Genomic DNA, 72089 nt, shown 5'->3' on the forward strand with positions numbered 1-72089 from the left:
ACCCAGCTCTGGTCTATAATTCACTTCACTCCAGTGAAAATTTCTCGCCATTTTTCTAAAAATGGCAACTTTTCTTGACAATTTAGTCCGGAAGTTCAGTCGAGTCAGTATCTTGTAAGTTCATTTGAGTTCTGAAACTCTAAAACCCAGCTTAATCTAGTTCATTTTAGTTCAATCTAGCTCACACCCCAATCTTCAGTGTCACTCTGACCCGATAGAACCCAAAAACCATTTCTCGAACCATTCTGCGATTTTTATCAAAATTATCACTTTTTGAACTGGTACAAGTGTCAATCAAGGTCCAATATCCAAAATTCTTCATCTAGGGTCTGCATTTCACACAACATTTCATGTCATTTCTCATCATTTCATATCATTTCTCAGCATTTCATACCATTTCATCGTATCTCATTTCATTTTCGAAGTCCAGAACACCAATTTCATAAATTCCAATCCAGATTGAGTTTTAAAAGTTTTCAGAAATCAATTTCAGACCCTTGGTTTCCAAAATCGATATTTTTACCCCCCAAGATTCTAAATTTGGAAATATTTTCTCAGGAAAACAATCTGAATTTCTTTCAAACTCAAAATTTTAAATTCTAAACTGGATTTGCTTCGTAACGGAGCATGAAATTTCAAATTCGAAGCTGATTTCAAAAACTGCTAAAAATAGCTCATTTCGTCAGAAATCTTTTCTGAAAAAACTATTCTATCGCTTTGATCCTCAAAATGAATTTTAATTTTGAAAAGTGAGCCCACTCTGAGATGACTTATCTACTTGTATTTTCTTTTAATAAAAATAAATAATAAAACATTTTCTTTTGCTATATTTTCCTTTTGTTTTACCATTTTTTTATTTTTTATTTCATTTTTCTTTTAGAGGTGGGACCCACAAGGGGGTCGACCCCCCCCCCCCTTTCTTCTTCTTTCCTTTTCCTTCCTTCTCCTTCTTTCTTTTCTTTCCTTTTTTCTTTCTTCTTTTCCTTCTTTTCTTCTTCCCTTTCTTTCTTTTTCTTTCTTTCTTCTTTTTTCTTTCTTTTCTTCCTTTTTTCCTTCCCTCTCTCCTTCGTCGACCCCCACTTTCCTCTTTTCTTCTCTTTTTCCTCCTTTCTCTTCTCCTTCTTCTTTCTTTTTCTTTCTTTCTTTTTTTCTTTCCTTCTTCCCTCTCTTTCTTTCCTTCCTTTCTTTCTTTCCCTTCTCCATTATCCAGCCACTATATCACCCTCTCACTTTCCATTCCCCTCATATCATGCCAAGCTCTCCACTCTCTCAGCCCTAAGCTCTCTCTCTCTCTCAGCCCTGTTGCTCTTATCTCTTATTCGCTTAGCAACCCTCAAGCCCTCTCTCATTTTGACGCCTAAGAGATTCCAGATCTCTTTTTCTTTGGTTATTGCTCTCACACACCCAGCCCTTGGTAGCATCAATCATCTCCAACCACCTTCCCTCCTCTGTTGCAGCCTCTCCAACCCCTTGGTAGCAGCTCAAGACGTCAGCCACTGCACATCAGCCAATGCCATCTCAACCAAGATCAACAACAACTTCTCCTCCATTGGCGCCCCTCTTTCGATCATTGGTGGTAGCCTCCATCGGTCCAGCAAGATCCAGTCTTCTTCACCACTTTCGAGACCTTGAACTAGCCTTCTCTCTCCATCCAGGATCAGCAACAACCTTGCTTGAACCTCCCTCCAGTCGGTTCTCCCTTGGCAGCAACAATCACCTCCATTAAAGGTAGTCGTTCCAGCTCTTTCACAGCCACCATCATCTTCAAGACCCCTTGGTGCCGCTTCATCCAATCCATTCCCTTCAACCTTCAACCTTCAACCTTCAACGACATCTCCAACACTTCTTGCTTCGGCATCACTACAGTGGCAAGCTGGTCCAAGCCTTCTCCATTAATAATCAACACCTTCCAAGGTAAAACCCTTGTCTTAAACCTCAGTTTTGTTAAACTAAAAAAAAAATGAAAGATCATGATGTAAAAAAGTCTTTCGTATGATATTTCATGGGTATAGTCTGAAAACGGTTCAAAGATTAGACTTATGCGATTGAAGATCTCATTTGTGAACCTATAAAAAAGTGAGATATAAGTTATTCATGTTCATGCTATGTGAGTCAAGGGACCTATTCAATGAACGAATTGGGTCCTCTCTCACCCATAGCCTATATCAAATGGATTGTATACCCCCCCCTTCTCTTTTTCCTTTCTTTATTTTTCTTCTTATTATTTTATTTTCAGCATGACTCTCATAAATCACATGTATTAAGTATCTTAGTTAACTAGTTTTATTGCTTTATAGGTGACTTATCTTATTTCATTACTGATTGCCTAGATGGTTTATACATTTTGATTTTAGATAGAGTACAATCGTTATTTCATGCATGATTTTTCCTGTATAAATCCTAAAAATTTTACTGCATTTAGATTTATCCATCTGTCATCTACTGTCAAAATCTTGGTTCAATTTGGGTTCTGAAAGCCCATTAAACAAATCGAATTCCAAACTGGGATTTTACCCTTCTAGAAATTCCAGAATTTCTTATAGCAGACTTGTCGGCCTGGGATCTCCTAGATGGATGATCCAAATTTTCCTTTAAAAAATACAGTGGATCCCTATTAAAATCTATTGTTTTCCAGTATTTTTCTAGATTTTTCTAAAAAGATCCAGCCTCTGCTAAAAATCAGATCTTTCACCTCTCTATGAAAATCTTGATTTCTCCTTGTCAGGGTCTAGACCAATCTTAATCTGGTGTGATGCTTCAGTATGTAGGTTGGATGCCAAAACTTTCAATAGAGGAATTGTTCCTCATTATTCTCTCCATCATTCACCAAAATTTGAGAATTTTAGGAGCATCCTAAGTATTTTTCCTGGAATTAAATTCCATGTCTGTTAAATTCTAGTGTTTGAGAATTATAGAGATCTAGATCTCTGATAATCCTCTACTCTTTTCCAAAATGTTCATCTAATCTCAAAATAATAAAAAAAGGAAATTTTCCTCTATTTTTCAGGGACATTCTTCCAAAATTTTAGTCATTTTCTCTACTGTTTGCTATTTTTTTCATAATTTTTCCTGAAACCTATGAGTTTGCCCTATGTCCTAGAGTCGCCAGATTCCGATCTGACTTGCTGAAGCTGTCAAGCTCCGACCATAGGTCAAACCAGAATCTGTAAAAAAAAAAATCTTTTTCTAACTGTCCTTTGTCACTTCATAAAATTTGGAAAATTTCTATGGTAGTTTAGAACCCAAAATTCAGTTTAGATTTAGAGTTTTAGGCAAAATCTTGATTTTTAAGATTTTTAGTTAATTTCTATATTAAAAAAATATCAAAAATATAGATTTTCGAGTTCCATTCTGTTTTTTGGGTTAGTTTAGGTGTCCATGCCAAATTTGGCTCAATTCCAAGTTCATTTACCTTATGTGTTAGTTAATCTTCAAATTCAAAGGCAAAAATCAAGTTAAATTCTATATTTTGTAATATTTTTGTCATTTTAGGATTTTTATCATGTGAATAAGCATATCATATCACATTAAGGTTAATTTCAATATCATTTGCATTTCAATTTTCCATTTTTGCAAAATTTATTTCAGAAAACCCTGGTTTCAAGGCCATAGTCTTGCTATTAGGGGCATTTTGGTTATGTTGACCTCAATTTCAAAATTTCAAACTTCAATTTTCCACATTTTCATGCATATCATCATATTGCATCATATTATGTTTAATTTTATTTCATTTGATTTTCAAATTTCCAAATTTCCAAATTTTATAAAAATTCTCTTAAAAAATCCTGATTTCAAGGTCATCAGGAGTATTTTGGTTATTTTTACTCTAATTTCGAATTTCCAAGTTTATTTTTGAATTTGATTACTTATTTCTCATGTTTATATCAAAGGGAATATGAATTGGGTTTATATCAGGATAACATCTGATAATTTCCAATATTTTCAGATAAATCAAGATAAACCTACATTTTTGTTCTAACTTGTTATCTAGTTTTGCAGGGATATTCAGAAGGGAAATTTTTCATTTATTTTATTTTATTCAATCCAACGTAAATATCAACTTGTAAATTTGGAATAAGAGTTATTTTTCTGCTTAGAATAGGACTGCATTGCATATAGTTTAATTTCTGCAAATTTCAATATATGATGTATCATTCATACACATTTTTCCAAATCCACTATGGTTGACACGAATGGCACATGCACAAGCTCTTAGGGAGTTCACAAACTTGGTGAGATTCGTACTTATGGCCATAGTCAGAATACGAAGAAAACCCAAATTTGTGATCTTCGTATTAGCCACATTCAGCCTACACTCTTAGGCTACCTTAAAAAAAAAATCTCTGCATTTCTCAACATTACAAAAGGATTTTCCCAATTCCTCAAAGAATTCTCTTTCAAATTCATATTCATTCATTCAATTTGCATTATTTTCAAACTCATTTTCCAATTTTAATTCAAAGAAATTGATTTTTTCAAAATCTTCTAAGTCTTTCTCAGAAATTGACTTTCTCAATAATTCTGGGTTTTCAAATGAGATTCCAAGTATTTTCCAAGTTCAAATCATGATTTCTCAAGATTTACACATTCTCAATTTCATTTTCAAATCCTAATATCGATTTTGTCAAAGGTCTGATTTTCTTGAGAATCCATTTTCCATTTGAAGTCATTTTCCAATGAACTTCCTGATTTTCTCGGAATTCTCAAATCCATTTCCTCAGGAAAGTAGTCCAAATCTCAAAATCGATTTTTTCAAAGTTCAAGTTTTTCTGAGAATCCATTTTTCATTCAAAAATTCATTTTCCAATGCAATTCCTAATTTCCAATGAAATTCATGATTTTCTCAGAATCATCACTTTTTCAAAGTATTTTTCAAGCACATCTCAATTTTCTAAAGCAAACATCATATTTCTCAAACTTGCATCTTTTCAAAATTTCATAGCACATGCCTGATTCTTTGTGCATTCTAGGAAAATAGAGCATAATTTAGATAATTTAACTCAATTAAAGAACACAATTGATCCTTGGTTTGATTACCCCTGATAAAGGCGCCAGGAACAGTCAAAGCTCATACCGACAGGCGGATCCCATTCCATGGAATTTTCCCACAAATTTTCAAAACGGAGGTGAGTAATTTTCAAAACTTTGGTCGAGTTTGACTCGCAGAATCGTTCCTCTCTCTCGCAGAGGGAGGGGAAAATTTTTTGCGATGATAACACTCGCCAGGTTCGATCAGTTTGTGGAACCTGGTAGTTCGACCAGAGCTGCTTGCTAGGATTGTTGCTGGGCAGAAGATTGATTTGCGCTATGAAAAGCTGAAGGCTCAAGTACAGCAGGACGATACCCTCTTCCGTCTTAAGGAAGAAGGCAACATATGGCTGAAGGATCATCTCTGGGTCCCTAATAATACTGTTTTGAGAGATGAAATTCTGGCAGAGGCTCACAAGTCGTGATATACTATCCAGCCATGAGGTACAAAAATGTTCAAGGACATACATCAACGATATTGGTGAAGTGGAATGAAGCGAGACATGTCTAAGTACATCTCAAGGTGTTTGACATGCCAGCAAATAAGGATCGTGCACCAGAGGCCCGACGAAGTAATGTAGCAGATGAAAATCTCACAATGAAAGTGGAAAGACATCAATATAGACTTCATCGTTGGTCTATCGAGGACACAGAGGAAGCATGTTGCGATTTAGGTGATCGTTGATAGACTCATCAATTTTGCTTATTCTTGCCTATTCATCTCAGTCAGTCACTGGACACCTTGGCAGACCTTTATATCAGATAGATTGTGAGACTGCACGGTGTTTTAGTCACTATTTTCTCTAATCGTGATCCGAGATTTACCTCAAGGTTTTGGGGACAGCTTCAGCTAGCTTCGAGCACAAAGTTGAAGTTGAGTATTGTCTTTCACTCTTAGACCGATGAACAGTCTGAATGCACCATTCAAACTTTGGAGGACATGTTGCGAGCTTGCATGATGGAGGAGAAGGGAAAATGAGATTCTCATATCAGTCTGACAAAATTGACCTATAATAATAGCTACCACACAAGCATTAGGATGGCCCCTTAAGAGGCATTATATGAGAGACTTTGTCGATCACCTATCTACTAGGACGAGGCTGGCAAACGAAAATTGGATTCACCAATAGTGCTACAATACTATACTCAGCAAGTACAAATGATTCAGGAGCGACTCTGTACTGCTCAGGGTCGACAAAAGAGTTACGCCAATCAACATCGTTGAGAACTCACTTTCTCGACTGGAGATATATTTTTTGTCATTTACGAAAAGGGAAAACCCCTCCAGACACAACTCCCCCTTTCTCTCTCCTCGTTCGCCCGACAACCCTGCTCCCTCTCCTGCTTCCTTTTTCGGCCACTTATCATCGGCAGTGCCGCTGCCGTCTCCCTTACCCCAAGCACGGCCCCTTCCCTTGCTTGCCTCTTTCTCTCTCTGTTTTTCTCTCCCCTCGTTCCTCTTCGGTTCGATGCTAGAGCCCCCCCTCACCCCCCCTCTCTCTCCCTTGGCCTCTTAGATTTGCTAGAAGAGACCCCGACGTCAATGAGCATCCCTCACTTGCCTCTTCCTCTCCCTCCCCTCTGCTCGTGTTTACAACCCTCGTTTGGTCCCCTCACAGGTAACCTCTCTCTCTCTCTCTCACGTGTCTCTCTCTCTCACGTGTCTCTCCCTCTCATCTTCTTCTTCATCTTCTCTTCTTTATTTTTTCGACCGACTGGCAGAGGCGATGCCCCTGCCGCTCCTTGATTTTGCGGTAGTCAGAGGCGACCGGATGGCAAAGGCGATGCCTCTGCCGCTCTTTGATTTTGGGTAGGCAGGGTCAAACCCCCTGCCTCCCTCTTTATTTTTGTTAGGCATGGACCTTGCCCCTGTCTCTTTGCTTTTCCTGCCAACAGGGTCGAAGTCCCTGCCTCCGCCACTTTATTTTCGGCATGCAAGCCCCTACCTCTTTATGTCTTTCTGCAGGCTAAGGCTTTGCTCCTGCCTCTTTATGTTTTTACGCAGGGCTTTTCCCCTGCCTCTGTGTTTTTCAACAAGTAGGGGCAAAGCCCCTGCCTCCTTCCTCATCTTCCCTTGTCGGGCCGGGGTCTGGCTCAGCCTGACAGTCGAGCCCATCCCTCGACCTTTACTATTTGAGCTAGGAATGGGCTCGGCCTGACAGCCAAGCCCCCCCCCTGCCCCCTCCTTGTTGCTTTCAGGCCAAGGTTGGGCCTGGCTGGACACCCGAGCCCTCCCCCACCCCTTTTCCATTTTCGGGCCTGAGTTGGGCTCGACCTGATAGTCGGGCCCACTCCCGCCCCTTTATACTTGCAGGCGGGGCCGGGCTCGGCCTGGTGGCTGACCCAACCCCAACCTCTTTATGTTTCGTGTTAGGGGCCTAGCGAACTCACTTGTCCGAGTGAGCTTAGCCCCCTCTTTCTCTCTGTTCAGGTTTTTTGACTCCTTTTATTTCTTTTCGAGTATTTGTAGGTGTATTCACACTTTTCCTTTCGCATCACGTGCAACGGATCCCGCTCGCGTCTCGCGGCCTGAGTCCTTCGTCACTTACACTCGAAGGCATTCACAATCCAAAGACTCCCCAAGGTAGGAAAAAGTTGCACAAAGGATAATGGACGAACTAAAATTAAGCAACTAAAACTAAAATAGAAAAATGGACAAACACACACACACACACACACACACACACACACACACACACATATATATATATATATATATATATATATATATATATATATATATATATATATATATATATATGCTTTTAACTCAAGGGCGCGATTTTGCGATCCTTATCCTTTTTCTTTTTGTCATTTACTGCTTTTTGTCTTTACTTTGTCGTCGCACTTTAGTACACATGCTTTGCTTTCACATTTGCTATTCCTGTCTTTATTTTGCTACCGCGCTTTAGTGCACAGGCTTTTGCTTTCGCATTTACTGTTCTTGTCTTTACTTTGCTGTTGTACTTTAGTGCACAGGTTTTGCTTTCATATTTATTGCTTCTGTCTTTACTTTGTCGCTGCGCTTTAGTGCACAGGCTTTTGCTTTCACATTTACTACTTCTGTATTTACTTTGCTGTCGTGCTTTAGTGCACAGGCTTGCATTTTGATACATGTAATTACATAAATGCAATACCAATTTTGCTCCTTTAGGAAAAGATGTGAATTTATGTATGGACGCGACAACCTCGAGAAAAGGATTCCTTTCTCGAATTCTGGCTTCTCGAGTATGCAGTCTTGCAAAGAAAAACTTGAAAGTATTGTTAGTTACAAAATATGCAACTAGATTTTCCCAAGTTAGTGCATTTGAGAGAAGTGTTTCAGATCTATGGCATCCTTATATCAAGCATGTTGTATTTCTGTTTCAAAAGACAAAACATGTCAAAATGAGTTAATTACATCATGACTTTGTGAAACTTTGTGTTAGATATTCTTTTGAGAAACTCATACCCCTCTCATCGTAGTCGTACTTTTAGATATGTATGGTATTGTTTGTAGTACAATATGTAGGATGAGAGGTCTGTGGTAACCTCAAAACGTGCAATGAGCATTTTGTTGAAATCACATAAATGATATTGATTCACCTTCACAGGCAAGATGCTCGAGTTGGGTCAAAAGACCAGAGTATATGGAATGGGGTGTCAGTTAAATAACTCCTGATGCACCCATTCGCTTCTTAATTCTGTCAAGGGAAATGATGGATTGATACAAAACTTCGATGAATATATTGTTAACAACCACCCCTCGGGCAAATGACTCAGTGTCTCTAATCATCGAAGTTAGGGGATAGGAATACCAGAAATTGTCCTAGGTGGTAGATCCCATAGACTTCTGCAAAAGTAGGATGCATTTATGGCTACAAATGCCTTTGGAGAATCCTCTCTTGATCACCGACCATCCTCTTAGAAGTGAACTTAGCTAGCTATACAAGGTATAAAAAATACATGGCATAACAAACCCCCAGATCAGTCTCAGTTGTTTTTATGTTTCGCATCTATGCATACCCACAAACCAACTAATATTGAAACAAAGTTATCTTGTTCACAATATTGATTAGTCGTGCACCTTGAGTTTATGAACTGTGATTGCTTATGCTTATATTTTGTGTTAATTAGCTATTTATTTGTGTTAATTAACTGCTTATATCTTGTAATTATGAATTGCTTATCTTATGATGATTAACTGCTTATTGTTTGCATAATCAATTGCTTATGCTAGATTTAGGTTATTTGATTGCATAATCAATTGCTTATCATGTTTAAAATGACATGCATTGCTTAATTTTGCTTCATATTGTCTTACTTGTGTATGTACCAGTTTTTCGTGAAACTGATCCATTTTATAGACGCAAGTGATGATTAGGTTACCAGACGGTTGATGGCGTGATGCAACGTGGCTCAAGATCTCACTCTTTCTGCTTCCAGTTTGCGTCTTGGTTACTTATTGTAGTTTTGGGGTTTTTGTCTAAGGGAAAACCCTAATTTTGTATAAACCGAAAGTTCATGTTTAATACATATGGTTCACTTGTCATGGGCCTATTTCCTTCAATGGGCCAACGCGATGCGACAATCCCTCCTCACTGCCGCAAGCCTACTTGTTAACTCGCTTGCCGGTCGTGAAAGCTTGTAATCAGAGTGCAAGAGAGCAAGAGAGAATAGAGGGAGTGAAATTGCAATCACAAGAAACAATCACAATGAGGGTGAACAAAAAAAAGCTCAACGCATTTACTTCATTCACAATTTTGTCCGCAGGCTATTACAGTTCAAGTATACGGGTTGCCCCTTCGGAGTATTAATTCACCTAAACCGGGCAACTTATATCAAACTGAACAAAAGAAAAACAGACTCTAAGCGCAACTGTACAATGTAAGTCGCAAGGGAACATGCTCCCCCCTTCAAATCATGCATCGTCCTCGGCGCCATATGTTTCGTGGTAAGCTCTGACTTCAGCCGGGTAGCGGTTGTTTATTCAGAATGTAGGCTCCCATGTTGGTTTTGCTGTTTCCTCCGACTGCACCAAGAATTTCTTTGTCTCCCCCAAGTAGTTGACCTTGTGGCGAAGGATCTAACTGAGGTACTTTTCGGCCCGCTGTGTGCCGGGGCCCTTTGCATGATGGGAGTGCGCTGTGGCACACTACGTTCTGGGTCTCCATCATCTGGATGTAACTGCTTGAGGTTGCACACGTGAAACACCGGGTGCACCTTGAAGTCTGGGGGCAACTCAAGCTTGTATGCTAGCTTGCACACCTTCTTTGTGATGGTGAAGGGTCCATACTTTCTGAGCAGTTCGTGGTGTTGCCCGTGGAAGATGCCTGTACGACCAGGATATAGCTTTACCAACACTTGGTCCCCAACTTGGAACTCCACGGGCCGGCGATGCTTGTCTGCCCACTTCTTCATTCTCTTTGTCGCCTTGTGTAAGAATGCCTTCGCCAACTCATTCTACTTATGTGAGTCGCGAACAAACTGATAGGCGAAGGATGACCTTCCCTTTTCTTGTGCGGCAAGAGTGTGCGGGGTCAGTGAATGTTGTCCCATGACTATCTCAAACGGGATGTGGCTTGAAGACTCGTGCTTCTGCAGATTATAACAAAATTTTGCCACATCAAGGAGCTTCACCCAATTTTTCTGATTGGCACTAACAAAGTACCTAAGGCACTGCTCAAGTATCCCGTTAATGCGCTCTGTCTGCCCATTTGTCTGCGGATGAAAGCTTGTTAAAAATAGCAAATCAGAGCCAAGTAGCTGAATTACTTCACGCCAGAACTTGCCCATGAAGCGAGCATCGCGATCACTCATAATGCTCTTTGGTATGCCCCAGTGCTTCACCACATGCTTTACTAACAACTCTGCAGTCTTCTCTGTAGAGCACTCCTTGGAATCTGGGATGAAGGTGTCATACTTTGAGAAATGATCCACCACAACCAAAATAGAACTGAGGCCCTCTACCTTTGGCAGACTAACAATAAAGTTCATTGAGATGATATCCCAAGGATGTTCCGGAATTGGTAGAGGCTCAAGGAGACCGGCAACCTTCTAGTTTGTCCCTTTATCTTACTAACAGATAAGGCATGTCCGTACATACCCCTCAACATCGTCTCTCATCTGCGACCAATAGTAGTCACGCTCAAGGAGTGCTAAGGTCCGCTCCTCACCAGGATGGTTGGCCTATAGTGTATCATGGCACTCCTTAAGTAGTTCTCGACGGAGGCTTCCCCCACTGTGGCACGAAGATGTATCTCTTTTTTGTCACAAGGAGGCAATCCTGCAGCCAAAATCGCTGAGTCTTCCCTGCCTGTGCTAGAGAAACAAGGTGTTGTGCAGTCAGATCCTGCTACGTACCTTCACGGATGCGACTCAACAATGTGCCCTCCAAATGCAATTTAGAAGGTTTCGTGCGCACAACTGTCAGTTCAACACTACGACTCAGGGCATCTGCCATAACATTGGTCTTTTCAACCTTATACTCCAAGGCAAAGTCAAACTTAGCCAAAAACATCTGTCATCGAGCTTGTTTAGGTATCAACTTCTTCTGTATCTAAAATAGCTTATGGCCACATTATCCGTCTTGACGACGAACTCAGCACCCAAGAGGTAGTGTCGCCAGGTCCTAAGGCAGTACATAATGGCAGTCATCTTACGTTCATGCACTGTGTAATGCCTCTCTGCATCTTTCAGCTTGCGACTCTCATATGTGATCAAATGACCATCTTGCATAATAACTCCGCCAATGACAAAGTTTGAGGCATCTGTGTGGACTTCAAAGGGTCTCGAATGATCAAGCATTTGCAACACTGACTCCCTCACTAAGGCTTTCTTCAAGCTATTAAAGGCATCTTGACATGCTCCTATCCAGAGCCATGCCCGATTTTTCTTTAACAAATCAGTGAGGGGCACAACAATGAGAGAATAACCTTCAATGAAACACCGATAATAGTTTGCCAAACCAAGGAATGAACGTAATTCTGGCACTTTGCTTAGCGGAACCCATTTCTGGATGACCCTTATCTTTTGCAGATCCATACACAGCGCACCACGCCCCACAACGTGGCCAAGGAAGCTGATCTCCTCCAGCCCGAAGAGACACTTTTCTCGTTTAACACAAATGTCATTCTCCTTCAATACTTGAAACACGGTTTGCAAGTGCCCGACATGTTCCTCCATGTTACTACTGTAGATCACGATATCATTCAGGTAGACTACCACGAACTTGTCTAAGTAAGGGTAGAAGATCTGGTTCATTAAAGTCGTGAACGTGGCTGGAGCATTTGTCAACCCGAATGACATTATTAAGAATTCTTAATCACCATAGCGAGTGACAGAAGTTGTCTTTGACTCATCACCTTCAGCAATACTCACCTGCTAGTAACTCAATCACAGATCTAACTTGAAAAAGATATGAGCACTGCCTAGCTGATCAAATAAGTTCGCTATCAATGATAATGGGTACTTGTTCTTCACCGTGACTTTATTCAAAGCACGATAATTCACACATAATCGCATGGATCCATCATGTTTCATCTGAAAAAGGACCAGAGCACCAAATGAGGCTTTCAATGGACGAACAATGCCTGCATCCAACATCTCATCTAGCTGTCTGCATAGCTTTTTCAGCTCAGCTGGCCCCATACGGTATGGAACCATTGCAGGAGGCTTCGCTCCCGGGGTCAACTCAATCTTGTGGTCGACCTCACGTCTTGGCGAAAGACGCTTCGACAATTCTAGAGGCATTACCCCCCGAAACTCCTCTAATAGTGGGGCTAAGGTTGACGACACTGCTGCTTCTACCTTTCCTTCTTTTGCGTGTACTGCAACTAAGAATGGTTGTTCCCCATGCTTGACACCCTTCTTCAGTTGCATTGCCGATAGCATTGAAGACTTGCCTTTCTGTGTAAAGCACTGCACTGTGTGGGATAGGTCTGACCCCATGATCGTCAACATGTTAAATTTTGGTAGCATCATAACATTTTGGCTTCGCAGAAACTCCATACCCAAAATCACCTTGAAATCGTCAAGGAGCACCACAAAGAAGTTGATTTTGCCGACCCAACTCCCCACTTGAATAGCCACGTCTCTTGCTTCACTAAGGATGGGCTTGGCCTCAAAGTTTACCATTTTGATGGCCCTCTACTTTGGCCCATACTTCAATCCCAACCGCTCTGCCTCTTCTCGCGAGACAAAGTTGTGTGTGGCCCTTGAGTCTATCATTGCTCAAGTACACTTTCCATTCATAATGACTTTCAAGTACATAAGTTATTTACTAACCTACATGTTCTTAGACACACAACTTCTAGCTGCGTTAATCAATCACATGACCCCCATCCTTGGTTGCATCGTCTTAGTGTCACTACATTTAGTATTGCTGCATTCTTCCTGTGCAGCATTGGCTTGCCCATCGTCCTTCACGAGACGCTTTGGGCACTGCTTGGTGATGTGCCTATCGCCACAGAACTAGCATGTTACAACCACACCCTTGTTGCTATTGTTATGCTTTGGGTAGTTCTGTTTCTTTTCGGATTGATGGCGTGTCGATGCCTCACCTTTATCATCGCGTCGCTCATCCTTCTTGCCTCTATGGTTAGGCTTCTTCCCGACTTTGGTGGATGGAGTGAAAGGCTTGTGCTGAGTGCCAACTAAGCGCTCAGCCGCTACATATGCATCTTTCAAAATACGAGGATTGCTCCTTTCCACTTCAGACTGTGCCCATGGCTGAAGTCACACAATGAACCAGTTGAGTATGTCGTCTTCTAGCATGTTAGGTATCTCCAACATAAGCTTATGGAACGTTCTGACATAGTCTTGCAATGAACCAGAGTGTTTGAGCTCACAAACCATCTGGTACACCTGCCTCTGTGCATTTCTTGTCATGAAATAGTTGCGCAACTTCATTTTGAACTCGTCAAAGGTGTCTATCACGCATTGACCCATCTCTATGTCGCTGCATTTCCGCCTCCACCAAGCGATGACATCTTCATCAAGTAAGGCTATTGCGGCCTTAATCCTCAGATCCTCAATGATCACATTCTGGATATTCAAGTAGTCTTTTACTTGGAACAAAAAGTTCTCAATGGCCTTGCTATCAAGAGGACCATTGAATTTCACAGGTCTTGGCACATTAATTCTTGACGACCTCTCACTATTTCTGCCATTTAGGGTCACCGTTCGATGCAACGTACGGTTCTTCAACTGAAGCTTTCCTACTTCAGTCTGCAAGTCAACCACTATAGTCGTCAACAAAGTGACTTGCCCCATTAGTAAGTTTACCTACTCTTGCAGGCTCGCCACCACATCATTCAGTCCATTGAATAATTCAAATGCACGTGAAATCACTTCTTCATGCGAAGTCACATCTTCCACCAGCTTGTTAACAGTTGCAACCAACTTTTCTTGGCCTCGAGGTGAACCCATCTCCTCAGCTTCGGCAACTGCCTTGCATTTGATGTTAAGTAAGTTTTGATAAGGCACCACGCTGTCTTGCTCACAAATCGCAGCTTGTCGGTATGTCTGTCGACACTGAATCTGGAGTCCCTTCTCCAGCACGAGAACGGGCTTTGGTACCACTTGTCACAGACCTATTTCCTTCAATGGGCTAGCGCAATGAGGTGATCCCTCCTCACTACTGCAAGCCTACTTGTTAGCTCGCTTGCCGGTCGTGGAAGCTTGTAATCAGAGTGCAAGAGAGCAAGAGAGAATAGAGGGAGAGAAATTGCAATCATAAGAAACAATCACAACGAGGGTGAACAAAAGAAATATCAACGCATTTACTTCATTCACAATTTTGCCCGCAGGCTATTACAGTTCTAAGTATACGGGCTGCCTTTAATTTGGGGTATTGATTCACCTGAACCGAGCAACTTACATCAGACTCAACAAAAGCAAAACAGACTCTAAGCGCAACTGTATAATGTAAGTCACAAGGGAACACACCAATTGTATTGCTAAATTGTTTTTGTTTTTGATGATGGTTTTTCGCGCTAATGCGCCCAAAGTTGTCAACTTGTCTTTGTTTTAAAAAAAAATTTATTTTTGTTGATTATTTAAATTAAAAACTCTGAAAAAATGGAGCTCAACATGTTGATAATCAAGAATCTCCAACATAGCAAGAGCAAAGGGTGTTTTTTCATCTCAGCACATGTCCTGCTTTCAATTACTCCTGCAGTATCAGAAAAAAAAAATGGAGCTCAAATTTCGGATTAAAGAGCAGAGTAAGAAGTCAATTCTCATAGATCACAACAATGCATTTTTCCGAAAAAGAGAATAGATTCATGGCTACAATAGTTTTGTTAATGCTGTATTTGCATTTGAATTCAGGAGCTTGATGATTTTTTGATAATGACTATTCCAATGATGAGAACCCCAAACCATTTAGTAGATGAGTGGCTAAAGGTTCACAAAATTAAATGGAGGACTAAATTATCTTTCGAGCAGGTACCAGCAACTCCAACAAATGAGTGACTTTGGTACTTGGGAATCAAGAGCCACGAGCAACTTTTACCATTGTGGCTACAGGTTCAGGTTGAGAAATTTAGCCACAATTATGGGCAAAATCAATTTCTCATGATTTTATTGCATAAGATCACAACATAAAAAGAAATGACAAATTTTATCTAAAATCAATTGATAGCGTTTTTAATATATCACAAAACTTATCGTGTTCTTCCAAAAAAGGATCTCACAATCCATTTTTCTTGCAAAGAATAACTTGAGAAGGAGATTTGTGATAATAGTTGAGAAATCTGCACTACGAATATACCCAACAATTGGTCATATTAAAACATAATATATTAAAGCTATTTGTTACACAGCCGCTATGACCTTGACTTGCTTAGTGCTCAACGTACTCTGCTTAGTCATGATTGACCAGGATCAGTCCTGCTAAAAGAACGACTTGGGTCAAGGCAATGGTGCATCTTGGTCGACTCAGTTTAGCTTCGTATGAGGGTTGAAATACCTAAGTTCTAAAATCAGGCATGACTGGTCAACTATGGACGCACTGGACAGAATTCAGGCTGGCTCATTGTTGGTCCAAATAAAAAAGTTAATTTTTATGTGGTAAATTTGAATCGAAATAACATTCAATTTTAACTCGGTTTTGTTCAACATATAACAAGAAAATTTAATAACTTTTTTCCCATGTAAATCAGATGGGAACACTGCCAAATTCAATGGGCACACAAGTATATAAGAAACCCTTACAGATTCCAGAAAGACAGGAACAGACAATAAGAAGATAATACTTGTATCGAAGATCACATAAAGATAGTAACTAGTATCCAAGATCGTATAAGAAAATAACTTAAAAGAAAGCAGTGATATCTAAAAAGACACAAAAAATGAAGCTTAGATAGATCTCTAGAAAATGACCAAACAACCATTCGATGATGTGCATTTCCATTCTGCTCTAAGTGCCTTATTTATTCTCCAACACAGAAAAATACTGCACATAGTTTCAGGATAAGTGCAAACCTGAAACTATGAACAAAATTTCAATCCTGAAACAGCCTTGCATACCCTTCCCACATGAAATTCTCCCATGTCCAATCCCACAAGAACTTGAACAAACTTTCCGCTATCAACTATTCCTATCTCACAAAATAACACATGCTTTATGTTTAAGAATAGCAACCCACAATTAAACGGGGGAGAGATCAAAGCCCAAGCCTTATACTATATCATACATAGATCACCGGCTATGTGAACCCAAAAAGCCGAATCACCATAAATTCTTGAATACATAATGTTATAAAATTGCACGTGAATAATAGTAACTAGGAAGATATTCTCGACATGATAAAATGAAATAAAATAAGAAAAAAAAGAATAGAAAATAATTAGGTCATGGATGTTTATTACCAAGCAACAATGAAAACATTATCATGATCAAGACTTAGCCTGATGGAAATTCTAGATCTGCCAATTCCAAATGATTACTGAAAATAAACACCAATCTGGTTATTAAGAAAAAGGGAAACTAAATTAGGCCAACCTAAAGTAGAAAACCCTCAACTCTTCAGCGAGTTTGATGCACTCATAAGAGAGGCGTGGAAAAGGGGGCTGGCCATTTCCAGCAAGACAGAGAGGGAGGTGCCATGTAAACCCGCCTGAGTGAGCCAAGTGGTCGACCTGGCTTTTGCTAATCGTTCAGCACCATGTACACTTGTACACATATACCTGCTGCAAGAAATAAAGGAAGGTCCTGTGAAAGGTTCTAATGGGGCACGTGGAAAGCCTAAAAAGCAAAAAATAGGGGAGAATGCATCAGATGCCACCTCTTGTTCTTTGGCGGCAAAATCTAGTTTTTCAAAAACTCGCAAGAATTTGAAAAATTTTCATAAATCTGGCATTTTTCTCGGCAAACATTAAAAACAACAAAATCTCATTTTTAAAAAACACGTGAGAATTTGAAAATTTTTCATAAATCTCACATTTTTGAAAAAATCTTGGCAATAAAAAAATAAATTAAAAAAACATAAAATAGATTTTTATAAGAAAATATTAATAAAAATAATTTAAAAAATAAAAATACTTGATTTTTTCATGATAAATAGCCGTTTAAAACACAAATATCGTATTTAAATCTCACTATTTATGCTTTTTCATAAATCTCGTGATATTTTGAAAATCTCAGGAGAAATTACCGTTTTAAACCTTCAGGCAATTTCTCATGATATTTCGCAAGATTTTTCATAAATCTCACTATATTTGTCACTATTGGCCTTTCCACGGGACCTCCTCTTCTAAAGCCTTTCAGATTCTTCTCCTCAACAACTCTCTCTCTAGAAAATGGTTGTGTCTCGTTTATACTTGAGAAATATGGTAAGGAGGGATCTTTCTTATGGACTACATGAGAATAGGGAGGGCAGTGGACCGAGAGAAAACGGGGCCTTGCCTTGCCTCATCCCATTTGGACAATGAATGAAGGTGGGAGATGAAGGTTAAAATCAAAACCCGTGCGGAGATGGAATGAAGCTATTCCCCACCCTACCCCGTCCCATCCTCAATCCTTCTAAGGGATGGCAATGGATAGAGGGGAAATGGGGCACCTCCTCGCCTCGCCCTGTTTGGACCAGGGATGAAGGACATGAAACAGAGATGGAGGCAGGGATGGAGGTCCAAATTTTGAGACAGGGTGGAGACCTTGTCCACTACAAGAAACCTGTGGATTAGCAACGACTTAAATCCGTCGCTAATCCATCGCTAATTCGTCGCTAAACAGTTTAGCGATGGATTAGCATCAGATTAGAGACAGATAGCTTTCATCGCGAATTTTTTGACGCGAAGTAGCGACAAAACTTATCCGTCGCTAATTTGCGATGGATTAGCGACGAAAATGATCTGTCGCGAGTCTGTCACTATTTTAAATTAGTGATGGATAATATCCGTCGTGAGTCCTTCGCTATTTTAAATTAGCGACAAATAATATCTGTCACTAATCCGTCGCTAAATTTTTAAAAAAAAAATTAAAAAAAAATTGCTCGCTGCTGGGAGGTATTCCGATAGCAATAGGTCGGACTTGGAGCGATTCGTCGGCGACGACGGAGGAGGAAGACGACCCACCACCGGATCCCAACAAGCCATACTCCCTCGACCCCAAGATCTCCGATTGGGTCTCGTAGAGGTCAGAATGGACCGATCTCGTTGTTGACGACCATGACGGAGACGAGGCCGGTGTCGGGGCGGATGGCGTCGTGGAGGCGATCGAGGTCGAGGAGGTCGTCAGAGCTGACGGGGAGGTAGGTGGCGTGAAAGCGACCTGCTCCCTAGCGCGCTCGACCGCCTCGTCTGACTCCCAGCCGTAGAGGTGAGTGTAGGAAAGGGGGTTGCCAAAGCGGCCAGTGAAGAAGGGCAGCATCGCGTCCAGCACCCGCGGGTCCACCGGCGACGTCGCCTGCATGTCCAGGTACAACGGCCGCCCCGCGTCGAAGTTGGGCGACGACAGTCACGGCGGTCGACATCGTCCAACGGGATCGTTCGGTGAGCCTTACTGCGGCGAGCATGAGGCTCAGCTTCATCGACCAGCGGGAGCACGAGGCTCGGTTTAAATCGAACATCAGTTTAAATTTCGAACGAGGGAGAGAGGAAAAATTTTACGCCTTAGGTGGGACGATTTAAATCGAAAATTAGCGAGGGAATTTTTCCGTCGCTAATCCGTCGCTAATTAGCAACGGAAAAATTTCCTCGCTAATTTCCTACAGTTTTGCAGTGAAAATTTTTTGTCGTCGATCTATCGATAATTAGCGACGAATTTGAGACAAAATTTATACCGTCACTAATTTCAAAAATATTTCAAAGATTGGCGACGAATAATGTTCTCTCGCTAAGTCCGTCGCTAATTTGCGACGGAAAAAATCCGTCGCAAAGATCCGTCGCTAATAAGGGTTTTTCTTGTAGTGCTCCCCTGCCATCCCTACAAGAGAAGGTGGGGAATTGTTGGCTTTCTAGTGCCCTGAACAAACCCGACGACAACTCCCCTAGTCAAGACGTCACTATTTTGGACAAAGAGGAGAGAGCCAAGCCTCCACCGCCTTCCCCTTCCCCTTTCCCATTGAGGAAGGTGGTGGAGGAGGGATCGAGATACTGATTTTGTCCTTTCAGTTTCAGTGGTTCGAGACCACTTCTGTTTTAATTATTTTCCTCTCTCTCTCATCTCATGTCATTTGACATTTGAACAATTTGGGAGGTTGGTTAATATGCCCATTCCCTTGTATTGTATGGTTGACTTTATTGGATATTTTGGATCGGATCCAACCTTGAGTGATCTGGTTTGACACAATGCCTTGATGAAGGCATTAGTGGGAAGTTAGTAAGAATGGAGTTAGGTGAATGTGAAGGGTACGCATTCAATATGGCATGTGAAGGGTTCAGATGAATGCCATGTATGGGGGGAGGGGAGTGGTGTGTGTGTGTGTGTGTGTGTGGGGGGGGGGGGGGGGGGGGGGGGGGGGAGGGGGGATGGGAGGGGGCCGGGGAGGGATTTGTGGCTGGGCTGGTGTTGAGAAACCGAAAGTGTTCGGTTTCTTAAAAACCCAAAGCGGTTAGATTTATCGGGTGACCTGGTTCAGGCGGGTCGAGTCTGGATCTGAACTGGAATTCGGTGGCTAGCCCAATCCGAACCCGGTTCAGGTGGATGGGGTAACCCAACCTAGGTCTGTTAAGAGACAACATGGGTTGGGCCCAAACCCAAACTCAGGGATCAGACCCATTCGGGTTATGGGTTTGGGTCTAATCGATCCAGAATTAACCCAAGATCCAGATCTGACCCAAATCCTTTATGGATTGGGTCTGGACTGGGTTGATGATTTGGATCAGACCCAAACCATTATGGGTCGGTTTGGGTCTAGACTGGGTTGGGTTCTAGGATCCAACTCGAGTCTAGTTTGGAACGGGTCCAGATCTGGATTGGGTTATGAATTTAGATCAGACTCAAACCTTGTTTAGACCAGATTTGGATCTGAATCAGGTCTAGATCATGGGATCCAACCCATGAACTGGTAATTAATGGGTTTGGATTCAGACTGGGGGGATTCAACTCGAGATCTATTGCAACTTGATCTAGATCCGGATTAACTCTTAGATCAGGTCCGAAATAAGGTTCATGTACTATTTAAATGGATTGAACATGTTTTGTGAGCGATACGAGACATTCAAGGATTGGTTCAAAGTTTTTTTTACTAGTTCCTATCAGTTTTTTTACTAGCTCTATACATGTTTCAAACTGGTTTGACTGTTTCGAGACTGATTTAGGCCCTTAGTTGATCAGTTTGGGATCATTTAAGTTTAAAGCATTTTTATACATGTTCTAGCTTGAGGTCCCCGGGTTTTACCCATAAGAGCATTTTTTTATCATTTTTTCATGCTTTATAGGTGTTTATTATCATTTAAGCATGACTTTTGCATGTCTTATACATGCATTTTATATTATTTAAGTTATGCATGATATTTAAGCATGAATTATGACTAAATTCATAACATATGTGATTTATTTTCATAAATAAATTATTTATGCATATAAGTTGAAGCATGAATTTGTATTTTTTGATGATATAATATATATTTCATCATGAATATACATGCATTATTATGCGTGTGTGGGCATGCTCCATAATACAAATATGTTTGCGGTAAAAGATCTTGATTAACTGACTCATACAATCACCAAAGTTAATTGAGTTGTGTTGATTGAAGATTCTTTGGAACATGTTAAGATTCAATATTATGATTATGTATGATTTTATAAAACAATGATTATATTTAAAGGTAGGTCATTGTGTTCTAAATTCATGCAGGGTATAATAGTAGATGTGTATACCAGCTCATGAAGCATATTTTTATCCGAAGATACAATGCTGAATTGCCTCTAGTTACATGATCTATTAGTTTCACCAATTGAAGTAATTTTTTTATGAATTGAAGAGACAAAGCAACTATGAGTATTATCATTTTTACCAAAGTCGAACAATAATAACCCAATTATGCTTATTTTAGAAAAGGTGAATAATAAAGGGTCTCACATTTACCTTTTCAATATGAATCTCGTATAGAGCGATTAATTTCTCACTCATATAGAGAATAGAACAATCGTTCTGAAGACTATCTATGAGAAGTGAGAGCGCTTAGAAATATGTCTACGAGAAGTGAGTGCTCAAATAATTAATCTTAGCCTGTTGCTTTTGCAATCATGAATGACTAAGAATATTTGAGATGTTATCTCTCACTGCAGAACAGTTAATAAATTTTTGAAATCCATTGAGGAAAAAATTATTGATTTAAACGAGACTTTATATTATGCCATTTGGATAAGAAACTTTATTATGGGTCTTGAGATTGTGGACTCTATTGAGAGATCACTAAAGATGTTTTGTGATAATAAAGTTGTTGTGTCATCAAATAACAACAAGAGCTCAACCTCATGTCGACACATGAAGTTCAAGTATTTTGTTGTTAAAGAAATCACTGAGAATCATTTAGTGTGTATTAATACAATCGGCACGAAGAGAATGAGTGCAGATCTTCTTACTAAAAGGCTAGCACCGAGATTATATTCTCAACATGTAAATGAGATGAGTCTGTTTGATTCCTTATGATGTATAACAATATATTATGGTTATATGTAATCAGATTTATGAAGCTAAATTGATTCTCTGTGATTTTATGTATTGTTGATTCTAAATAAAGGATCTCTCATTTGGATAAAGAGAATAACAGAATAACAATATTAAATGATCAATATAATGAGTTAGAGACCAATCTATTCATAAAAATAATTTTAACATACTAAAGCACTGAAAATAAATTATATTATAGTGCATAAAAATATTATATTTCATAAATAGGTGTTATCTCCATGAATCATATGGTTCATTCTTGTGATACCGGATAACATGTGAACCCACATGAACATTAAATCAAGATAACGGTAAAGAACCTCGATTTTGTACTTTTTCGTGTCAATGGGTCAAGTGAGAGAATGTTGGACATTTCGGATCAGGTCCAACTTTGAGTGACCCGGTTTGACACAAGGCATTAATGAAGACATTAGTGGAGAGTTAATGGGGAGAGGTTACATGAATGTAAAGAATACACATTCAATGTGGCATGTGAAGGGTTCACATACATGAATGTCATGTATTTAACCCCCCACTCTCCTCCTACTATAAATTGAGGCATAGTTGCTTGATGAGTGCAACCAAGGTGTCCTCTTTCTCACCATGGACTTGAGGACCTGGGCTCATTGTGGGTATGGATAGGCTGAGAAGAACGCCGAACACCCGCGTAAATGCTCCTTTCGTTCATGATGGCTACCGGTATGTGTTTTCACTTTTTACATTTTGGTTCTCTTTTAGAACACCAACAAACTGTACCAACAACATGGGAGTATAAATCCACCTTTAACTGCTTACGTGCAAATCGTTTGTGTGAGGTGGCCAAATTGTCGCCGAATTATTGGTTGAAGGAGGACGACAAGGTGTATAGGGCGAGGTTCGAAATGCCTGGTCTCAGCAAGGACACCATCAAGGTGACCGTGGAAGATGGCTACCTGGTCGTTAGAGGAGAATGCAAGGAAGACGACTACTCATCGAGCAGGTCCTATGGCTACTACGCTTCGAGCTTTCTGTTGCCGGAGAATGTCAAAGGCGATGATATAAAGGCCGAGATGAAACACAGCGTGCTTGAGATCATTGTTCCAAAGGTGGAGAGATATGCAAGGAATGTTAAGGAGGTAGAGGTCGTGTAACAACGTGAGTATGGGGAAGGTGAAGGTGCTCTTGATCGGCTTGAAGCTTTACCTGTGCTTTTTGTTGCTCTATGCATGTCAAACAGTGTAGGTCTTTTGTTTGTGTATGAGAGGTTTGTGTACAGTACATGTGTTCTCTTTAGTGAAAAGTTAAAGATTTAGATGTTTGCTTACTTTGTGGTTGCTTGTCTCCAAGATCGCCGTCATGATCTATCTACGTTGAGGTTAGCAATGTAGCAGTTTGTCATACTTGGCACTTCAATTTTCCTGAAGACGAGTTCCATTCATCTTCTTTAAAGATGCCTTTGTAATCTACATCATCTATTTAGTGAAGATTGGCATTTGACATTTGAATTCCGCAGATCCGACTTGTTTGCATGCAGGATTGTTTTTTTTTTTTTGGCGATTCAAAAATCAACAGACGACAAAAACACAAAATGTTGTGATTCAAAAAATCATAATCATATTTTTTGGTGGAAAAAATTCAATCCCAGCGTTGGTTCCTGTTAAATCAACTGAAATCCATGCAAGGGGTCAGATTTAGTCAATGCCTCGAGTATTTTATCTATTATAGCGAAGGATCAATTTTTACATCAAGACAACTAAGATGTAATGCACTCTAGGGGTAACATTTGGTCACGTCAGTCTCACCGTTCGAATCAACTGGAAATCATAGGCGCGGATCATGTTGACCCAATTAGACCTCATAAATAGGTTCAGCATGGTCCAAATGCTGAAAACTGCCTTTTGGATCGTGTTTTTTATTTTTTTTTTTATGAAAAAATACACTCTTATGATCAAAAGTCGACCCCATTCATTCATAAGAGGATGATTTTGGCAACTCCATGTCAACACCAAAGTTTAGCAAAATCGTATTTTGGCAACACATGGCTCAATGCAAGGCTCCCAAACAAGTATATAAATATACCTGAAAGATCATTATACGCCCATATAGTCAGCAATTCTGGATTTCTAAAGCTTTCTCTGGTGTCTTATTCCCTATTGTACCATGGAGCTATTCCCTTAAACATGGAAATTAATACCAAACACAATTAAAAATGACAATACTAAAAATATTCCATTTCAGGGTGTTTTTCTTTCTGGATAACAATGAGAAGCCACCCTTTGATTTGGAACATTCCATTACGAGCCGAGAAATGCCACCTTAGTGTCTACAATGTAAAACTCCATGGTACCTCTCCCCGACCCAGGGTTAGTTTTCTGTTGGTTTTGGCCTTGCAGCAAGGGATGCACAACCCGAGTGTCGAATTCTTAGCATCCTTGATCTTGAACACCTTAAGCCAACCTAACTAACCAGATGTGTGGAGCTTATGTGAGCATAATTCTATGGGTTTGTATCAAAAGTCCTGCATTTTCTGAACTGAGGATTCGAGTAGTGTGCGTCGGAAGCAACCTCCTCCACACAAGTGAGTAAAATAACCAGATGAGCCGCTCATGGCTCGGCTCATAAGAGCTTGTTCAAACTCATGAAATAGGCTCGGCAAGCTCGGGCATTTACAACCAGCGTTCAGCTCGGGACGGTTCGCATAGACTTGTTAATTAATAACAAATATATATTACATATATTTTATATCATAGAGTGAAGATGATTGAAGTGTTTGGCTTGCAAACCATACGTTTAGAGTTCAAATCCTATTACTTAAAAGTTTGAAACAATTATTTATTTTGTTATTGAGCCAGTTTGAGCTTAACCTAGTAAGTCCAATGTCCAAATTTTATTATTTTCTAGTCTGAAGAAGACATAATTTATTGTAAATGAGCTAGTTGGTTCGTGCTTGACTCGTTTAGCTTGAGCTTTCCACGAGTTCAAGCTCGATCGGCTCAGCTCAACACAAGGAAGGAGCTGAGATTGAACACCCTCTATTCGTTCATTTGGTTCGTTTACCAGCCCTACGAGTGAGTGTGAGTAGCCAATTTAGATCAACCTTAATTAGATGAATGTGTATGGATTTTGTTTTCCCTCCTGTGATTGAAACAAGCACATCTTAATTAGAGTTATAAGGTAAATTCTTCAGAAGAGAAGCAGAGGTAAAATGCCAATACAAATTGATGTTTTTATCACAATGGATATATTTATTTTTTTAACTGAAAAAATATGGTGAACAATGCTTATTTTGTTTCGTATGCATTTGAATTCTTAAAAAAATTATATATTTTAACTTTTTCAATATTTTTTTCTGAAATTTTCTTCATAAAGACATGAAAAAATAACAATTTTCAGAATATGAAGAAAAAAAAAACACAGCTGAAGAGTGTCATGCTCTTATTTTTTGATAGAGGATCAAGTCAGCGTGCGTCTGACGTTAAAACCAATAGAAATCATAACACACAAACACAATCAAATAACGTGGTTTGGTTCTATTGAGAACTCTACATCCACGATCTCCGACCTCACATTTTCTCTTTTTATTTATGAGGACAATAAGATGAATACAGGGCATACATATTTACTGAGAGAAGGAAGCTGCTGGAGTTTCCAAAGGTAGCTCCTATATTAATTACGTGACTTGGTCAACAAGGTATTCCTTCTTCGTTTCATTCTTATCGTATTGCTTTCTGGACTCTTCCTCATCCCACTCAAGCTGAACAGGCTATAGTGCACCTTTAGCTAGCCACGAAGAAGATTGAAATAAGCTATAGTCAATGGTTTGGTGAGGAGATCCACAGCTTGATCTGGAGAAGGAATGTGCTAAATCAGAAGCTCACGTTTGGTAATTTGATCACTGACAAAATGATTAATATCAACTTTCGATGTGTTTTACTGCCAATGTAACAAGGCTATTTTTGCGAAGCTAGAATCCAAAATGAAGTGAATGTTTCAAATACAATAGAATCCTCTTTACTGTCATCCAATGACTTTCAGTAAGAGCATGCATAAACTGACATAATTTATTCATTGGATGCACAACAATTGGTCGAGTCATGGTCACATATTGTAACGCACCAACCACTCGGATATAAATATAAAGTGGGATCAGAAAATGAAGTGCCGTCATTAGAATTGACAGACAAGCAAATGAGTAGAGATAGGCTTAGAGGTGTTCATTCTTGTTCACTTTAGTCGATCAATAATATGTATCTTGTGATAAAAAAATAGAGACCCTCGTCATTATTGGTCGTGGCCTCTATACCCAAGAAAAAATGTAAGGCCTCAAGATCCTTAATAGAAAATGTATTGCCAAAACATTGAATTAAATGGGCAACAACATAAGAAGGAGAATTCTCCACAATAATAGTATCATCAACCTACATCAAAACAAACACAGTAATCTAGCTATAAATAAGTATCCATTTGAAACCCTTTGAAGCAAAAAGACAAAAGAAACTCAATGAGCCATTGGAACCAAGCTTGATAAGCTTGCTTTTAACTTGTATAAAGCCTTCTTTAACCTGCAAAGGTGATCTAGATATATTAGATCTTTGAAGCCCTGAGATTGTTGGATATACACTTTCTCGGATAAATGCCCATGAAAGAAGGCACTATGAAATGGATTGACCATCCCTAACTAACTGCAAAGGCAATAGCAAGATGAATCGAAGTAGGTTTAACCACAAGGCCAGAAGTATCAAAGTAATATAATCCCTCTTGTTACTCGTCGGAGATTAATTAGTTGGATGTCGTTCATCATAAAATTGATTTGACAGCCACCATAAAGTTGAACAACGTCCATGAAACAAGTATGGATGACTCATCAATTTTAAAACCCTGTGTATGTTCGCCCCCGATGATTCACTGAATCCCACGTCCGTGTTCGGGGGATCGAATGAGCGCCACGTATTCATGCACATGGGGCTCGTATTCCCGTGTATGTTGACATAACTTTGCATCGGACTCTGGTGATGTTGCAAAGACTTAATCACCCTTACTTGCTTTTCTTGCCCTGAAATGACGGTTCGAGGAAATGACAAAAATATCCTCCATTCAAAAGTTGTGAAACGACGGGTGGGGAAAAGGACAAAAAAGCAGAAATTCCAGAAAGTTTGATGTTAACCATTTAAAGTGGAGACGTTCGCCTGCGCCATCTGCTGTAACAGTGCTCCCATTATCAACGTTCCAGTGTTACAAAACATTCCAGTGTCTTCTCTTCATTACTGTTGTCGTTAGGCATCATGGAAGAAAGCAATGATTCACAAACATTCCAACCAGTGCCATCAAGGCACAGTGAGTAGCTTTTCATCTCATCATGCTATCGATGAAGAAGGCACGTCGTCTTGTGTGCCATTAAGGCATTGTTTGGTTATTGCAGGTAGATCTTGTTATTACGAAGGTTGGAAACTTATCGATATTTGTAAGACGCTGGGACCTGTTGACAAGAACGCTTGTTTGCAGATTCTAGGAAGGGCCTCTACCCCATCAGGTATCCTACAGTCACTCATCATATGCATTGTATCTCAAACCGCTGTATTAGTAACAGACTCTCGTTTTTGTGAGATACATTTTTGTTAGTTAATATCGATTTGTTTGCTATTATGTTCAAGTTCTTCCTTATCGATTTGTAATTTATTGTGCGATATATTTATCGACCTTTTAGATAGTATGTTTTTGTATCGTCGAGTTATAAGTTATAAAAACTGAACTGCCGTATCGATTTTCAATATCTGACAAATCGCTATACATATCGTTTTGTAAGATATTATATGTTTTGTAATATGTATTTGTAAGATATTTGTACACAGACTTTGAAAACGTTTGGGTGCAGAAACACATCTTGACACGCATGGCGGGGCGATTTTCGCATGCATATCGTTGCTCTCTCAGCGACTTCTATTGAACTCGCTTTAGAGCCTCGTGGATATTATGAGAGCGTTATCGTCAACACACATGTACGACATGTTTATTTTATTGGCATGGTAAGCGACACGTCGATGCTCAGCACAAGCAAACATCAAACCGCACTTGCTTTGATACTTTCATTCATTAAATCGTTGCTTTGACTTGCGTAACCCTAGTGGTATCCGTTCTTATATGCATCCTGATTAAATCGTAGTAAACCTATGTCGCTTGCTAACGAAAATTGATATATTGCTTACAAAACATTCCACTGTCTTCTTTTATTTGTCGTTGTTGTTAGGCATTAAGGAAGAAAGCAATGATGCACAAACATTCCAACCAGTTCCATCAAGGCGGCGTGAGTAGCTTCCCAGCATCATGCTATCGCTGAAGAAGGCATGTCGTCTTGTGTGTCATTAAGGCTTTGTTTGGTTATTGCAGGTAGATCTTGTTCTTACGAAGGTTGAAAACTTATCGATATTTGTAAGACGCTGGGACCTGTTGACAGGAATGCTTGTTTGCAGATGCTAGGAAGGGCCTCTACCCCATCAGGTATCCTACATTCACTCATCATATGCATTGTATCTCAAATCGCTGTATTAGTAACAGGCTCTCGTTTTTGTGAGATAATATCGACTTGTTTGCCATGTTACTGCAAACACAAATTGATATATTGCTTAAAACATTATTGAGCTTATCATCAGGTTGTAATAAAGACGATGTAGCTCAATCAATAGAAAGATCTGGAGAATTGAATATCTATACTTATGACCCAACTGAAGAATTGAACATCTGCACTAACGATGCACATGAAAAGAAAGGTGCAGGCATTAGACCCACTATTGACTTGAATGTTCCAGTGGAAGAAATGCAATTCAATGATGAGGTAGACTACCATGACAGCGCACATAATAAAAGTGTATGCACCGGGAATGTACACAGAAGTACACCTGACTTCAATGTTCCTGAAGAAGAAATGCAATTTAGTAATGATCCTGATTTTGATGTCAGTACACTTAAGAAAACCGTAGGAACTGGGAATGTACATGGAATTGCACTTGACTATGTTCCTGTAGAAGGAATGCATTTTAATAACGAAGAAGATGCATATAAATTTTACAATGATTATGCCTTAAAAGTTGGCTTCAGTGTGAGAAGGTTTTCTTGGTCAAAAAATGCACACGGTGTCTTGGTTAGAAAGATATATGTCTGTTCCAAGCAAGGTTGGAAGAAATCAATGGAAAATCCAACTAGGAGCACGCCAGAATCAAGATGTGGATGTCAGGCGAGATTGGTTTTGAGAAGACATCCGAATGGGAAATTTGTCGTGCGTACTTTAATCAGTGATCATAATCATGATTTATCTGCATCATTTATGACTCCTATGCTAAGGTCACATCGTAAAGTAACTGTAGCTCATGCTGCAATGGCTGAAATAGCCGATAGCACCGGCATTGCACCAAGGAAGACATACAATTTGTTTACCCGCATAGATGGTGGTCGCAAAAATGTGCCATTCACACCTTTGGATCTTAGAAACCACTTGAGCAGGAAGAGGACAGATAACATGAAGAACGGAGAAATATGTTGTTTGGTTCGTTACTTACAGAATAAATCAAGCAATGAACATGGTTTCTTTAGTGCAATGCAAGTGGACGCAGATGGATATGCCGTGAATATGTTTTGGTCAGATTCAAGGTCTAGATTAGATTATGAATGCTTCAATGATGTGCTTGTGTTTGATACTACAGTAAAGATTAACACTGAACAGTGGCCATTTGCGCAGTTTGTGGGAGTGAACCATCACGCACAAAGTTGTATATTAGGCGGTGCTTTTGTGTATGACCAGACCAAGGAAACCTTTAAGTGGTTGTTCAGAGTATTTACACAGGCAATGAACGGAAAGCATCCTGAAACTGTACTCACAGATGATGATCACGCAATTACGGCTGCAGTGCTTCATGTGTGGCCAGATGCACATCATCGCCTGTGTTTGTGGCATATCTTTCAAAATGCAGCAAAGAACATAGGACACATATTTAATCAGAATACAGGGTTTGACAAACATTTTACAAGGTGTGTACTTCATAGCGTAGACGAGGTCACCTTTAAGTCAGATTGGGACAAAATGATAAAGACATACGACCTTGCTGACTGTCTGTGGTTACAAAATTTATATACAGAAAAAGAGAAGTGGGCATTGACATATGGAAGACAATACTTTTGTGCAGGTATGATAAGCACACAAAGAGCCGAATCTATGCATGCCACGCTGAAAAAAACCCTGTATTCATGTTTAACAATGTTTCATTTCATGGAACAATATGAATTATTTGTAGACGGTCTAAGACAGAATGAGCTTGAACAAGACGTGAAATGCTTCAATACACGACCTCTAACTTTTGGCATGAAAATATTGATGCGACCTGCAGCTCTGTATACACTAACTGTATTTGAATGGATCAAGAAAGAGGTGTTTCATGTCATGAATTGCAGAATAGAAGAACTGGTGCAAACCGAGAATATGCACAAATACCATATTTTTTGTCAGGGCGAAAAGCATCAGGAAAGGCAAGAAGCGCATGTCACGTACAATGTCGACAACGGAAGGGTAGAATGTTCGTGCAAAATGTATGAATTCAAAGATATCCTATGCTGTCATGCATTAAAGGCACACAATCAAGAGAAGATACAAGAAATACCTGAGTCTTACGTAATGCGAAGATGGACGAGACGCGCGAAGATTGAAATGCTCGTTATGGACAATGCGAGTAAATCTGGTGTTGACGAGAAGTGCCACATAGCCTCCCGTTACCAACAACTGTGTAGGTCATTCATGCATGTTGCTGATTTGGCATCGAGAAGCGAAGAAGGCTATGCATGTGCGAGAAAAGCTGCAACAGAGTTACTTGAAAACGTGGAGTTAATTCACATTAAGTCTTTTGCAGCGAATGAATACCAGCCGAAGATAATGGGATCGAACAACGTAGGTTAAAATCATGTCTCGCTTGACACTCCCGAGAAGTTGCGCCGAAGCGTAAACATTATCTTCAACAAGTCAGTAGTGAACGTTGTTGATTATGATGGACATATTCATGAAGCAAAGGGTATCAAAAGAAAACCTGCCTCTGATCGCAGTCGTCGGAGGGCAAAGGGTGCACTAGAATTGGTTGGCAAGAAAAGGACTAAGAAACAACCAACCTGTAATAAAAAATAACAAAGCTCTTTGAATGAACAGGTATGTAAAACATTATATTGCTCCCCATTGCGTGAAGCTTGTCAAATAGCTAAGTCGTGTAATGTCCATCATGCAGCAATACCCTGCAGAAGTACCGGCAAACGTTCAAACCTACATTCCTCCCGACCATATTTCCGGCAACGATCGCTACAGTTTTACAAGGCTTTTGGTATGTTATCGATGTTGCGAGGAGGTAGGCATTTCTTGTGAAACTTAATTCAGTGTCTAATATTATCTCTTTCATGACAGGCTACGATGCAGTCGACAGATAGGTTTGGGACACAGGAATCTCGTGTGGGCTATTAACTTAGTTGGCATGCCTCTTTGCATGACCTGATCTCCACAATGTCGGGTTTTTGGAGAGTTTATAGTCATCATATGATATGTCTTAAATGATGCAAAGACTTCATGCTTATGTTTAAGGTAGTATATCCAACAAAATCTTGAATAATCATAAAAAAAATAACATAGTAAGCAAATCCTCCCTTAGATACTACGGGTGTCTTCGCCTCGAAAGAATAGCGCGCAAAGTATTGGCGAAGACAAATACAGCGATTGTTTGCCATCGCTGATTACAGCGATGCAAATAATCAATAGATAAGGAAAGGATTTGTTGTCATCGCTGGATACTACGTGCTTTGAGTCAGAGAGCGATCTGTGGCATCGCAGCATAAATCCGAGTGCACAAGTTGAAAAGATTTGTTTGTAAACGTAGATCTTTGTTCGAAAGTCAAGCTTCTCATTTTTTCAAAAATGCAACGATTATAATTGAAATTACTATTACAGAGATCTTTGTCTTCGCAATCGCTGTATTTGTCTTCGCCTCGAAAGAATAGCGCGCAAAGTATTGGCGAAGACAAATACAGCGATTGTTTGCCATCGCTGATTACAGCGATGCAAATAATCAATAGATAAGGAAAGGATTTGTTGCCATCGCTGGATACTACGTGCTTTGAGTCCGAGAGCGATCTGTGGCATCGCAGCATAAATCCGAGTGCACAAGTTGAAAAGATTTGTTTGTAAACGTAGATCTTTGTTCGGAAGTCAAGCTTCTCATTTTTCCAAAAATGCAACGATTACAATTGAAATTACTATTACAGAGATCTTTGTCTTCGCAATCGCTGTATTTGTCTTTGCCTCGAAAGAATAGCGCGCAAAGTATTGGCGAAGACAAATACATCGATTGTTTGCCATCGCTGATTACAGCGATGCAAATAATCAATAGATAAAGAAAGGATTTGTTGTCATCGCTGGATACTACGCGCTTTGAGTCGGAGAGCGATCTGTGGTATCGCAGCATAAATCCGAGTGCACAAGTTGAAAAGATTTGTTTGTAAACGTAGATCTTTGTTCGAAAGTCAAGCTTCTCATTTTTCCAAAAATGCAACGATTATAGTTGAAATTACTATTACAGAGATCTTTGTCTTCGCAATCGCTGTATTTGTCTTCGCCTCGAAAGAATAGCGCGCAAAGTATTGGCGAAGACAAATACATCGATTGTTTGCCATCGCTGATTACAGCGATGCAAATAATCAATAGATAAGGAAAGGATTTGTTGCCATCGCTGGATACTACGTGCTTTGAGTCGGAGAGCGATCTGTGGCATCGCAGCATAAATCCGAGTGCACAAGTTGAAAAGATTTGTTTGTAAACGTAGATCTTTGTTCAGAAGTCAAGCTTCTCATTTTTCCAAAAATGCAACGATTACAATTGAAATTACTATTACAGAGATCTTTGTCTTCGCAATCGCTGTATTTGTCTTCGCCTCGAAAGAATAGCGCGCAAAGTATTGGCAAAGACAAATACATCGATTGTTTGCCATCGCTGATTACAGCGATGCAAATAATCAATAGATAAGGAAAGGATTTGTTGTCATCGCTGGATACTACGTGCTTTGAGTCGGAGAGCGATCTGTGGCATCGCAGCATAAATCCGAGTGCACAAGTTGAAAAGATTTGTTTGTAAACGTAGATCTTTGTTCGAAAGTCAAGCTTCTCATTTTTCCAAAAATGCAACGATTACAATTGAAATTACTATTACAGAGATCTTTGTCTTCGCAATCGCTGTATTTGTCTTCGCCTCGAAAGAATAGCGCACAAAGTATTGGCGAAGACAAATACATCGATTGTTTGTCATCGCTGATTACAGCGATGCAAATAATCAATAGATAAGGAAAGGATTTGTTGCCATCGCTGGATACTACGTGCTTTTAGTCGGAGAGCGATCTGTGGCATCGCAGCATAAATCCGAGTGCACAAGTTGAAAAGATTTGTTTGTAAACGTAGATCTTTGTTCGGAAGTCAAGCTTCTCATTTTTCCAAAAATGCAACGATTACAATTGAAATTACTATTACAGAGATCTTTGTCTTCGCAATCGCTGTATTTGTCTTCGCCTCGAAAGAATAGCGCGCAAAGTATTGGCGAAGACAAATACAGCGATTGTTTGCCATCGCTGATTACAGCGATGCAAATAATCAATAGATAAGGAAAGGATTTGTTGCCATCGCTGGATACTACGTGCTTTGAGTCGGAGAGCGATCTGTGGCATCGCAGCATAAATCCGAGTGCACAAGTTGAAAAGATTTGTTTGTAAACGTAGATCTTTGTTCGAAAGTCAAGCTTTTCATTTTTCCAAAAATGCAACGATTACAATTGAAATTACTATTACAGAGATCTTTTTCTTCGCAATCGCTGTATTTGTCTTCGCCTCGAAAGAATAGCGCGCAAAGTATTGGCGAAGACAAATACAGCGATTGTTTGCCATCGCTGATTACAGCGATGCAAATAATCAATAGATAAGGAAAGGATTTGTTGCCATCGCTGGATACTACGTGCTTTGAGTCGGAGAGCGATCTGTGGCATCGCAGCATAAATCCGAGTGCACAAGTTGAAAAGATTTGTTTGTAAACGTAGATCTTTGTTCGAAAGTCAAGCTTTTCATTTTTCCAAAAATGCAACGATTACAATTGAAATTACTATTACAGAGATCTTTTTCTTCGCAATCGCTGTATTTGTCTTCGCCTCGAAAGAATAGCGCGCAAAGTATTGGCGAAGACAAATACAGCGATTGTTTGCCATCGCTGATTACAGCGATGCAAATAATCAATAGATAAGGAAAGGATTTGTTGCCATCGCTGGATACTTCGTGCATCGCAGCATAGTGATTTGTGGGTATTGTTCGAATGTCAAATCACACGTGAAAAACGTATTTTTGAATTTTAAAACTTAATGAGCGGCATGGAAAGACGTATTTTTGAATGCTTCGAACGCAAGCATTTAATTTGGCGGCGGTTATCAAAAAAAGGCGGCATGCGAAAAGCCGTATTTATATTTTTTTTAAACGCAATCAATTAATTAGCTTCGTGCTTTGAGTCGGAGAGCGATCTGTGGCATCGCAGCATGGTGATTTTTGGGTATTGTTCGAATGTCTAATCACACGTGGATAGCGATATGTGGCATCGCAGCGTAGAACGTTGTTGATTATTGTTGGACTGTCAATCTTAGCGTGATGCGAAGGATTGTTCAAGTGTGCTGCGATGTGTGGCATCGCAGCGTAGGACTGTCAATCACTGTGCTGCGATGCCACAGATCGCTATTCAACGATAACCACAAATCGCCATACACCTCCAGTGAACTTCTTCTCCAGCAAATCTTTCGCGTTCCCGACACCTCCACTTGCCTTTTGAAATCATTATTGTCAGTTCTCTTGTGAAAAGTTGTATCCATATATTATAAATAAAAGGCTACTCAATGTGTATTTTGCAACGGATACCCATAAATGTTTGAGTTGTCGTACAGTAGCCATTGATCATGTTGGTTGAGCAGTACATCTTTTAGGTCATAAATAGTCGCACAAGCACTGGAAGGTGTGTTTTTCTTCTACTTCGTGAACCAGCAACAACCAAACCGATGGTTCCTTCATAAACCTGGAGATCCGCCCTCGAACATAGAAAATTATAGTCGGTGAGGCAGACGAAGACAGCTACACGACCAACAATGGCGAATCATGGGTATATTGTCTACACATAGTCTACATGTTCAGCAAAATCCGTCTCTTTCATGCGTTTTTTGCGATTTGTTTTTGTGTACTATATAATGTAATTTAAATATCGGTCGTTGCAATGTCCGCATTCATTTCAGTCGAACATCCACCGACGAAGTTGAGCGAAAACTTAGTCAATCACTCCTGGAGGACATCAACCGAATGCGCAGTGAATTCGCACAATGCAACATGATCAGTAATTTTGTTAGTATTAAACTAGTAGTAGTTGTCTATAAACGTAAGCCATGTGTACGTATGATCAATACAACACCATATTTGCTGCAAACAGACTATATCCGATTTCGTAAATTATATTAAAAGCAACGCACCAAGCCAGACTGTGAGCGTCGTCAGCCCATATTTCATGGTATATCGGTTGTATTTTATGTTGCTTTTCATTATTGATTTAGTCCAATTGATTTGTATGTTAACGTTGGTGTTAGCAATGTTTCTTTCGGTTTGCAGACTATATTACACCGTTTGCCATACTCCAGTGGATTTCAAGACGGCAAACCTTATTGGGTTAACGGTAATCACTGCAGAGACCTTATGACAAGTGAAAAGGTAAGCAAACAAACCTACAGTGCAATATTACAGCTTGACAGTGGTAACAACATTTTTTCGATCTATTTGCAGATACTGATTCCTACACTGTGGCAGTCTGAAAAGCATTGGGTCTTATACGTGATGGATTTACGCGAAAAACAACTATGGTGTTACAATTCGTTGGAAGTTGACAGTGGTTTACGGCTAGACATTTCCCATCTCGTAAGATTCCATCTATATGAGTATCGTGTAGTGTACTGGGGTCATGAATTTACTTTCGGTCGCATTATTCTCAGATCGGTTTCCTTATAGCCATTTTGGGAGTCGATGTCAGCGAGTGGATCTATCGCACGACATACCATGCTCCTTTACAAGATAATGGCGTTGATTGCACCATATTTGTAATGAAGTACATTGAAGCGATATACAATGGTGCAGAACCCTGTTTCAACGTTGTATGCCATTCCTTGGCCTTTGTTATTGGCAATTAAGGGCATGTCTATTGCTTCTAGTTTACAATATGTTTATGCAGGTTGATATACCCGGATTCCGCGAAGAACTCTGCAAAAAATTGACGTCCTTTCTCATTTCAGAGGAGAAACTGACCGAGGCGAGGTCTAAAAGGCTTGTAATTGATAAAAGATGTGCGCTCAACCCGCATGATTGACAGTCACAGGGTGAGACTGCGATGTGTGCAATGAACAAAGACTTCTAATGTTCGAAATGATAATATTCAACATCGCTATGAAATGTTGTATGCTTAAACATCGCTTCAATGTCGCGTTCTTATTTTACGAATAGTACAAAGCGATACGCTTGGTGGTCTAACGTCAAACTACACTGCTACGACCATGAAAACCTGTGCCAGCATTTGAAAATTGCTTGAATTTTAAACGACGGTTTCTTCATGCGATATTTAGAAATATCTTTCGCCAGAGAAAAATATGTTGGTCGTACTTGTGCTGGTCGAAAGCACCAGCAACCCAACACAATATGCTGGTCAAAACAGAGAAAAACTACAGAAAATGGGTTACCGCTTGAACTAGGAACCCAAATCTATCATCAAAATTGCACCCAAACACCCAAATAGCCCTTCAAATCAGTCCCAATCTATCACACACCAAAAAATGACCAGATTACAATTGATTTGGGCAAACAAAACCCACCGATAGTATCACAATCACAAACTTTTTGCATTCAGGGTACTGTTCATCAGTTTTTTCAGAAAATACAATTAAATCCACTAAAAATTGAGATTTCATCTGACCATTAAAATTCTTGATTCATTCAATCACAAAAATCAAGAGCTAATGGAATCCAACATCAATAGACCAAAATTTCAAGACTTCAAGGTTGGTACGGACGTCAGCTGTGGAGAACACAAGCTGAGGTGGGTCCCAGCATGACTGATGCAGATGAAGCTTCTTCCTCTCACCGATCTTTAACAAAGCACCCTTTCATTTTCAATAGAGCTCTGATACCATATTGAAATCAGGAAACCAGCAAGAACAAAAGGAGAAGAGAGGAGAATAGAGAGGGAAGACAACTTAAGCTTCATTAGCGCAAAACCCTGAAAAGGTTACAACATATATCGGTTGACCCTCTTTTACACTACATGACAAAAATTTAGATACACACTAACACCTTGAAACATTACAGTTATACACTACATGACTTGGCGGAGCTCCTGCTGGCCACCCTCAGCGCGACTACACCACTGGGTTACTGTCGAGGAGGACGGCGAGAACGGTGATGGAGGGCCTCGTTAGGTTGTACAGACAGAGCAATCGATAGGTTTCACTTTATACTATTCTGTCTGCCGTTCGTTTTAAACTCAAACAATTTTCCGCATATTTCGTCGCGTATTACCGGAATATGTTTCTGCAACAAAACAGGTAATGTGAAATCCAATATATAACAGGAATACCCAATAACATCGGATATGAAGCTCATACAGCGTGGAAACAAGGTTGTTCTCCATTGTATATTGCTTCAATATGCTTCATTACGAATATGCCACAATCGACCCCATTACTTTGTAACGGAGCATCGTCAGCACAGAGCAACATCCACTCACCAATGTCGACACCCATTTGCCCGTTAAGGAATCCCGCTTGTGAAAAAGGGATAATATATTACAGTCTGGTCCACCGCGAATAGCTACTTCAGCTTTGGGTACAAGCTTACCAAATGCATAGCATCGCGTTCTACGCCACTGTGGCAGTCCAATGAGTTGTAGCACCATAGTTGTTTTAGCTGAAAATTCATCTCGTATAGGACCCAATGGTCTGGATGTTGCCAGAGTGTAGGGAGTAAAATCTGCGAATCGATAAAATCATTTTTCGTTCCAGAGACTTATCGTGATGGGGATGTTACGAATAAACCTTGGATAAGAGGTTTGTTCACTTACCTTTCCAAATTTCGAAATGTCTATGCACTCATCATCGTTGTTCCAACAAGGTAGTGCATCGTCGAATCCTATGCCGTATGGCTTTCGCCGGACGTACATCTGTTGCACGAAATAGCAAGGTTTAACCACCAAGAAACGTGAGTACGTCATGAAAGCAAACAGAACAACAGCGGCACAGACATACCATGAAATACAGGCTGATGATGCGTACTGTATTGCTCGTTGGGTTGCTCTGAATGTAATTGACAAAATCATACATTGTCTGGTTGCACAAAGTTACGAACTTCAGAACATGCAAACCGATGACCTAGAAATTGATAGTGGACAAATACTTACAAAATTACTGATAGTGTTCCCATCTGCAAATTCATCTTGCATCTGCTCGATGTCATCTACGAACTCGTCAGGGCGTTGCCGCCCACCCGAGACTGTGGATGTGGTTGTCTTCTTGTTCAGAGTCGTGCGTGGCCGTTTTGCTGCCATCGTCTACTCCATTGGCAACGTGCCTGGTCGTTTAGCTCCCATCCTCGTATCCGTTTGCTCCGTGCCTGGTCGTTTTTCTCCCCTCGTCCACTCCTCTGGCGCCGTGCCTGGTCGTTTTGCTACCATCGTCCTCTCCGTTGGCACCGTGCCCGGTCGTAGGGCTCCCATCGTCTTTGGCGTCGTGTCGGGTCGTATTGCTCCACTAGTCCTCTTCTTGTCCGCCATGGCTGGTCGTACTGCTCCGATTGTCCCCTTCTTCGGCGCCATGCCTGGACGGAGATATCGATGACACCTTTGCAACGGAGATACTGAAACGCCGTCCAAAGCTAAAGTCCTTTAACGTGCAACCATTTGTTGAAAACAACCCGCTAATTAATTGATTGCGTTTAAAAAAAATATAAATACGGCTTTTCGCATGCCGCCTTTTTTTGATAACCGCGCCAAATTAAATACTTTTGTTCGAAGTATTCAAAAATACGTCTTTCCATGCCGCTCATTAGGTTTTAAATATTCAAAAATACGTTTTCCACGTGTGATTTGACATTCGAACAATACCCACAAATCACTATGCTGCGATGCCATAGATCGCTCTCCGACTGAAAGCACGAAGCTAATTAATTGATTACGTTTAAAAAAAATATAAATACGGCTTTTTTGTAAAAAAAATGTAGTTATTCAATCATACATATATGTGTTCTAAGGCTGTCAAAAAATTTTTATAGTGACACAATCATGCATATTTGTGTTCTAAGATTGTGATTTTTTTTTAATAGTGATTCAATCATGCATATATGTGTTCTAAGGTTGCCAAAAAAATTTATAGTGATTCAATCATAAATATATGTGTTATAATGCTATAAAAAAAATTCATGGTGATCCAATCATGCATATATGTGTTCTAAGGTTGTCAAAAAAAAAATCATAGTGATTCAATCATGCATATATGTGTTCTAAGGCTGTCAAAAAATTTTCAATCTGCCATATATATGTTCTAAGGCTGTCAACAAAACTTCATAGTGATTCAATCACTCATATATGTGTTGTAAGGTTGTCCAAAAAATTATAGTGATTCAATCATGCATATATGTTTCCTAAGGTTGTCAAAAAAAATTCAAAGTGATCCAATCATGCATATATTTTTTCAAAGGCTATCAAAAAAAATTCAATCATGCATACATATGTTCTAAGGCTGCCCAAAAAAAATCACAGTGATGCAATGAAGCATATATGTGTTATAAGGCTCTCAAAAAAAATTCACTATGATTCAATCATGCATATGTGTTCTGAGGTTATAAAAAAAAGTTCATTAAGAATCAATCATGCATATATGTGTTCTAAGTTTGACAAAAAATTCATAGTGATTCAATCATGCATATGTGCTCTAAGGCTGTAAAAAAAAGTTCATTTAGAATCAATCATGCATATATGTGTTCTAAGTTTGACAAAAAATTCATAGTGATTCAATCATGCATATGTGCTCTAAGGCTGTAAAAAAAAGTTCATTTAGAATCAATCATGCATATATGTGTTCTAAGTTTGACAAAAAATTCATAGTGATTCAATCATGCATATGTGCTCTAAGGCTGTAAAAAAAAGTTCATTTAGAATCAATCATGTATATATGTGTTTTAAGTTTGATAAAAAATTCATAGTGATTCAATCATGCATATGTGCTCTAAGGCTGTAAAAAAAAGTTCATTTAGAATCAATCATGCATATATGTGTTCTAAGTTTGACAAAAAATTCATAGTGATTCAATCATGCATATGTGCTCTAAGGCTGTAAAAAAAAGTTCATTTAGAATCAATCATGCATATATGTGTTCTAAGTTTGACAAAAAATTCATAGTGATTCAATCATGCATATGTGCTCTAAGGCTGTAAAAAAAAGTTCATTTAGAATCAATCATGCATATATGTGTTCTAAGTTTGACAAAAAATTCATAGTGATTCAATCATGCATATGTGCTCTAAGGTTGTAAAAAAAAGTTCATTTAGAATCAATCATGCATATATGTGTTCTAAGTTTGACAAAAAATTCATAGTGATTCAATCATGCATATGTGCTCTAAGGCTGTAAAAAAAAGTTCATTTAGAATCAATCATGCATATATGTGTTCTAAGTTTGACAAAAAATTCATAGTGATTCAATCATGCATATATGTGTTCTAAGGCTACCAAAAAAATTTTCATAGTGACTCAATCTTGCATATATGTATTCTAAGGCTCTCATAAAAAAAATCATAGTGATTCATTCATGCAAAAAAGTGTTATAAGGCTGTCAAAAAAATATCATAGTGGTTCAATATTGAATATATGTGTTCTGAGGTTGTAAAAAAAAAAAATAATAGTGATTCAATCATGCATAAATATGTTCTAAGCTTTTGAAAAAAAAAATTATAGTGATTCAATCATGCATATATGTGTTTTACCGCTGTAGAAAAATGTTATAGTGATTTAATTTTGCATATATGTGTTCTAAGTTTGTAAAAAAAAATTATAGTGATTGAATCATGCATATATGTGTTCTACGGTTGTCAAAAAAATTCTAGTGATTCAATCTTGCATATATTTGTTCTAATGTTGTCAAAAAAAAATCATAGTGATTCAATCAAGCATATATGTCTTCTAAGGTTGTCAAAAAAAATTCATAGTGATTTAATCATGCATATATATGTTCTAAGTTTGCCAAAAAAACTTCATAGTGATTCAATCATGCATATATGTGAGCTAATGCTTTCAAATAGAGAACTGACAATAATGATTTCAAAAGGCAAGTGGAGGTCTCGGGAACGCGAAAGATTTGCTGGAGAAGAAGTTCACTGGAGGTGTATGGTGATTTGTGGTTATCATTGAATAGCGATCTGTGGCATCGCAGCACAGTGATTGACAGTCCTACGCTGCGATGCCACACATCGCAGCACACTTGAACAATCCTTGCGTTCGGCTTTTCGCATGCCGCCTTTTTTTGATAACCGTCGCCAAATTAAATGCTTGCGTTCGAAGCATTCAAAAATACGTCTTTCCATGCCGCTCATTAAGTTTTAAATATTCAAAAATACGTTTTCCACGTGTGATTTGACATTCGAACAATACCCACAAATCACTATGCTGCGATGCCACAGATCGCTCTCCGACTAAAAGCACGAAGTATCCAGCGATGGCAACAAATCCTTTCCTTATCTATTGATTATTTGCATCGCTGTAATCAGCGATGGCAAACAATCGCTGTATTTGTCTTCGCCAATACTTTGCGCGCTATTCTTTCGAGGCGAAGACAAATACAGCGATTGCGAAGACAAAGATCTCTGTAATAGTAATTTCAATTGTAATCATTGCATTTTTGGAAAAATGAGAAGCTTGACTTCCGAACAAAGATCTACGTTTACAAACAAATCTTTTCAACTTGTGCACTCGGATTTATGCTGCGATGCCACAGATCGCTCTCCGACTCAAAGCACGAAGTATCCAGCGATGACAACAAATCCTTTCCTTATCTATTGATTATTTGCATCGCTGTAATCAGCGATGGCAAACAATCGATGTATTTGTCTTCGCCAATACTTTGCGCGCTATTCTTTCGAGGCGAAGACAAATACAGCGATTGCGAAGACAAAGATCTCTGTAATAGTAATTTCAATTGTAATCGTTGCATTTTTGGAAAAATGAGAAGCTTGACTTCCGAACAAAGATCTACGTTTACAAACAAATCTTTTCAACTTGTGCACTCGGATTTATGCTGCGATGCCACAGATCGCTCTCCGACTCAAAGCACGAAGTATCCAGCGATGGCAACAAATCCTTTCCTTATCTATTGATTATTTGCATCGTTGTAATCAGCGATGGCAAACAATCGTTGTATTTGTCTTCGCCAATACTTTGCGCGTTATTCTTTCGAGGCGAAGACACCCGTAGTATCTAAGGGAGGATTAGCTTACTATGTTATTTTTTTTATGATTATTCAAGATTTTGTTGGATATACTACCTTAAACATAAGCATGAAGTCTTTGCATCGTTTAAGACATATCATATGATGATTAAAAATCAATTTAATGATAATTTAAAAATCTTTAGAGTTGATTCCAGAGGAGAGTATCTTTCAAATGATTTTAAAAACTATCTTGAAAACCATAGAATAGTTCATCATAGATCTTGTCCAAAAACATCACAACAAAACAGTCTAGCTGAAAGAAAACACATGTATATTTTTGAAACAACTAGAACTTTACTCATTTCTCAAAACATTCCAAAAAGTTTTTGGGCCGAGGCGGCTCTTACATCCGTTTATCTTATAAATCACATTTCTTCAAAAAATCTAAACAAAACTTCAGCTTTTAAAATTTTATACCAAAATGAACCCGACTAAAATAGGTTAAGAATCTTTGGATGTAAATGTTTTGTCCTTACCGACAAAAATGACAAACTCTCACCAAAAGTCATTCCTAATGCATTTCTTGGATATTCTGAAACTCAAAAAAGATTTAGATGCTATGATGTTAAGAACGACAAACTATACGTTTCTAGGAATGTGACTTTCTTAGATAACGTTAGTGGTTTTGAGAAGGATGAATCCCATAAAGAGAATATGGATTACTCTTTCTTGTTTAAGTTACTATCTAGAAATGATGATATTTTTATTGATGATGAACTCAATTAGTTTAGTAAAAAAGAAAATATAGATGAAGACAACCATCCTTCTTATCAACCTACTAATCCTCCCATAGAGGAAAGTTTATTTATTACCGAGACCCAAAGTCGGAAAGATGTAATAATAAAGAATTAAAAAGTAAAAGAATTTCACGTTACCGCAACTCATTATACAATTACAACAAATGTATAGCGTGATAAAAAATAAAATCTAGGATTTATTCTGAGTCACTAGACGAATCTGATGAAATTTCATAGACTTGTCTCTCACTTTTTATTGGTGGACCGTCTATCCTGGGTGGCCTCCACGTTGCGACACCTTGCCTAAGAAGACTGGTCATCATGTCCACCACTGCATTCAATTGGGTCCCCATAGTGCTTACTTCTGTCCTTAATTTCTTATTCTCCCTCTCAATAAGTTCGAACCTTGCGGCAGAGACAGTCTTCTCTTTTGGAGCAAGAGTTCGATCTTCCTCGTGATTTGTTACTGATGGACTAGTCGTATTAACCTGATCGAGGCGACGTTTTGGTTGTAGAGGCTGGGCTACAACATGAGAAGGGACAGTTGGGAGGCATGGGTTGACAATTTTCTCAATCTTCCGATTTCGCCGCATTGGTTCCCAATAGCTTTCGAAATAGAAGGGATCAAATTGTCGTCCTTCATGATCATACGGTACGGCACGGACACCACCTGAGTTCCAATTCAATAATTCGTCCCTGTACCGATCGCTCCAATTCACGTGCCTGCCCCCACCATTATTCATCTTCCTTCTCACCTCCAAAGGCTTATTTGGGATAGACTGCCCCAAGCCAGATTGTAGGAGAACTCGACTACCTTGCTGCATCTCGGCTTCAAAATTGCAGAATAGCCACAAATCGCGGCCAGACAATCTGGCAGCCTCCGCAACAACGTCTTCATCATCGTCCTCCCCATCTCCATAAGGTCTCCACAAAACCTGTACATTGGTAATTCTTTTTAATAACGAATGACAAATATATTAAAATTTATTTACGCATGATATGGAAACAACGATATTCACTACGGAAGACAATCCTGCAGCGATGTATACTTAAGAATGCTGAACATTACAACGACTTATAATACTCAATGGTAAATGCTGACGCGATTGTAAACAATTTTAGAACGTTTACCTCGTTTAATTGCAGCCCATCAAAAATGGACTTAGCATTATAAACTGCGACGTTTATTCTGGCCCAGCGACCAATCTTTGAAAAACCACAAATCGGAGGGCCACACCGTGGACGCAATGGGATAATATGTTCCAACGCCCAGGCCTAACAAAAAAAATATTATTAGCAACGCCACAGACTGCAATGAAATTTGTCTACAAATACTAAGTATGTAATCAACAAATACCTGAACAAATGGCCAAAATCCGCCAACTATTTTCGTACCATTACTCGCACGGTGGAGTTGACTGTACAGGTGTGCGAGCATAGCGGCACCCCAGGCATAGTTGTCGACTTCGTCTAAGTATGCCAGGTACTGCAGCCACATGGAACTTATTCTCGAACCAGAACAATCGGAAAATAATGTAAGAGCAAAAAAATATAGAAGGAAGCCGCGCAACTCTTGGTCAGCTGTTTCAGATGCACAAGTAGCGGAGTGGCCTTCCCATTTATTACGGAAAACTGAGACCTTCATTGATGTGGAATTGCTTCCACCAGAAATATATTGACTCCATTCGTCCATCGACATTCCTAGAAGGGCAGTGCAGTTTTCCCTTGCGTTATAGTTTGAATGCCGTAATAGGACAGCACTGCCAGCGCACTTAAGGCCAGTGATCCTCGCCACATCTTCTAGAGTCATGGTGATCTCAAAAGAATCAAACTGGAATGTGTTAGTCTTATCATTCTACTTATTTACCAGGTGAGTCATGGTATTCTAGCAAGTTTCAAAATATTGCTGGTCCAAAAGGCCACCGAAGTGCATATTTCGTAGTCGGTCCTTCTGATATGCACTCAGTTGACCATACCAAGACAGAACTACAGGCCATTGACAGCGACCTCCGAGCTTTTCACCTGGTGCTCTACTTCTCCTGTGACCTCCCTGTAACACAAAATAACATATTATTCCTACAAATTATAAATTACTTCCATTTGTACTTATAAATACTATTCTACTAACCGCTATAAATAATATCGGTTGCAGACATACTATCGCAGTAATCGCTATAAATATCAATACCTAACACAGTAATCGCTATACCAAAATCGCTAAACATATTATTAAATCTTCGCAGACAGGACGCATATATTTACCTTGGTCACTATTTTCTGCTGTTCTCGCTCTAACCTGGGACTTTCTGGTGGGTCCACTGCCTCGAACTGACTTTCAATCTCCATCTCTACCGGCTCCACCGTCGCCTTCCTTTCTCTCGCCTTCCTTTTCTCATCCTTCTTCTGCTTCCTTTCTCTGTCCCTATTCTCCTCCTTCTTCTGCTTCCTTTCTCTCTCCTTTTCCGCCTGCTCCTTCTGATTCCTTTCTCTCTCGCGTTTCTCCTCCTCCTTCTCCTTCCTTTCTCTCTCCCTTTTCTCCTCCTCCTCCTTCTCCTTCCTTTCTCTCTACCTTTTCTCCTCCTCCTTCTGCTTCCTTTCTCTCTGCCTTTTCTCCTCCTCCTTATCCTTCCTTTCTCTCTCCCTTTTCTCCTCCTGCATCTTTTCTCTCTCCTTTTTCGCATCCTTCTCCTTCTCCTTCCTTTCTCTCTCCTTTATCTCCTCCTCCTGCTTCCTTTCTCTCTCCCTTTTCTCCTCCTCCTCCTTCTCCTTCCTTTCTCTCTCCCTTTTCTCCTCCTCCTCATTCTGCTTCCTTTCTCTCTGCCTTTTCTCCTCCTCCTTCTCCTTCCTTTCTCTCTCCATTTTCTCCTCCTGCATCCTTTCTCTCTCCTTTTTCGCATCCTCCTCCTTCTCCTTCCTTTCTCTCTCCCTTTTCTCCTCCTGCATCCTTTTTCTCTCCTTTTTCGCATCCTCCTCCTTCTCCTTCCTTTCTCTCTCCTTTATCTTCTCCTTCCTTTCTCTCTGCCTTTTCTCCTCCTCCTTCTGCTTCCTTTGTCTCTCCCTTTTCGCCTCTTCCTCCTGCTTCTTCCTTTCCCTTTCCTTTTCTTCCTCCTCCTTCTCCTTCAGTCGCCTTTCTTTCTCCTCGATTTCTTGTTTCCTTCTTTGCAGCAGTTCTTCCACCTGCTTCTTCCTTTCCCTTTCTTTTTCTTCCTCCTTCTCCTTCCGCCGCCTTTCTTTCTCTTGCAGTTGTTGTTTCCTTCTTTCCTGCAATTCTTCCTCCTGCTTCTTCCATTCTCTTTCCTTCTCTACCTCCTCCTCCATCTCCTTCCGTTGCCTTTCCTTCTTTTCCTCATTCTCCTAATGCTGCCTTTGCATTTCCTTAGCTTCCTCGAACTCCAACTCCCTCCTTCGCCTTTCCTTTTCTTCCTCAAACTGAGGAATATTCTGTTCCTTCTCTTCCTCCTTATTCATTTGCCTTTGCCTCTCCTCCGCCTCCTTCTGTCGCATTGCTCTACTCTCCAAGTTTCTCCTATGAGCCTCCGCCATCATATTGCTAACATCCCTTTCCCACTCCTCCGCATTCTTCTTCCTCTTTTCCCTCGCCTGTGCGTCAATTCTCAGCCTTCTTCTCAAATTCTCAGCAATATTTCTTGCCTTTGCCTTCTCTTCGTCATCCTTGTTCTGCATCTTCCGTTCTTCAGAGTTCTTCCTTTGGTCCGCAGCCTCGATATCTGATGGATAATCCTCCGCAAAATACGATTCCAAGGCTTTTTCCCTGTCTTCATCATTCTCAATCTTAAGTATATTTTGGTATCTTTCAAAAACTTTAGATAGATGGGACTGACGGATCACTTCTCTAATAGACAACCCATAGAACGACGGGGTATCTCTAATCTGATGAGGCGTAGACATTGCTAACCTGCACAACACAATACACGATCATCATCATTAGAAATCGTCGGAATATTTGGGTTCATAATACAAATCCTTGTATAAGAACCAATCTTCAGATTGAAGAAAGAAAACTTACACGAAACTCACCGAAACGATGGGAATTTGGATATTCCAACTATAGAGTAAGAAACAGTAACAACTAATACGCAACAGAAGGTGGCAACGATGCTGCGACTGCGCGTAAGACGGAAACAGATGCTCTGGTAAAAAGGAAAGGATGCTCCGGCAACTCGAGATGAAAGCAAAGAATCTCCGGTAGAGTGCTTAGAGCGGAAAAGGATTTTTTTGAACTATTTGTATCATACAACATAACGCTTGCTACATACGCAAACTCTGCAGAACGTTTTCCCGCGATATCGATAAAGGGCAGTTTTGTCATTTTCACGAACCGACGATTCAGTTTTCTAGAAGGAGGGCATTTATGTCCGTCCGAGGAAGAGGAACCGACGATTCAGTTTTCTAGAAGGAGGGCATTTATTTCTGTAAATTTTCAGCGATATCTATTATAATTTCATTCCCCATTTTAACTTCAACGATACATTATAACCACCTGCGGAACGTTTTCCCGCGATATCGATGGAGGGCAATTTTGTCATTTTCACGAACCGACGATTCAGTTTTCTAGAGGGAGGGCATTTATGTCCGTCCGAGGAAGAGGAAGCGAATGGCGGTAAAGGTTACTTGAGTCTTTGCTGCGGCACGAAATTACGATGAAATATGATGGCGACCAACATGGGGATACATGCTGGTCTGCATCTTATACGTGGCGCGGTTTGGAACCCCCGAACATGAGATCTCAGTACCGGCTTTGTAAATAATTCCGCAAATTGCTATAGCGATTTGTAGTGTCTTTCGCAAATCGCTATAGCGATTTCTAGTGTTATTCAGTAAGCAAATCGCTGTAAATCCCGACCCGAATTAGGACCAACTTGTCAGGGCCATATCTCCCTAACCGGAGGTCATATTCCAAATCCGTAAAAAGTGGTGTCTTCGTTATTGAGTCTAGTTTATTTCTGTAAATTTTCAGCAATTTCTATTGTCAGTTCATTCCCCATTTTAACTTCAACGATACATTACAACCACAATCATCAAAAGAAAGATTGTCCAAGCCTTGCCGGATTCTGCACTGTTGCTTTAGAAATTGTTGGGGTCCTCTCGAGCGAGCTCTCCAAGCAATGGGAGTCCCATCATCGCCAAATCTTCCAAGGTGATCGTCATCTCTCCCCACGGAAACACAAAGGTGTTGGTCTCCCAGCACCATGCTTCAAACAGAGCCCTTATCACGTTGGCCTGGCACTTTATGTTCCCTAAGGATGCTTTCAAAGCCCCGTAGATCCCAACCTTGTTCCAACCTCCTCCGAACTTGGGTTCCAGTCGCCGAAACCAGTCGGACAGCCCGGGCAGTGGCCTCATTGAACCTTCTAACCTGCAATTTCCGGACCAATCTGCCCTGCCGGACTTGATTTCGGCTTCGAGGGGTGGCATTTCCATCGACGTCTCAAACGCCGCAACCTCCTCTTCTTCTTCCACCTCTCCAATGATTGGCTGCAACAGTTGGGCTTCACCCTTCCAAACAGCTATGCTCAGAGCAACATGTCAACGTCCCACTGATAGGCAAAACAACATTTCAAAGGTTATTTATCATAATGCCAGCTTTAGTTGAATCTGTTTTGATTGCAATGTTTGAAGCATCTCTTTCTTGCTTTGATTGTTTGTGTTTGTTGTTTGCTGCTTAAGTGCTTCTCAGTAAGCAGAATCTGGCCCTCATGCTCATCTCGATTGGATTACTGAGATTCCACCAGTAAGATCCGTAGTCCTTCTTGCTGCTAACTCTTTACATTTGCAGGTTGTTTCTTCAAATGATTATAATAATGACAAATATGCGAAGGAGTTCAGTATCAGTGTTTCTAATGCGCTTGCTACTTGTCCTGCTCGGGTTTTGCCAACTCCTCGTGTGAGTTGATCATATGTAATTTATTGTTTTGTTCATTATTCTGATCAACTCACACGAGGAGTTGGCAAAACCCGAGCAGGACAAGTAGCAAGCGCATTAGAAACACTGATACTGAACTCCTTCGCATATTTGTCATTATTATAATCATTTGAAGAAACAACCTGCAAATGTAAAGAGTTAGCAGCAAGAAGGACTACGGATCTTACTGGTGGAATCTCAACCCTCTAACTCTCCCTCTCTCCCTTCTATTCCTGCTTCTGTGCACATCCATCAGAAGATCCTACATTGCTCCATCAAGCACCGACTGACCTGCACATTGACTGTTGTGGGTCCTTACTGATGAGCTGCCTCTAAATTTATTCGACTCTGGGTCCTTAATGCACTTGAAGTTGAATCATTGTACTTTTTGTTATTTGGTGGGTGGTGAGGCCCTCCTCTACTCTCTCAAGACTCTTAGCTTGGGCAATCTTTCTTTTGATGATTGTGGTTGTAATGTATCCACAATCATCAAAAGAAAGATTGCCCAAGCTAAGAGTCTTGAGAGAGTAGAGGAGGGCCTCACCACCCACCGAATAACAAAAAATACAATGACTCAACTTCAACTGTAGTAAGGACCCAGAGTCGAATAAATTTAGAGGCAGCTCATCAGTAAGGACCCACAACAGTCAATGTGCAGGTCAGTCGGTGCTTGATGGAGCAATGTAGGATCTTCTGATGGATGTGCACAGAAGCATAAATAGAAGGGAGAGAGAGCGAGAGAGGGTTGATGAGCCCCCGGACCCCCCTCCTGTAAGGGCAAAAGGCCATGAACACGCTGGGAGGAGCCCTCAAACCCCCCTTCTGTAAGGGTAAAAGCTCTTAATCAGACTCCATAACTCTTCAAGTTGAATGATGCTACCCACACTGGGAGGAGCTCTCAGACCCCCCTTTCTGTAAGGGTACAACAACAACAACAACAACTACGCCTTTATCCCAAAACAATTGGGGTCAGCGATATGAACCAAAAAAGAAATTCATTTTGGGTCTTCCACATGAATCCTTTTCCTCCAATCATTTCTATCCAACGCCATGTCCTCGGTGAGGTTCAAAGCATTCATATCCTTTCCTATCATCTCCATCCAAGTCTTCCTAGGCCTACCCCGACCTCTTTTAACTAATATATTTTCCCATTTCTCCAACCTTCTAACTGGAGCATCATTAGGCCTTCGCCGAATATGTCCAAACCACCGTAAACGATTCTCTCACATCTTATTTTCAATGGGTGCAACACCTACCTTCTTACGTATCTCTTCGTTCCGAATCTTATCTTTTATTGTATTTCCACACATCCATCTAAGCATCCGCATCTCAGCTACACTCATTTTTTGAATATGATGTCTCTTGGCAGCCCAACATTCCGTACCATATAGTAAAGCGGGTCTAATAGTCGTCCTATAAAACTTTCCCTTCAACCGCAATGGCATTCTACGATCGCACAGTACTCCAGTAGCACTTTTCCATTTCATCCACCCAACCTTTATCCTATGATTTACATCTCCATCAATTTCTCCATACTTTTGAATGATGGATCCCAAATATTTGAAATAATCATTCACCGGTATATCTTGCTCACCAAGCTTCACTACACTCCCATCACTACTTCGTTGCTTACTAAACCGACATTCCATATATTCAGTCTTACTCTTACTCAACTTAAAACCTCTAGCTTCCAATGTCTGTCTCCATAATTCTAACTTAGCATTAACCCCAGCTCTAGACTCATCAATCAAAACAATATCATCAGCAAACAACATACACCACGGTACATTTTCTTGAATTGATCTCGTAAGCTCATCCATCACTATCGCAAATAGGAAAGGGCTTAAAGCAGATCCTTGATGTAACCCAACCGTTATCGGAAAATTGGTTGTCACCCCTCCACAAGTGCGGACATTGGTTACTACTCCTTCATACATATCTTTAATTATACTAATGTACTTGAGAGAAACACCTTTCTTCATCATTGTCCACCAGAGAACATCCCTAGGTACTCTATCGTATGCTTTCTCTAAATCAATAAAAACCATATGCAAATCTTTGTTCCTCTCTCTATATCTTTCAATAAGTTGTCTAAGAAGATGTATAGCTTCCATAGTTGATCTTCCAGGCATAAAACCAAATTGATTCTCCGATATCATGACAACCTTCCTCAACCTAGACTCAATCACCCTCTCCCAAAGTTTCATAGTATGACTCATGAGTTTTATACCACGATAGTTTGTGCAATCTTGTATATCACCCTTATTCTTATATAAAGGCACCAAAGTACTCTTCCTCCACTCATTAGGCATCTTATTTGTTCGCCAAATCAAGTTAAAAAGATTTGTCAACCATTCTAAACTTTTCTCTCCCAAGCATTTCCAAGCCTCGATAGGTATACCATCTGGGCCAACTGCCCTTCTTGATTTCATTTTCTTCAAAGCCTCTGCAATTTCTTTCTTTTGAATCTTGCGCATGAAGTTACGATTTATCTCATGAAAAGGAATGGAGAAGTCTCCAAGATCTTGAGCATGACTATCATTAAATAGCTTATCAAAATAATCTTTCCATCTCTCCTTAATCTCCTCATCTTTGACTAAAACCCTTTGCGTTTCATCTTTGATACATCTAACCATACCCAAATCCTTCGATTTCCTATCTCTCATCTTTGCAAGCCTATAAATATCCTTCTCGCCTTCTTTGGTATCCAACTTGTCATAAACCTCCTTATATACCTTAGCCTTCGCGTTTCGAACAACTTTTTTAGCTTCCTTCTTTGCTATCATATACTTCTCCAAATTCTCATTATCACGACTCTTACTTAGATTTCTATAACACTCTCTTTTAACCTTAATAGCTAATTTGACATCCTCGTTCCACCATGATGTATCCTTACCTAGTGGTGCACCGCCTTTAGACTCACCCAATACCTCCTTAGTTACTTTTCTCATACCACCCGCTATCTTATTCCACATTGATTCTGAATCCTCCTCGAGACACCAATCAACTTCCTTAACTACCTGCTCTACAAACATTCCTTGTTTAGCTCCTTTCAGTGCCCACCACTTAATTCTAGGATCTATCCTATGTCTATCCCTTTTGCGGCATTGTCTAATTCTAAGATCTAAAATTAAGACTCTATGTTGTGTAGCTACACTTTCTCCTGGTATAACCTTACAATCGATGCAACAACCCCTATCTCTCTTTCTAAGTAGGAAAAAATCTATCTGACTCGTATTAACCCCACTTTTAAATGTTACTAGGTGAGACTCCCTCTTCCTAAACCAAGTGTTTGCTAAGATCATATCATAGGACAAACAAAAATCTAAAATCCTTTCTGTAAGGGTAAAAACTCTAAATCAGACTCCACAACTCTTCAAGTTGAATGATGCTACCCACGCTGAGAGGAGCCCCCAGACCCTCCTCTTGTAGGGGTAAAAACTCTGAATCAGGCTCCACAACAGTAAATGTGCAGGTCAGTCGGTGCTTGATGGAGCAATGTATGATCTTCTAATGGATGTGCACAAAAGCAAAAATAGAAGGGAGAGAGAGAGAGAGAGAGAGTTGAATGATGCTACCCACGCTGAGATGAGCCCCCAAACCCTCCTCCTGTAAGGGTAAAAACTTTGAATCAGGCTCCACAACAGTCAATGTGCAGGTCAGTCGGTGCTTGATGGAGCAATGTATGATCTTCTAATGGATGTGCACAGAAGCAGAAATAGAAGGGAGAGAGAGAGAGTAATAGGGTTGATGTTCATGGCCTCCTCCAGGGGAAATTTCTTTTTCGGATAATCCTCCAGTGCAGAGACTGGGTCTTAAATAATCATCTTCGGGGCACTTAAGTCTTTACAACCACTCCTTTTCAAGAACCGTCATTTTTTTTTGCACCAATGGAGGAGAGGGTACTTAAGTCTTTGCAATCGCATCAAACTCCAACGCTAATTAATGGTGACAAACATGGGGATACGAGACGCACATGCTTACATACGTGGTGCTGTTTGGGACCCCCGATCATGAGATGTAGCTAACTGCCCTGTTCGGGGGGGGGAACATATAACCTGCTTTGCTCTGATGCCCTTCATGTAGGGCAGGGAGGGCACTAGGGAAAAGGGTGGGTCTCATCTAAAAGATGGTCATCCCACGCGTGGTGATTTGGATGCTTCTCATCTTGAGATGAACGGTATCTAGGGCACTTCTGATGGTAACTCCGTCAGAGGCAACTTTGACTTTATCCTTTTTTTTTTCTCGACTGAGAAACTTGAAAAGGTTCCCATGTGAAAGGTGAGATGATTATGATGATGCAAGGATGACAACACTAGCTAAGAGCTTCTGAAGTTTGTGTAGTTGTCGGATCCCCACAAGTAAACATAATAAATCACCACCAACGGGGCTCCCCATGGTTGGTAGGATCTATCAGTTCACGTCTCCTTGTGGTGGGACGTTGCAGGTTCAAAACCCATTGGTAAGTTGAATTATAACTGGTGAGGATCTGCCTAACCCCAGCATGGCTTAAAAAAAAACATTATGAAGCACCTTTCCGGGAATTTTGATTGCCTTAGATCTTAAATTAAGAGTTTATGCAGGAAGGAATAAAAACCACATGCTTTTCACAAGTCTCGTCGCAACAACAAAAAATGCAGGGGCTACTTTTAACAGGGAAAGCAACCCTAAAATTTAACGGTCCCTGCGATTGCGATTAAGCAGGAGCACTATCATCAAATCAAATTCTTAGATCAGAGATCCGAGGCATTCAAACGCGCAGCTGTGAGGGTTTGGAACTTTGGTGTAGCCTTCTGCAGCCACAACTTTGTCATGTCAAATCCATATAAAAGGTCCCTTTGAATCCCAAAGAAAAAGCAGAAAAGTATTCTTGTGGTGTAGGTAAGGATGAATGAACCTCCCTCTGGCTTGTCCCTTGGGGGAGCCCAAAGGGCCAAAATTCCATTACCGTTCTAATCTTATATATCGTCGTGGAATAATGCAACTCACTAAAAGTGCTTTCACCCCTCTCGAATAATAAATTAAATGGAAGGGACAGTTGTTGAATTATCCTTTCAAAGGTTCATGCATGAGGCACGTATGCATCGTGCCAATCTCATCAACCAACAGTCGATATTTATGACTGGGATCTGCTCTTCATGCGGTCGTGACATTCCAGCTAATGTCCATACATATGATTTTCAAGTTGAAGGTTGAAACTGTACTCCAATCAAATTACCTGTGGAGGGTGCACACACGCAGACGGACTTAGTCATGAACTATCATATATAAATGAAGAATTTTTAGTTTTTTTTTTAAATTTTTTAAATTAATCACATGCTTGATTTTATTGGAATCGACTCTTCAATCCTTCGATTTTGACAGGTGAGTTGGGTTTTACAAGTTTTACAAAATCAATGGCTCAAAGATTTATATAAATATTCAAGACTCAAAAAGTCATTTTTTTGTTGAAAAACCGTGGTGCAAACCATGTCAAATACATCTACGAGATCAAATTTTTGAAAAAAACAGCGAGGGCATCATGTCCATATGTAATCACCAAATAATCTCTCTCTCTCTCTCTCTCGTGGTTTCTGTTGTTTATGGACCTAATCTCGCCGCCATGAGGCCCGCTTTTTGGGATGACTTGGATAGGGTTGTCGTTTTCAATGCGGATTGTCACCTTCTTATGGGGGATTTCAATTGTTTGTTATCTATCCATGACTCTAATAACCTCGTAATTCCTAATCCCTCTATGAGAGGTTTTCAAGACTTTGTTCATCGACATTTTCTCTACCCTATTCCTTTGACCCGGGAGCGCTTTTCTTGGTCGAATATGCAGTCTCATCCGTGTTGTAAGGTCCTTGATAGGGTCTTTGTCACCCCTAATTTATTGGACCTTATTCCCGACGTTAAGTGTGTGTTGTTTGCTCCCTCTATCTCGGATCATGGGCAGATCATCACTCAGTGGGGGGATGACTTTCAACCCACCAGGAGCTTTGCGTTTGAAGAATGGTGGCTTTAGGAGCCAGATTTTCTCTCGGTTATTACTAATTCTTGGAACAAAACTGTTGATGAGCATTGGGCAACGCTCCGGGTTCAAAATAAGCTTTCTCGTCTAGCTAAGGATATCAAAGTTTGACTTCATAGTCGTAAGGTGGAGAAATTTTAGCAAATGACTGCATGAGAGCAAAAGATTTCTGCGTTGTATCAGTATATGTCTTCTCCTGACTCTCTTTCTGATTTGCAACTTCTCAGTCTCCAGGCCAGGTCCTTACAATTAAATATGCTCTTGAAAAGCTGGAGGGTCAAAGAGGAAATTCGTTGCAAGCAAAGGTTTAGGGTGAAATGGCTTGCGACTGATGATGGCAACACTAAATTTTTTCACTCATATGCTTCTCATCGTCATAGGAGGAAGGTTGTTCCTTCTATCTCCATTGAGGGTGTTTCTTATCTCAATCAACACGTTATTTCGGCAGTCTCGCTATACTTTAAGGACTTATATTCTGCTTCGTTAACTGCGGAGGGTGTCCTTGGCAATACCCTAGTTGGCTCAATTCAGCTTGAGCAAGCCAGATCTATGCAAAGGAGGTTCTCTGACGATGAGATTTTTATGGCCATTAAAGATCTGTTAGGTTGGAAAGCGTTTGGCATTGACGGGTTTCATGTCGACTTTTTTAGAATCTTTTGAGACTGTGTTAAATCAGACGTGGTGAGCATGTTTGGTGAGTTCCATCGTAACTCCAGCCTGCCTTATCATTTTCATGTTGCTATTATTTCGCTCATTCCGAAAGATGATGAGGTTGTCGATATTTCTCGATTCTGTCCAATTTCAGTTATGAGTGCTCTCTATCAGATGTTTGCCAAGGTTTTGGCGAATAGGTTGGAATTGGTGGCTAACCAGATTTTTTCATACTCTCAGTTCACCTTTATCCATAATAAGAGGGTACAATACTCGTTCATCATGGCGTCCGAGGTTGTTCATTCCTTGCAACATAGAGGTCAACCTTACTTTGTCCTTAAGTTAGACTTTCATAAAGCTTTTGACTCTGTGCATTGGCCATTCTTATTTCAAATGTTAGCAAACTTCGGTATTGGTCGTCGTTTTTCTGGTTGGGTGAGAGAGCTGGTCTCAAATGCCCAGGCCATGTTAAATATCAATGATATTAGAGGAGACCGGTTCAAGCTGGGACGGGGTTTGCAGCAAGGGTGCCCCCTATCGTCTTTGTTGTTCAATGCAGTTGCTGAGGGTCTTGTGGTCTTGCTTAAGCGGGCTGCTGTATCGGGTTTCATTGAACCTTTGCAGGTTTCCGAATTCCAGAGTCATATTCTTACTTATGCTGATGATATGATCATTTTTGGTTGTGCAAATGTTCAACAGATGCTTAGGTTCAAGCTTATCATTCAGTTCTTTCTCTCCCTATCTGGGCTTTCTCTAAATGAGACCAAATGCTTTATTACCATGTTCAATGTTAATGCCAATATGCTTGCAGCTGGAAAGAGAATTTTTAATTGCACTATTTCTGACTTGCCTATTATGTACCTGAGCTTGCCGTTACAAGTAAAGCACCTCAATTCAGCTGCTTGGGCTCCGACGCTTCAAAAAGTGAAGCGCAAATTGCTTTCGTGGCAGTCGTCTTATCTCTCCATCGCTAGCCGTCTAACCTTAGTCAGACATGTTCTTTCAACTATTCCAGAATTTTTCATGTCTATGTTTGTGATGCCTGTGGGAGTAGAGAAGCAGCTGACACGCTTGCTGGCAGGTTTTCTATGGTCTGGGTGTCAACACAAGGGTAAGCGTCATTTGATTGGTTGGCGTTCAGTGGTCTTACCTCGGCGTATGGCTGGGTTAGGCATTCCTGCACCCAGACTGCGAAGCATTGTTCTTGTCGCCAAGCAATGTTGGTTGGCCCACCAACCGGATAACCCTTGTACTAGTTTGCTTCTTGCTAAATATGGGGCTCTAGCTCTTACCCTGGTTCGTCTAGGAACCCGAGGTTTGGCTGTCTCGCACTTGCGTAAATCATGGTTGAGGGCTTTAGCCTGCTTTAGAGACCATTTTGAGGACTCCAGAAATTTTGGTCAGTGGTTGCAGTGGGCTTTGACGCCAAGCGGAGAGTTTCTCACAAAAAAAGTCTATAGATCGTTGCTCCCGTCAGGGGCTGATTGGTTGCCCGAGGATGTGCTTTGGGCGAAGGGTCCTTCTCCCCGTTCTTGAGTCCTGGCTTGGTTAATTTTGCACGATAGGATCCAAACCCACAGTAATTTAAAGAAGTGGGGCATTCAGCTCCCGAGTTGGTGCATGCTTTGTCAGGCTACTGAAGAATCTACGTTTCACTTGTTCTGGTCTTGCCCAATATTTGTGGAAATCTTTAGCAGAACCTGGAGGCATCCAGAAGTATTGGTTAAGGAGGAGACTTTTGCGCTAGATCTGATCTTGGGGCCAGTTTGTATTAGGCGCAACAAGAGGTGGAGGCTCATCTGGCGGACGTGGTTGCTTACTTCTTGGTGGTTTGTTTGGATGGCACAAAACGACACTCATTTTCGTCATATTCCAGTTAACACTCATAACCTGGTGCATAAAATCTTGTTAGATGTTTATGCGATCTTGCGTTTGCATATTAGTGATCTTCCACTCCCTCCTGCCGACGCTGCATTTCCTTTGCCGCAATCTGGGCAAGCGGCTTCGGCGTGAGCCCGTTTTATTTGTCTGATGTTTTTTTCTCTTGTGCTTTCTTTATTTGTTTTTAGCTTTTGCTCTTGTTCAGTTCATGGGTTTAACAGTTTGTTGATCTTCATGAGTGGTAATGTTGAATTACTTTCGTCTCTCTCTCTCTCTCTCTCTCTCTCTCTCTCTCTCTCTATATATATATATATATATATATATATATATATATATATATATATATAGAGAGAGAGAGAGAGAGAGAGAGAGAGAGAGATGCACTAAGGTTTGCTAAGTCATTTGTATGTGCAAATGACTTAGGAAATGTGGTGGAACTCCCTTTTTCATTTTTCTCACATCTAACACTAGATATGATCTACATGTTTTGTTTAGTGGGAGACCGCTTTTGGATTGATGGAATTCGGCCTGTATACAAGTTTTTTCAATCCAAAAATCAACAGCTACGACACTTTTTTCAACTCATAAAAACATATTTTTTCATAAAAAAAACATGATCCAAGAGTCGACTCCTTCTAGGGCTGGTAAACTGAGCTGAATGAACTGAACAGAGCATGTTCAGGCTCGACTCATTTACCACTGGATTGAGCTCATGTAAAAATATTTCATTATATATATATATATATATATATATATATATATATATATATATATATATATATATATATCACTTAAAATCTATATATATTATGCTTAATATTTCATAATTTATGTATATATTTTATATGATTTTTTTATATATAGTTTATGCATTTTTGTTTTTATATTATATATTTAAAATATATATATATATTATTTATACGAGTTCTACTGAGCCAAACATGTTGTGTTCAGGCTCAACTGGTTTAAGCTACACGAGCTGCTCATGGATCGGGTTCGCCAACTATACAAACGATCATGAACGAGTTGGTGACGAGCCGAACTAAGTTGGGTCACGAGCTGCTCGGTTCATTTACCAGCCCTAGTTCCTATTAAATGAAGCATGTTGAACACTTTTATGAGGTTAGATTGTGTCAAAAAAACTCTCATTGTGAAATTCAGAGTAATTATAAGTACAATCATTTGTATCAAATATAAACTCTCTTTATATATATATATATATATATATATATATAGGGAGAATGGTCCTACCCCTTTTTTGTTAGGTAGCGTTAGTATCCAAAAAATCATCCTTTTATGTATTTTTTGCTCCATTTGTACCATTAGATGTGTTTTATTGTTGTTTACTCGATAAGAAACATGTATTTGAATAAGATTTTTTATGCTAATGTGTGTTTTAAAGAGACAAAATATCATTGGTTGATATTTTGCTAAAATTTGATGATAAAATATTTACATGTTTACAGCAAATCAGTTTGAAAGAAAGCTTGTTTTTTAGTAAATAAGCAATAATAGACACATTCAATGGTTATGATGGAGCCAAAAATACTTGAAAGTATGATTTTTAGAGAGTTCTAACCGGACCTAATGAAAAAAATGGTAGGACCATACCTTTTGGACACACTTTTGATTTATATAGATCGCTTCTAAAGCAAAAGCTAACTTTTAAATCATGTTTGACATATTCTTTACTACTTTTATGTGTTAAGGTAGACTTCAACACGTTGTTTGGAGTGGTTTCCAAGTTATTATCCTTATTGAGCTGTTGATTTTTGTCTATCTTATTTTATGTTATATTGGTTGATTAAGCATAGTAACTTAATAAATTACAATTCTAAACACATTTATATGGTTAAATCAAACATGCTCACTGAATGATAACATGGTTACAAGCTTTACACACACATATATTGTCTGTGATAACATTTGGTAACGGCTCCATGATGTCTTGTTACCTTTAGAAATTATAGGTGTAGATCATTTTGACTCAATTGTACCTTATAAATGTATTTAGCCTGGTCCAAATGTTAGGAAACAACTTTTGAATCATGTTTCTTTACCCCCCAAAAAATGTATGCGTCAGTAAAAATTTAGTATACCGTGGGCTATTAGCTTTTGAAAGTTTCTAAAAACCTGTATATATGTTATAATTGCGTGATTCAAAGAGCTGATTCTCACTGAACAAATCTTGTAAATTACAGTTGTAAGGTTAAATTCATAAAAAAACAAGAAAAAATGAAATAAAAAGAGGTGCGCAGTTTGTACTTCATTTAGGGTTGTCAAAGGGTCGGGTGGGATCTGGTTCAGACCCAGATGGGTTCAAACCTGGATCTGATAAAAAGTGCAGGTACCGGGTCTGGAATCGGGTCAAATCAGGTTTGCTATATGGAAAACCACACCTGAATCTTATAAGAATTACATGAACTAGACCTGGTCCATACCCTGTAAAATAATATTTTTTTATCTTTTTTACATTGAAAAATCATGGGTTTTAACCGAAAGGTTGGGCCTGGGTCTGGTATGAAATCACAATCCATACCCTGCTCCATACGCTACCCGGATTCTAATCGGTCCTTGCTCTTTATCTCCAAACCCTGACGCTATAAAGTTTGGTATGGGTCTAGTGTGGGTCAGACCCGAGCCATTGACACCTCTAACTTCATGGCACCATGGAAAAAAGTTATATATATATATATATATATATATATATATAGAGAGAGAGAGAGAGAGATGATGCAGAAGGTTTAAAATAACACAAGTGGGTAGAAGGACATAATATGACCCTCAACAAGTACTTCAACAAGATGGGTTTACAGCTATACATGCATGCACCGGAAAACACACACACAGAGAGAGAGAGAGAGGTGATGGAAAAGGAGAAAGGATAATGCGACGAGGGTTCCAATAATAATGCAAGCGCAAATGAAGGATATGTGCAAACAGCCTACAGCCGTTCGCAAAAGTGAACAAACACATTGCTTAATATAAGCCTTCTATTGAAAATTACGCAGAGACAGAGAGAGAGATGTTCAATATGTATATATATATAAAAAAAAAAAAGTTGGCCGTACGAGTGAAGTTGTTAAAATAATCCAAGTTGGGATATATCAGACTGATTTTATTTGCGCAAGTAGGGGCTTATAATAAATCAAGTGGGTAGGGGGTGATAAGTGACAACCTTGTTACAGCAGACTGATTTTATTTGCGCAAGTAGGGGCTTATAATAAATCAAGTGGGTAGGGGGTGATAAGTGACAACCTTGTTACAGCAGACTGATTTTATTTGCGCAAGTAGGGGCTTATAATAAGTGACAACCTTGCACTTTCTTCCGAGTCATTCCAACCTCCAAAGGATAGCCCTAAAGAATTTCAAGTGGGTCAACCTAACCTCAGCAGGCTTAAGCACCTTCCTTTTCCCCTTTTTCTTGACCCGCGTGATGGCACAAAGGACATGCATGCACCCTCCCAAGTGTGAAAAGAAGGAGAAATGCTTGGGTGGAGCCCACACCCACTTGGCCTTTTTAGCATAGATACCACTTTGGGTACCCTTAAAACTGCAACCCCAATGAGAAGGTTGGACTCTTCAAATGCTTAACAATATTAGTGAAGCCTCCTGTTCTGAGTCTTTTTATCTTTTTGGAAAGGAACCTGAGGTTATTATCGTTGGGCTTGGGTGGCAATCGTGTCATAGTTTAAAGTTTAAAATGTAAACATTGAAAAACTTTGAGATTTTCACACACACTGAAAACGATTTTAGAGTGGTTGACCTACATTCACTCTGGGGTCTTTCTTTCTCTCTCTTGGTTTTCACTATCTTCAGAAAAGGTCGCTTTCCTTTTTATTCAGGATTCCAAAGGTTACACGTCTTGGGGGTCTCTTCTTGATTTGGGAAACCCAATTACAATCAGACTCTTTTGTTACAAGTTTCTTGTTTGCAAGATGACTTCTTTCACTTCAGGGTCTTTGATTTTGAGGAGTATTTGTTTGGAACAACCACCCACATGAGAGAGTTGATTGGGAATTTCGTTCTCAACATTTACATCCGCGTTTAGATCTGCTTCAACGTATGGACCTGTCTGCTGGAGACCCTGGACGTGAAAATCAAAAGAGAGAGCGAGAGAGTCTCCATAGTGGATGCAGGTCAAATTGACCAACCACCCTAAAATCGTTTTTCAGTTTGTGTGTGAAAATCTAGGCGTTCTTCAAATTTTACATAAAAGGCCAAGAAAACAAAATATTAAATAAATGAGAGACTTCCAGTGAAAGAAAGGTGTTCACAAATTAGCTATAGCGTTGAACCACCGTTATTTAACTAGTACACTCAATTAAATGTATATTTATGATAGAATGCATAAGACTTTCATGTGGTATTACCATGTATGTGCTTTTTATAACAATACTAAAATTATTTTGAACCGCTATGTTTTTCACATTTTTGTTTCTATGGATATACCTCTTTAGAACTCTGGAGTGCCCCCACAAAACCTTACAGCTTAAGAACTCCATGTATTTGGATCATCTTTCCTCCTCTTGATGTACTTTGCTTTCAAGTATCTATAAAGAAGCTTTTTGCATCCTTGCTTTTTTGCCTCTTTGTGATTGTGCATGTGCGTACTCTTGCTTTCGTTCATTCGCGTGTGTTGTGCATTTAAAAGGCCTGCTTTTGGTATTTATGATTATCCAAAGCTACGTTGCGGGGGCCTTCGCTTCTAAGCTCGTGACAAGTTGGTACCAGAGCCTTGTCGACATTGGGATTGACAATGACACCGAAGAAGAATGTCATGACTCCTTTAGGCAGTATGGTTCCTCCTGAAGAAGATTTTATGGCCGATGATTGGGTGTCAGCTATCTCGTGTGATGTTGTCGAGCTGACTAAGACCGCGACCAACATGAAGAAATTGGTCAATGGGACTTGTATTGCTTTTAAGGATCTCAATGCAGAGATCAAAACAACAGTAGAGGGAGTGAAAGACTCGGTAGAAAGTCTTGCCACTAAACTTAACTACTCGATGAAGTACTTTTTCATCAGATTTGATGACTTGTTGGGTCGATTCAACATCATGGCTGCTGAATTGAATATTTTTTGATGAAAGAATGATCAGTTTGAGCGATAGTTGATGACTGCCCCAATTGGCGACATTGCGACTTACGCGGATAGACCACGTTACAGGCTACCTGAGCCCACAAAGTATAAAGGCACACGAGACTCAAATGATCTCGAGAACTTTATCTATGAGATGAACCCATTTTTGAAAGCTGCGAGAATAGAGGAGGACGCAGATAGGCTGTGAACCACAACAATGTACTTTGCGGATGAAGTGACTCTTTGGTGAAAACGTTGCCTGGGTGATGTGCGATGCGGGTTGGTTGAGATAGTCTCGTGGGAGGACCTCCAAAAAAAATTACGAGACTACTTTTTGCCTAAAAATTAAGAGAAAATAGCTCATAAAAAATAGCTGGCACTGAAACAGACAGGATCAGTGCAGGACTATGTCAAGGCATTCTCTTCAATAATGCTGAAAGTCGAGAGAATGGATGATCAGGATAGGTTGTTCTATTTCAGTAATGGTTTGCAAGGGTGGGCAAACACAGAACTCATTCGTCATGACCCAACAACATTAGCTGATGCACTTGTGGTTACAGAAAAACTTGCCGAGCTCGACAGGAACGACGCGACATTTCAAGGCAGACAACAGGGAAATGATCACAACAATCGAAGGAACAATCGAAAGAATGATCAGGGGCAGAATGCTGGTCATGAAAACCAATAGAATCAAGGCCGACAGAATGGCCAAACAATAATCAAAATTGAAATAACTTTCAAGGTGACAACTATCATCGTCGTGATTGTCGTATTTGCCACAGGGATCATTGGCAGGATACATGTCCCAACAGAAATCGCGGTCAAGGGAATAGAGATAACCGTGCACCCCGAGCTGCAAATGTTGTTCAGGGTGAGAAGAATTATCAACCTATAGAGGCGTCAATAGTTGGTGCAATGCAGATGATGAATGCAGTGAAGGTGACAGCTGCCGCAAAACCAACCATATGCAAAGAACTATTGTATTTGGAACTTCCGCTCAACAGAAGACTCACTAACGCATTGATAGACACAGGTGTCACACATAATTTCATCTCGCATGAAGAGGCAGAACGGTTGGAGTTGTAGTGGGAAAGGAAAGAGCGTTACATGAAAGTGGTCAATTCGGAGGCCAAGGCCATTTACGGTATTATTCGTGATGCACCAATACAGATCCACAACTAGTCAGGAAGGATCACACTATCAGTTGCACCTATGGATGATTTCAAAGTCATCCTCGGGATGGATTTCTTGAGAAGCAACAAGGCCGTGCAGATACCTCACGTCAACACTGTCAACTTTGTGAGTGAGAATTAGCCCTGCATGGTTAACGCTCCAGTTGAAGAGGGGCATGAAAAGCAGTGATGAGACTTTTCTTGTCACAATCCGCACTACAGGCAAGGCAGAAGAAGACACAGATGTTCCAGAGGCCTTAGCGCCAGTATTAAAGAAGTTTGGTGATGTTATGTCTGCCGAGCTGTCGAAGAAGCTACCTTCGAGGCATGAGGTAGACCATCAGATTAAACTAGTGGCGAGTGCATGGCCACCTGCAATGGCTCCTTACCGTATGGCAATTCTGGAGCTGCAGGAATTACACAAACAATTGGATGATATGCTCGAAGCGGGGATCATCCAACCATACAAAGCTCTCTTTGGAGTGTCAGGGTTGTTTCAGGTGAAGCACGATGGGTTGAAGTGTTTCTGCATCGACTATAGGGTATTGAACAAAATGACAATGAAGAACAAGTATCTGCTCCTTTTGATCGTGAACTTATTTGATCAACTTGGAAAGGTGAAGGTCTTCTCTAAGTTAGACTTGAGGTCTCGCTACTGGCAGATCAAAGTTGCAGAAGAGGATGAGCCAAAGACTACCTGCGTAATGTAGTATGGGGCGTTCAAATTCTTTGTCATGCCCTTCGGCTTGACGAACGCCTGCTGCCTTTTCGACCCTAATGAATAAGATCTTCTACCCGCACCTTGACAAGTTTGTCATCGTGTACTTGGATGACATAGTGGTGTACAATGACTCTATTGAGCAGTATGTTCAACACCTTCAGATTGTGTTACAGACTATGAAGGACCATGAGTTGTATGTCAAGCAAAAAAAGTGCTTATTTGGCCAGATGAAAGTCCACTTTCTTAGCCCTATTGTAGGAGGAGGCGCTCTGAAGATGGATCACAAGAAGATTGAGGCTATTCAAGCATGGGAGTCACCTTCTAAGGTTCCTGAGCTGCACTCCTTTTTGGGGCTTGCAAACTACTATCGATGGTTCATCAAGAGATACTCGCAGATCGCTACTGCGCTCACAGATCTATTGAAGAAAGACAAACCATGGCTATGCTCTGATGCCTGCCAGAAGGCTTTTGATGGGTTAAAGCATGCCTTGATAGAGGAGCCAGTGTTGAAGTTGCCCGATTGTCAACAACCGTTTGAAGTGCAGACCGATGCGTTTGACTTTGCTATCGGAGGGGTGTTGCTCCAAGAAGAACATCTCATCACATTTGAAAGCAGGAAGTTGAACGTTGAACGTCGATACATTATGCATGAGCGCGAGATGTTGGCGAGCGTGCACTATTTTCATATATAGAGACACTATCTTTTGGGGTTGCAATTCGTTGTGCGCACTGATAATGTTGTGATAAGCTACTTTTAAACTTAAAAGAAGCTGAGTTCAAGAAAAGCGCGTTGACAAGATTTCTTGGCAAAATTCGATATGATCCTCGATACAAGTTAGACATGACCAATGTTGTTGCCAATGCCTTGAGTTGGAAGGCAAAACTTGCAGCTTTGCTCACTTGGGATGATAGTGCGAGCCAACCGATAAGCGATCTTCTCAAACAGGTGTGAGAAACTTCAAAAAGTGACCCAATGGCTCAAAAATTAATCGCATTGGTGAAAGAAGGAAAAATGCAAAGATTTTGGCTGGAGGACGATTTGCTCCGCATTGCGGGTGACCATTTATATATCTCGTGGCATGATACTTTAAGGAGACGCTTGATGCACGAGTACCACAATACTACCTGGGTGGGTCACCCAGGGCAACAGAGGACCTTGGCATTTTTAGAACGCATATTCTACTGGCGGCATATGCGCGATGATGTAGGTGCTTATGTGTGAACTTGCTTGATTTGCCAACAAGACAAGCCTATCAATCAAAGACCCGGTGGACTACTAGAGTCCCTATCTGTGTCAAGTCGTTCGTGGGAGTGCATAACCATGGATTTCATTATGATCTTGCCGAAAGCACAAGGATGCAGTTCTATCTATATGGTTGTGGACAGGTTTTCAAAGTATGTTGTCTTCGTGCCTGCCCCTATCACTTGCTCAGCTGTCGACACCGCAAGGTTGCTCGTGCAAAATGTAATCAAGCATTGGGAAATTTCAGAGAGCATTGTCAGCGATCGTGATGCGCGCTTCATTGACAAGTTTTGGCGAGAAGTGTTTCGATTGATGGGGACAAACTTACATTTTAGCACAAGCTTTCACCCATAAACTGACAGACAAACAAAGAGGATCAATGGCATGTTGAAGGAATACCTGTGGCACTTTGTTAGTGCTAACCAAAAAGATTGGGTTGATCTACTTGATGCAGCTTAATTTTGCTACAACCTTTAAAAGAGCGAGTCATTCGGCCATAATTCATTCGAAGTTACAACTGGACAACAACCGTAAACTCTGCACTCTCTTGCGGCGCGAGGATGTGGTAAAGCGCCTTATGCATACCATTTCGTTAGGAACTGGCAAGATCAGACCGAGTTAGAAAAGACATACCTAAACAAGGCGACCAAGCCAATGAAGAAATGGGTAGATGAGAAGCATCGTCTAGTAGAATTCCATGTTGGAGACAAAGTGTTGGCCAAGCTCTTTCTCAATCGCACAACTATCTTTCAAGTGCAACACTGAGGCCTTATTCGCAAGTATGTTGGTCCTTTCACCATCATCAAGCACGTGGGAAACTTGGCTTACAGAGTAGACTTCTCAACAAACTTTCAAGTGCATCCGGTATTTCACATATGCAACCTGAAGTCATTCCATGAAGATGAAGGAGACCCTCAACGGAGCATGCCTTAACGTGCTCCCATCTTGCAGCGGGCACCCTCAACGGTCAATGTATTAGGCAGAGAACTAGAAGTCATCCCCAACCATTCCAATAACTACCTAGGAATAGTCAAGAAGTATTTAGTGCAGTGAAATGATTTGCCAAAATGTGAAGCCACCTGAGAGAAGGCCAACAACATGTTTTAGCATCGACAACTTGTAGAAGACTACCATGAACAATTGACGTCGAGGATGGTGCCAACTTAGGTGGGAGAGCATGTTTCGGACCGTCATATTTTTCACCTTTTTGTTCTGATGTATATACCTCTTTGGCACTCTCGAGTGTCCCACAAGGCCTTACGGCTTAAGAACTCTATGTATTCGGACTCTCTCTCCCCCTTTTGATGTACTTTGCTTTCAAGTATCTATGAAGAAGCTTTTTGTATCCTTGTCTCTTTGTTCTTTTTGTGATCGTGCATGCACGTACTCTTGCTTCTGCTCATGCGCGTGTATTATGCATTGCTTGTGCGTTTAAAAAGCCTGCTTCGGGTGTTTACGATTACCCGAAGCTACGTCGCGGTGGCCTTTGCTTCTAAGCACATGACAAAAATAATCATATCACAAAAGTTAATACTTTTTTTTTTAGAATAAGAGAAAGTTTTATTAATAAGAGTTCAATGAAGAAGAAGAGGTTTTGACTTAATATCAGAGAATTTACATGTGGTAAGCGGGGTCCTAGGCAAAGCTGAAGGCCCAAGATTTAATCCCTCTTCCACAGGAGCTTAACCCCGGCTTGCCTTTAAAAAAAAAAAACGTCAGAGAATTTACAAAGAGCATCACCAAGTCAATCAGCAACAAATTCAACTAGGCTCAAGCGATTCAATTCAATATGTATATAAAAAAAAAGGTTGGCCGTACGAGTGAAGTAGTGAAAATAATACAAGTTGGGATACAGCAGACTGATTTTATTTGCCCAAGTAGGGGCTTATAATAGATCAAGTGGGTGGGGGGTGAAAGTGACAACCTTGCACTTCCTCCCAAGTCATTCCAACCTCCAAAAGATAGCCCTAAAGAATTTCAAGTGGGTCAACCTCAGTAGGCTTAGGCACCTTCCTTTCCCCCTTTTTCTTGAACATGCATGCACCCTCCCAAGTGTGAAAAAGAAGGAGAAATGCTTGGGTGGAGCCCACCCACTTGGCCTTTTTAGCTTAGGGACCACTTTGGGTACCCTTAAAACTGCAACCCCAATGAGAAGGTTGGACTCTTCAAATGCTTGACAATATTAGTGAAGCCTCCTGTTCTGAGCCTTTTTTATCTTTTTGGAAAGGAACCTGAGGTTATTATTATCGTTGGGCTTGGGTGGCAATCGTGTCATAGTTTAAAGCTTAAAATGTAAACATTGAAAAGCGCTGAGATTTTCACACACACTGAAAACGACAATTTGACCTACATTCACTTTCTCTCCCTTGGTTTTCACGCCCTTGAGGTCTCTTTCCTTTTTATTCAAGATTCCAAAGGTTACACGTCTTTGGGGTCTCTTCTTGATTTGGGAAACCCAATTACAATCAGACTATTTTGTTACAAGTTTCTTGTTTACAAGATTACTTCTTCACTTCAGGGTCTTTGATTTTGGGGAGTCTTTGTTTGGAGCAATCACCCACATGAGAGAGCTGATTAGGATTTTTGTTCACAACATTTACATCCACGTTTAGATCTGCTTCAACGTATGAACCTCTCTACTGGAGACCCTCTCTCTCTGTGGACGTGAAAATCAAAAGAGAGAGCGAGAGAGAGTCTCCATAGTGGATGTAGGTCAAATTGACCAACCACTCTAAAAATCGTTTTTCAGTTTGTGTGTGAAAGATATCCGAATGAATGGCAAACAACACTTGGTTGACGTCTTTTTTTTTTTTTTTTTAATTGAACAACCTGCTATGTCTTTCCTTCCAAACCTACCACCAAGCCGAGAGAAGCCACGAATTTTTGTAGAACTTTACAAAGGGAGGACTCACAAGGATGGCAGTGGACCGGGGCAGATTCGGGGGACAAGGTCTTCACCCTTGCCATGTCTCAAAATTCTGTCCTTCATCCCGCACGGGTTTTGATTTTAACCTCCATCCCCGTTTCATGTCCCGGTCCATACAGGACGAGATGGGGTCCTCAATCCCCGATTCAAATGGGGCGAGGTGGGGCGGGGTCCCATTTTCCCCCGGTCCACTGCCATCCCTATGACCAAAGATGAGCTGCCTGAAGCAAGAAGCCTGTTCTATCTGCAGACCAAGGTCCTGCCAAGCCAAATTAAACAGTGTATGAAAGAAGGGGTAGGACCAAAACAGACGTTCATCTGATTACAAGTCTTTCTCAGACATAAAACACCGATTTACAAGTAGGACACCCCATTTTTGTATTCGGTCACAGGTGTTTACCTGACATGCCAATAGAACCCAAGCCATAAACTGAGCACAGGGCAAAAGACCATGGCTCCAAACCGCCCCTTTAGGCAGCCAATCCATCCCTGCTTCCAAGCAAGCCGAATGGCATGAGGCCACTGTGAATTTGCCATAAGTTGCGAGGGACTGTAAGTAGTACAAAAGTTAATACTTGAAAGCTATATCATGTTTCTTGTTGGTTGCATTGTTTTGCCCTAATAAATCTTTGCCAAGAAAGTGCACATTTTTGTTTTATGAATTGATTGATTGCGTCCTTGTTATGCTTATCAATATGAGCCAACTTGGTGCACTGCTACTTCATGGAGGTGTGTGTGCGTGCACTCACACGCACACACACATGCACATAGTTTTTTTTTACTCGAAGAAACCGCCCCAGGCATAGAGACCCAGCCACACTGGTACTACGGTCTCTGTCCATGTTGGCGTAAAACTCTGAAGGCTTACCCCTTGACCCAGGGAGTCGCCAAGCTTCGACTTACGCATGGGGTGACTGATGCCCATGGGATTTGAACCTACCCCATCCCAAACCCCTTGGTGTCATGCACAGTTAATTTTGAAGATAGAAGTTGTGACCTTTTACTAGTTTGTGCTTACACAAGAAATGTATTACATCTAGATTGCAAGTTTCCAAGTTCAATGCTTGGCAGTACAGTTTATTCAAGGTACATAAACATTGTTCTTATAATTTCATGTACAGAGTATCTTGAGACAATACATTAAAATTAGTACCTAAGGACATGATCATATGACCATTACAGGTCACGGACGTGGCTGGCTTGATGAGCAAAAGATTGTCCTGTCTTGCCTTTTTAATGTGTCACCAAAGCTGAATCTTGATTTGTAAGCTTCGAATCTGAGTTCAAGATAATCAGCCAAAAATGAAAATTTAAGGAATCATTGGTACATAAATAAAAATGATTCCTAACTATCCATGAATGTTCAAATGGGACTACACAGTAGAGCAGGGAAGGCAGTGGACCAGGGGCGGGGGACAAGGTCTCAAAATCCTGCCCTCCATCCTCGCACGGGTTTTGATTTTAACCTCCATCCCCATTTCATGTCCTCCATTCCTGGTCCAAACAGGGCGAGGTAGGGCAGGGCCCCATTTCTCCCCGATCCACTGTCATCCCTACAATCCAGCAGGCAATTCGATAAGGTACCATTCTAAGGCACAACCATTAAATGATAATATATAATTGAGGTGGGAGCAGATGTGGCTCACATGCATGCATTTATTTACTGAGGTGAAAATCTCGAGTAAGGTAACGAATCAAATAAGATTGTGTAGTATGAACTAAAGGTGTAATCCTTGGTTGGTAAGTGGAACCTTAAGGGTTTTATATGAGAGGCCAGCCGTGTTAAGAGCAATCAAAGCTTGGACCATATAATATACTGTGAGCTCAGAGGGTGTTCAAGGTCAACTAGCCAAGCCGAGCTTGAGCTCATGAAAAGTCCAAGCTAAATGAGTGGAGCATCAGCTATTACAAAAAATATATTTTTTAAATAAAAAATATAATTTATACCCTAAACATACTAAACAAAGCTCAAACTTACTCATTTACAAAATAAATAAAATTTTGAAACTTGTAAACAATAAGATTTGAACTCTAAACTTATTACTTGTGAGTCAAAACTCTTCAGCCATCTTCACTCTATGATATAAGATGTATGTAAAATTAATTAACAAGCTTATATGAGTCGAGTTGAGCAAGGAACATTAGTTGTTGATTCTCGAGCTTACCAAGCCTATTTCACGAGCTACTTATGAGCCAAACATGAGCCGAGCCATGAGCGACTGATATCCTTACCAGCCCTAACATAACTTGATTCATTCAAACCCAATTGTCTTGGTTGGCAACGATAGAAAGAGAGCCACTTTTGACTTGGGTGCGTTTTTTTCACTGATTGGCATATAGGGGCATAAGGGTTCGATTAGGGCATCATGTGGGACATAGGCAGGGGTGTCAATTGCTGGGGTTTGACATGGACTCGATTCATACCAAACCTTATAGGGCTAGGGTTTGGTGATAAACAAAGAAGCTAGATTAGAATGCAAGTCATACTCAAACAGTCTGATTAATATATGGAGCTGGGTAAGGCTTATGAATTTCGTACCAGCCTCGAGCCCCACTTCAGTTCTGACTAAGAACCATAAATTTTCAATGTAAAAAAGATAAAAATAAATTATTCTACTGAGTATGTTGTGAGTGACATGTAATCTTTTATAGGATTCAGGTTTGGTTTCTCTTATAGTAGGTCCAATTAAACCTAGGTCGGTACAAGCATCTCAAATCAGATCTGAGACTGGTTTTACATGGGTTCGAATCAAACCCGACCCCTTGACATCCCTAAACAGAGGATAGTGAATTTATTTGCTACAAATGGGTTGAGGTGTAAATTTAGTCTAAGAGGAGGAAAATAGGGGTTGTGTTTAGGTTGGGTCAGGATTCCAGGAAGGGGGCTTATTATGGAAGGATGCATTGAATGGGGGCGGCACGGAGATGGAATGAATGTGGAAGATATGAAAGATACAATTTGTGAACATGGTACAACTGTACAATGTAGCAGGAAGATTATATATATATATATATATATATATATATATATATATATAT

The 72089-nt window shown here is 40.2% G+C and overlaps 2 protein-coding genes across 2 annotated transcripts in view; both read left to right on the plus strand.

The window, feature by feature from the left end:
• Positions 1-18920: 18920 nt before the first annotated feature.
• On the plus strand, positions 18921-23263 carry LOC149815321 (26.5 kDa heat shock protein, mitochondrial-like). The gene is made up of 2 exons (XM_089990523.1): positions 18921-19002; positions 22872-23263. Exons 1-2 carry the CDS (start codon positions 18921-18923, stop codon positions 23261-23263), a joined length of 474 nt encoding a protein of 157 aa, XP_089846649.1.
• A 48678-nt stretch (positions 23264-71941) lies between these two features.
• Positions 71942-72089, plus strand: part of LOC149815322 (EIN3-binding F-box protein 1-like) — a 4198-nt gene continuing 4050 nt past the window's right edge. The window contains exon 1 of the mRNA XM_089990079.1: positions 71942-72089. This exon is cut by the window's right edge and continues 425 nt beyond it. The gene's annotated coding sequence lies outside the window, so the exon portion shown is untranslated.

This window comes from Nuphar pumila, chromosome 15 (genome assembly GCF_984573655.1).
Source record: "Nuphar pumila chromosome 15, dmNupPumi1.hap1.1, whole genome shotgun sequence".
In the NCBI taxonomy this organism is placed as follows: Eukaryota; Viridiplantae; Streptophyta; class Magnoliopsida; order Nymphaeales; family Nymphaeaceae; genus Nuphar; species Nuphar pumila.

Excerpts from the sequence above, each read along its gene's own strand:
- LOC149815321 (XM_089990523.1), top strand. The coding sequence starts at position 18,921 with ATGTCCAGGTACAACGGCCGCCCCGCGTCGAAGTTGGGCGACGACAGT. Across the intron at positions 19,003-22,871 it reads TCGTCCAACGGGATCGTTCG|AACACCAACAAACTGTACCA; the intron begins GTGAGCCTTACT and ends GTTCTCTTTTAG.